Here is a 72,089-nt window from a genome sequence, read left to right on the forward strand (position 1 = left end):
TATTAAGAGAAAATGACTCTTAGATTAGAACACAGCAAAATATAAATTTACTCTATTTAAAAAAGGCATCTAAAGTGAAGAATTCCAACAACTTGAAAAAAAAAATGGAGATGCTTTAAATAAATCTAATGAAAAAAATAATAAAAAAATGTTGAATTAGGGGCACCTGGGTGGCTCAGTGGGTTAAAGCCTCTGCCTTCGGCTCAGGTCATGATCCTGGGGTCCTGGAATCGAGCCCCACATCGGGATCTCTGCTCAGCGGGGAGCCTGCTTCCTCCTCTCTCTCTGCCTGCCTCTCTGCCTACTTGTGATCTCTGTCTGTCAAATAAATAAATAAAATCTTAAAAAAAAAAGTCGAATTAAAAAAAACGCATTGCTATTCTGCCAACAAAGTAAAAAATATGCCTTAAAGGTAAGCCAGAGTGAAAGGGAAAAAATGAATCCAAAGAGGCAAGAGAACCCTGATGTAAGCACCTACCCTGATCAGAGTCTGCTGATCCCTGATGGACTTGAGATTCATTTCACTGAAAGCTGCATGGGGCTTAGGAGAAAGGAGACAAGGCCTGGAGGCTCCCCAAAGTGCAGAGGTTGAGATGTACCCATAAGTCAGAATGTCTTACACCTGCAGTGAAAAGTGAAGAACAATAGCAACAATAAAACAAAATAAAAAAAAAAAATCAAGAAACAAAAATAACAAAAAACAAACCCAGAGGAGGAGCATATTAAGGAAGCTTGTCTGCTACAAACTAGATGCTGGGTAAGGGGAGAAAGATTCACTTCCTGTGATGTTCCCCCAAATCTCAAGTCAATTATTTTAAACTGGTCACTAGTCAGAAGAGATAAATCACCTGGATGAATTAAAATCATATCCTCAGGGTGCCTGGGTGGCTCAGTGGGTTAAGACCTCTGCCTTTGGCTCAGGTCATGATCCTAGGATCCTGGGATCAAGCCCTACGTCGGGCTCTCTCCTCAGCAGGGAGGCTGCTTCCTCCTCTCTCTCTGCCTGCCTCTCTGCCTACTTGTGATCTTTGTCTGTCAAATAAATAAATAGAATCTTAAAAAAAAAATCATATCCTCTTTGGTAGAATGCATTTTCCATCCAGACTTGAAATGATTATTATATATAATGTTCCACTGTACATAAAAACATTTAAAAATCACAAAATGTGAGGATAAAAAGTACCATGAGCATCAGCAGAAAAAACAAATGGCCAGCAAAATCGTACTTGCACGTATTTTAAATGTTAGAATTATCTGATACAGACTGAGTGTACCTAGCCTTCCTTCATGTTTAATTCGCCCCACTGCTAAATAGATAAAAAGCCACTAAATTTAAAAAATTTTTTGCTTAATTTTAACCAGAAAAATCATGCATATTACCTGACCCCAAGAAAACAAAAATTAGATAGAAAAATATATCAATTTTTTCCCACAAAATAAGTTTATATAACAATAACTTGTAACAATATATATATATTTGTACATAAGCTGCAATGTAATAAAGCCTTATTGTAAACTATTCTTCCTTCTGCACCATTTCCTTAACCCATTTTTCAATCTTCTGGGCGACATAGTTAATTAACACTCAAAGTCAAAGTGCAGAATAACATGTTTAGTTTAACGATCCTATGACTTACAAGGCCTTACAGGACCTGGCTCCTTCTGGTTCCTTTAAGCTCTTCTTCCTTCCTATTCTTTCCTTGGTGTCTGAACTCTGGCCCACTGGCTTCTGTTCAGATCTTCACACTCCACGGACTCTGCTGTGGCTTGGAATTGCCAGATCGTTGGCTCCTCCCACCTGGAATGTGCCCTGTGCTTCTCTTTACCTGTCTGGCTCCTTCCCAGGATTCTAACCTCACATGAAGTCTAAGCGACACAGAGACGCTTCCCTCAGTTTTGTGGGAGTTAGTCTCTCTTCTCCTGCACCACCATCCTCTGGCCAGACCCAGTGATCTCTGCACAGACAGGTGCGAGAGCAAAAGGTAGAGAATACTCAGTGGGATGATTCAGGAGGGCTGCTCGAATTGGGACCTCAAAGCTGATGGAGGTTATTCCCTTAGGGAAAGAACAAGGACGATACCAACTGGGTCAATGTTTTGGAGAGCCCTCATAGCAACAGCAACCTGCAGACCGCCTGGGCTGGTGAGTATTACCTGCAGCTCTAGTAAGAGACGGTTTAGATGTGCCTATTCCCTCGAGCCCTGAGGTAGATCACTTTGTTGCACTGCAGTCCAAGGATTCCCAGGAATTCGGTGGATGGCCCTTGTGCCACCTACTCCTACCCGAGGCAGGGGACCTTAAATGGGGCCAAGTGGACTCAGACTATATATAGATCACTCTGAGTCCCTTATACACCTGCCCATCAGTGGGAGTCCACCTCCAGGATCTCAGTGGTAATTTTGTTATTCGTGCTTGCTGATGGGTGAGAGGCCTGTCCCTCGCACCAAAAGTTGATATTTTAAAAGATTTTCTGTGCCTACGGGGCCTCATCCAACATCTGGCTCAAGTCTGGCAACCTGGCATCGGTGAAGGTCATTCTATCTGCTGTGTAGAAAATACATGGGAGGTGCATATGATGTCCAAGCACTGAGGTGGTCCATGTGGTGCAGAACTTGAACACTCCACGTAACTGGTGTACAGATACAGGTAACAAGTCCTGCTGGATACAGGTTCTATATACATTTTGTGGGATCCATTCTATTACGTTTACTGATTGCATGGTTAAGATTTAGGAAATTTCTATAAGGTTTTTCTTTTGGTTGTCTAACCAAAGTGTCCTGAAGTAGTGTCCTATGTAACAAATGATTTCTCAAGAGTCACCAAAGGGGTTGGGAGAGAAACCAGGATTTGGGTTAGTTATTTTGTCCATCAAGTAGCCATTTCTCAGCCCCAGAAATCCAAAGGGTAAGGTGATGTCCCATCTCTACCGAGGGCTTAGCTCTCCCGTTAATACAATTTTGATTCCAAGATTCCTTCTCCGTGTAACTGAAGGAAATGGGAGTTGAGTGAGCATGTGATAAGGTCAGTGGTTAAATGGGTTAGATCCATTCTCTGCTCCTCTTGTTTTGACAGGCATATAAGTCCCACTCCATTCTTCCTTATGTGAAAAGCCCAGGTGAGCCCAGGAGGGTGCCTGGTCTTGGACTGCATTCATTTCAGAATGCCCCTTGGCCTAGCCCAGCCTAACTCAGCTTTCTCTCAGGCTCCAGATTCCTGACAGAGGGATTTTATGTGCCCTTCAGGTGATCATAAAGAGGAAATTTCTCTCAAGTTGTAGCAAACAGCCTTTCTGGAGAAGAGCATGCATTACCCAGTCCCCACCTCCACCAGTACCCTACACACCGTGGCATTTTCTTACATCTGTGAATAAACCCGAGAGATCCTAAGTAAAACCAATCCCTGGAATCACTTGTCTTTCCACCGTCCCCAATGAATTAATCTCAGAATTCCATCTTGAAACAAACAAGTTAAAAATCTTTTAGCATTATGCTGAGTGAAGTATTTCACATCACTATTCTGGTTTTAGTATTAAAAACTAAATTCAAAGGTAACAGTAAATTCATAATGTTCCAAAAATTTACCTTTGATTAAATGCATTATTAGTAACTATACTATGTAACACTCATTTATTTCCAAGGAGCTGGATGTTAGAACACAGCTAAACTCAACCCTGGTCACTGAAGAAAAATCATCTTATTTCTCTTTGTGTTTACAAGATCTTATTAACCATCTTCAAAGTTCTCCAAGCACATTGGCTTCAGAAAAACAGAAAAAAAAAAAAAATCTTGGCTAGTGGATATCCAAGATTTATCTTCACAGAAAAAATTAATTTGGCTTTAATATATTTAAGGATAGGACCTCCTCAGAATGAAAAACCTCCCTTTTCTTCCTTTAGGAAATTAATGGCTGCAAAGAAAAGTTTCAATGAGAGAATATAAACTCACATAAACCACTGCAGTTCAATTTCTTATTCTGATGCCTTACTCCTGAAGGAGACAGAAATATGAGAAACAGCACATGTCATTCCTGAGCAAAAAGAGGAGTGAGGAGCCATAACTATAACAACCCTTAACTAATTAATCAATTGGCAATGGTAACTGAATCCACAGATCATTTCAAATTCTCATTTTGAAAAAGTTCTCCTTTTTAGAGATTAAAGAGTAAACGGATACGAATTTCAAATACTTTCCTTTTGCCAGTGAGCAGACTCAGTAGAGAAGAAACAAAGACGAAATGCTCAGTAATTGATGGACTGGAGAGTCGGGTTTACAATCACCCAGGGTTGACTGGCTTTGTTACTACGAAGCATTCACCAGGGTTTGTTGGAAAGGAGACTAAACAGCCATACTACCGAGAAAGAAAAGAATAAAGAAGGTATGTAGGGAAAGCTTGAGTGAAATTTTTGGGTCCTCCCCAAATCTTCCTTCACTGAAGAAATGTGCTGGAAGTGTGACCAGGAAATAACCGTTAGACCCTGGGCTCCCCACTGAGGGGCCACTGGTCTTTGCTTCCAGGCGTTCAGGGCGCTGTGGGGAAGCCATTCACTTCCTGTGGGGAAAGGGGAAGTGTGTGGTGCCCAGTGGAGAGCTCTTCAGTTTAGACTTTGAGCTTTGAGAAGTTCTCTGTATAGCAAGAAGTGGAGGCTTGGGGCGCCTGGGTGGCTCAGTGGGTTAAGCCTCTGCCTTCGGCTCCGGTCATGGTCCCAGGGTACTGGGATCGAGCCCCGCATCGGGCTCTCTGCTCAGCGGGGAGCCTGCTTCCTCCTCTCTCTCTGCCTGCCTTTCCGCCTACTTGGCATCTCTGTCAATTGAGTAAATAAAATCTTAAAAAAAAAAAAAAAAAAAAAAGAAGTGGAGGCTTGAGTTCATCTTTGGGGAGGGCCTTTTCTTTGTTCTGTGAAAAGCTACTCTAATGGGCCTTTGAGTGGTAAGAACTGAAGCAAGTCTTCACCTAACGCAGTGTGTTGGGGGAAAACTGACATCACAGTTAATCTGAAAGCAGATATTCTAGAATTAGACTGAGTAGCAAGTGAGCTGGTGTGTTAACAGTTGTGTAGAGTTGAGTCACGTTGTAATTTGGCATTAAAGTAAGGGTACCTGCCTAAATGAAGTAGCTCAGAGTTGTCCTAGATTCCAAATGAGCATTTATTTAAAATCAAAGTACATTACAGTGGTTTAAAATTTTTTTTAAAATTTAAAATAGGATTAAGAATCAGAAATCAAGATAATGGGGCTCCTAAAGGCCAATGGAATGAATCATTATAATTTTTTTCTCTTGATTCCATTTCATCTATATAAGCAGAAATTTCTCCACAAAAATTTTGTGAAATATTGAATGACTCAGGGCTCATGACTCCTTTTAGAGTTTTTACCCCTTCAAAAAATAAAGCATTTTTAGGATCTTAGAAGGTACTTAAATACTTGTTGATTGGGGTGAGATTTTATTTGCTAGAAAAGAGTTTAGTTCATTTAAAAAGTCCTTGAGAAATGAATGCACCATTCAACGCACACACTCTGATTTGACAGAGAGGCACTAGCTCCAGGATTCCAAGCTTCCATTCTTTAAGTCAGTGGAAGAAAGGAAATTCAGGCTCTTCAGCTTAGCTTCTGCAGCAGCAATAAACTCCGTGGAGGCTTTCTGCAGCGGAGGCCGGGGTGGGCCCATTGGAATCCCAGAGACCAGAGTCATGATGGCTTTGGTCTGTGACACCCCAAAACCTAGAAAGAAAAAATAAATAAGGAAAAGTGACTGGGACCATCCACTTTGCCATAAACATCCTAAAACAGAGATCACAGTCTAGTGACTTCTACAATAGGATTAGGTGGAAGTAAAAGAGGGGAACATTTCTTATCACTACGGCAGACTGAGCAAAGGAAATCCCTCTTCCTGCCTTGAACATATAGAAAAGCTGGCAAATTGTTAACAACTTGACAAACTGTAAAACAAAACAAAGGAAGACTCAAAGTCAGCCTCAAAAGGAAGAAGGAGGAACCAAAGGTATCAGCAAGAAAGAGGTCAGTGTGGTGAGTTACCGAAGCCAGGCGGTCCATGAAGATGATCTGATTCAGGGATATACGGCTGTGGATCAGATGACACAGGACTTCATTGCTAAGACAGAACTGAGTTCAAGCACATCTAAGAAGTCCCTGAGAAATGCACTCCTTAAGACGTTGCTGTTTCAGAGCTCATGTTATAAAGCTGGGGCAGGAATCCAACATGAAGCCTCAGGTCTGTGCAGAACAGGGGTCTGAAATTAAATGCCCTGGGTAAAACTGGGAGTCAGCCTTCTATGAAAGGCAGTGGAAGAAAACCTGGCCTGCTGGCCTGGGGATAGAGAGGCACGGAATCTTGACTTCTTCCAGGCTGTGGATGGAAAAAGATCATATGAAAGAAATCCCAAGCCTGTGCCATCGATGAATGCTGGATCCGTATTTGCATTAGGCACTCGGTGTAAAAACTGTACTAAGAAATTAACCTACAAACTGGTTAGAACTGGTGAAACTATAGTGTCCAACAGAGGCAAATGTAAAAATGTAAAAATAGGACAACTCTGAGCCTCAAATTGTTAGGACACTTTATAACCTAGAGCACAATGGATTCTCTGGAAAACAACAGTCTCTGAAGACAAAATCAAAGTTAAAAATTACAAAACACATGAGAAAAAGAAGCTGCACAAGAGCTTGCAAATGCACAACTGACAAATCCCACATCCTGGGAACAGATGATGCACAATTCTGAAAGAGACCTCACAGAGATAAAAGGAGGAACAGAAGCCATAGGCTATGAGAAGGTCATATAAATAAAGAACAGGAAAATCTTGGGGTGCCTGGGTGGCTCAGTGGGTTGAGCCTCTGCCTTCGGCTCAGGTCAGGATCGCAGGGTCCTGGGATCAAGCCCCGCATGGGGCTCTCTGCTCAGCAGGGAGCCTGCTTCCCCTTTCTCTCTGCCTGCCTCTCTGCCTACTTGTGATCTTTCTCTTCCTGTCAAATAAATAAATAAAATCTGAAAACAAAAACAAAAACAGGAAAAAAAAAAAAGAAATGCTAGAAATGAAGAAAATATATATTCAGTGAAATGAAATAGTAGAAACAGAGCTAAAGATGCTAGGGATGTTGAAGGTAGATCTACCGAAACGATACAGCAGAAAGAGAAAGGTATTTGTTTTAACTGGCTATACTTTTAGATCCCACATATGAGAAGTAACTTTGTTTTGCTAAGCTAACTAATAGTAACAATTGAGCATCTGGAAGGAAAATACTGGTTTGACCAAAGATATACAGTGTATTTTGATGAATGCAAAATGGCCCTTCCAGGCCTATTATAAATGGCAGAACAGGGAGCTACCCTCATAATAAGACTACAAGTTTATTAAGATAACTCTCTCCTTGCCTAAACTGTGAAAGCTCCAACCTGCCAAAGAAGTCTGAAATGATTTCTTTAAAGATACATTCTTTTAAATCATAAAACTTATCTTCAAGAGTCCACTTTAGCTAGCTAGCTAGCTAGCTTTCTATCTATCCGGGGAGGGGGACAGAGAGAGAGGGAGAGAGAGAGAGAGAGAATCTTAAGCAGACTCCAGGCCCAGCTCGGAGCCCAACACAAGGCTCAGTCTCATGGCACTGAAATCATGACCTAAGCTGAAGTTGAGTTGGGCACTTAACCAACAAAGCCATCTAGGTGCCCCAAGTCCACGTCTTTAAAATGCAAATATTCTGCCTAAAGAGTAAATTTTTTCAGCTAATATTTTAGAGCTGTATTTGGCAAAAATGTTGCAGTCTCACTGCTGGCATACAGAATGATCTTATATAGACACAGGTACACTTTTGGTTCCAGTTTTAATAGTTCAATATTTATTGGGACGCCTGAGTGCCTCAGCTGGTTGAGCCGCTGCCTTCAGCTCAGGTCAGGATCCCAGGGTCTTGGGATCGAGTCCCACATGGGGCTCCTTGATCGGCAGGGAGCCTGCTTCTCTCTCCACCTCTGCCTGCTTGTGCGTGCGCTCTCTCTCTTTTTCTAACAAATAAATAAATAAAATCTTTAAAAAAAAATAGTTCAATATTTATTTAAATGCACCTTAGGAACATACATAACTATCACACCAAACCCACAATTTTGTGAAAAGTACTACTTGGGACAAGGGAATAATAGTAGGTAATTAATGATATTTGTGGCACATAATAATGACAGAAATCATGAACGTGAAAAGCAGATGGGAAACACTGTCTTTGAAGGATTAAGAGAGTGAGCAGAGAGCCCTTCAAGAATGTGGGCCATACCACATAAGAGGGGCCTGGGGCTCGGGCGGAGTTGCCAGGATTAGGCACAAAGGCTCTGAAAGGGAGGTGGGTGGTCTGCCAAGAATAAACTTAAAACTTTTCCTGGACTTGACCCAGGTTCTCAGGAAGGACCAATCTCCTCAGAAGTGGAATGAATGGTGGCATTTGTCATGTGTGATGGGATAATATTTAGGAGACTCTGAAAAGGCTTCTCTATGCAAATTCAATGTATTTCCCTCAAATTTTACTTTGTCATATTACCCAAACCTCCATCCATTTGAGCTTACAAATGTTAATAAACTCTTTTTACATTGCAAATACTCTTGGGAGAGCTGTCAGTCACTCACAATTTAGTAAGATCTATATTCAGACTGCCTTCCTCCAAGCACTCAGGCTGAAATCAGCCAAGATGTGGTAGAATTTCAATGAGCAGAGGCACGAACAGGGAGCGAGTGCTGAGAAGAATCAAAAGATGGTGTGCAGAGTGGGGAGGCAAGCAAAGCGCTAAGATGGAGGAATGAGGTTTGTAGAAGGGTGCCAACCAGATTTATTTCATGACTTTATAGGTTGGCCCTGAGCTAGTATTGGAAATAAAATTCTGCTTGCAACAGCACATTGAAAAGTGCTCTTGTTGAACCCTCACAGAAAGTGATGGTCTTCCATTTCCCTAAAAGTCACAGCAGATAAAGTAGAAAACTTACCAAGTTTGAACACAAAGTTGATAAATCTCTGAATACAAAACTGGAAAGGAAAAAAAAAACTACAGTCAGTATCACTAAGCTATGATAACAATGTAGAAATTTTGGAGGTCAAAGGACAGAAACCCCAAAAGAAAAAGCCCACCACCTTAGTTTTCCGAAGGCCTGTCGGAGTGGAGAAAAACCCCCAAGTGAGGATGGTTGAGATCCATCCAGGATAAGGTAGGCTCTTTTCATACACGTAAGCTTTATAAAAAGGGGGCCATGCAGAGAAGTGCCAAAGACAGAATTGCACAACAGAGTTAAGATGGGGGTGGGCAGCCTTCATCATCCAGCTGACCCTTATCCATCTAAACTTACCAGCTACTGTGCTTGTTTTCAAACTGGGATATGCTAATTTCTAAGGTACTCTCTAAGATATCTAGGAGCACTTAGGAAGGCTAAGATTTATGGGAATAAATAATTTCTGGATCTTTAACTTCTAGAAGTGCTATTTTTCTTAAACTAAATGAGACTAAGAATTTGCATGGAGGTGCAGACTGTTAGATTTCCTTTTCGTGAGTTCTCCTCTTCCCACTTTTGAAAAAAATAAAGATGTATTTCCTATATCATTGCCTTGGCACTGCCTATATCACCTGGGACACCTCTGGGAACCGAATAAAGGAGCAAATCAAAATATTGGTATTGGCATTGACAAAGTGACAAAGAGATTCCTCTAGTTAACAGGTATCATGTCCTCTAAAAAATTATAGGGCTTTCAACTTTTTGCTTTCAACACTGCTTTCAATGTTGCTACTCAGGCTGTCAGCTGAAAATCACTAAAGCATTCTATGGTTTTTAACACAACTAAAAAACTGTTCAAAGAATTGAGTGACATTGCTATAAAAGAATTTCTTCTATTCTTACTACTAATTTATATGAACAGGGTTTCATAACATTTATTTCTCTAAAACCAAAAAACATAAATAGTATTGATGCTGAAATGCAACTCGCCCTAGCATTAAGTAATATTCATCCATGAATGTGTAAGCTAATTCAAAAAAACAGGCTCTCATCCATTTCATTAAGAGATGCATTTTTGATTAACATTTTATGTTGTTTTAACCAATTATATACAGTCTAGTAACAAAAATTCAGTACAGAATGAAATTTTAACGCCCAGTGCCTTAAAAATATATATGTATATGTTCTTTTTTACACAAACTGTAGTATATTACATTCACAACTCTATACTCCGCTGCTTTTGTACACTCAATATATCATGAAATCTTTCCAGATTTGTACATAGAAAATGATCTCATCCTTTTAAGGGCTGCATATAATTCCATTGCATCACTCAAACATAATGTTTTTAACCATTTCCTTATGGCTGGGTATCTGGGTTGTTGCTGTCTTTTGCACTTATAAACAACACAGTACGAAGCATCTCTGTACACGTGTCATTTCACTTATGTAAATACAACAGGTGGCATTCAGGTCCATGAGAATGAATAAATTCTGCCCTGACTTGTTGGTCTGCTTCTTCACTTGACTGCAAGTTCCTTTACAGCAGAAACCAGCCTGACCGAAGTCATGCACTTGGCTCAGCCCTTGGCATTTGAATAACGGAGTCGATGAGACCCACGCACACTAGCCTTCTGTAAGAAAAGCCAAAGAATGGGGTAAGCTACATTCCTTACCAGTACCCTTTTGAGTGGGAAGACTTATTTGAGTGGGACTAATGGGGGGGAAAGAGATGGAAGCTGGACCAGTCAAAAAAAGAGAAGCTGGTAAATGGAAGGGCTCCTCTCACAACCGTTTCACTGTCGATTCTGTCTTCTGGTTTCCCTCTCATACAACTTAGAACAGGCTGGAATTTTCAGAAATAATTTTCACTGGGAATCTACACCATCAGGGCTGAGCACTATTCCAATCCTGCTCATGCCTTTCGTTCTCACTTATCTTTTTGGGATATTCCACTCGGTTATTTTTACCATCTTAAAAATCCCTGTGCCTCTTGACCTCTCATAAGTCCTTCTCTTGTTGTTCCTATGTTCCTATGCTGTTTCTTTCCACCTCATTCCACTGACCTCAAGCACACATACTACCCAGCTCAGAGACTGGTTCTTCCTTTCGTGAAGCTCTTCATTCTCCGGACAGCGGCCTGCCCTCACTGTAACGTTAGCGGCAGCCACCATTTCTCCCCACCTCGGGTCTTCCCTGTAACACATCAGCTCCTGCTGCTTTTCTCTTACTCTTTCGAAGCCAGTGTCTCCTTTTAGATCGCCCACTTGGCTCTTGTTTCTGCTTGGTAGATGCTTCCAGTTCTCAACGCGTGGCAGGTGAAGATGACTGACCTGCTCTGACTTTGGATTGAGTCTCCCCGTTCTGGGTTACCAGCGTCACGGCTTCTTCATATACTCTGGAGACTTGGGTGTGAAGTCCTCAAGGGGATGGCACGTGGTCATTTCCCCAGAACTCTATCGCTATTATTTTATAGTCACAAAAATACTTTGAACATAAAGTAAAAGTAAGATCATTTCTAGGAGGAACACAGAGAAAGAGCATTCCTGTATGGGTCCTGTCCTGATTGGACATGTAGGGAACACAGACAATCGGGATAGGTTTGGCTTTAAACAGGAACAGGTAAGAAGCAGAAGGAAAGTAAAGAAAGAGGCAGTGAGGCAATTTTAACAAGGGCAGGTGTGCTAGGAGTGCTGATGAGAGAGAATCAGAACTATCCAGCGGGAAAGAAAAGTTAACCTGATGGTTCAGGGCTGAAGAGAAGTCCTTTCGTTCGAAAGCCTCCAACATCTGGTTTGTCTTTTTCCCCAGGTAGTTATAGGTACTGGAAAGAAAACAGTTCACACTGCAGGATCAGTAACTCAGCGGAGACATCTAAATCTTCAAGTCCCTTTGATGCCTAAAAGGGAAAAATACACCAGGCCTTCCAGAAGTCTATTTTTTGGCCCTGATCTATTAGAGATCAGGTCTCTTCACTTCTGAGTCATCTAGCAACAGTAAGCTGTGCGAAGAGGAGGCACAGAATACCAAAGAGGATAAAGAAAAAGAAGAAAAGTGGGAAAAGGATAAAGTTAGAAAAAAGGGAAAAAAGCTAGAGATGGAGGTCTATTTGGTAGGGAGTGACTGAAGCCAACACCTGCCCCAGGTCACATGCACAGGCACAAAGCTAGATTCGAACTATGGGTAAAATGTAGTATCTGAGAGGAGGCCTAAAAGCCTGATGCTGAGGAACTGGGTGAATGGGGCAAATCCCAGCAGATTATCTGAGTTCTCTGCCAATTTATATATTACCTATAATATATACGCTTATATAATTTATATATTACCTAGAAACTACTTTCTAATAATATTATTAAAGATGATAATAAAATGAGAGATCATTTATTGTCTATTGTGTTCCAGGTGCCTGACATAAATCATGTCTAATTCTCTCAAAACCCTGGCTTCTGGGCGCCTGGGTAGCTCAGTGGGTTAAGGCCTCTACCTTCGGCTCAGGTCATGATCCCAGAGTCCTGGGATCAAGCCCCGCATCGGGCTCTCTGCTCGGCGGGGAGCCTGCTTCTCCATCTCTCTCTGTCTGCCTCTCTGCCTACTTGTGATCTCTGTCTGTCAAATAAATAAATAAAATCTTTAAACAACAACAACAACCACCACCACCACCCTGGCTTCTGTTTGGTTGTTAAGAAACTATGACTTATAGAAGGCTACACAATTGTGGCAGAGGCTTTCGTCACTTCATGCTGCCATCTGCTACTAGTCAGCAAAAATGCAAGTGAGAATAAGTTATTTGATCTGATAAAATGTGGACTTAAAAAAATAATATCCAACTCTACCAGTAAAGACAAATACCTTAGACTAATGACTGACTTATTTGAGAAATCAGTAGGGTAGAAGTTTACAGAAATTCTTAACAAGGATGTTTCCCTAGTTTCTAAAACTTCTCATATAAGTCAGTCTTAGAAAAATATATTTATCTTGATATATCAAAAATAGAATGCTGTTGGTATTTCATATATGGAGACCCTGGAGTAAACAGCAAGGGATTCCAAGAACATGAAGTTCACATTATCTCCTGGCAATAAAATAAGGAAAAATAAAATATAATAGCTGAGGTAAGTCACTTATAGATGTGAAACACTCCGAAGTCACAATATATCTGAGGAGTTTCAGAATCCTAAAATTCAAATCCCAGGGGTCGTAGGCTTATTTAGTCAGAGAGGAATATAACTATAATTAAGAAGAAATAAAGTCTAACAAAACGTACTTTGCTTACAGATTATGTTGACAGAATTAAAATGCCTAGTATGGAGGCCAAAAAACAAAAGTCAAAAAATGTAAGAATTTCTGGGGGAAAAAAAAGTAAGAATTTCATGATCAGCAGATCCAGGCATTCAGGTTCCCCCCTGCAGTGACAATGGATGTCGCAGGCCATCCTGGCTTGGTGAATAACTTACCTAACTTTCTTATTCTTCATCAAAGCCATGCTCAACAGGACATGGTCTCAATATTATTTTGCTTCTCCTACTCTTTTCCCATAGGGAGGAAATGCACTTTCAGTTGACATGAATATTTCACTCGATCCCTTGCAGGCACGTTTCTAATGAACTAGGTAAACACGTGCAGTGGACATGCTAATCGAATTGCCTGCCTCTGCTGAGAAGGCATCAGGCCACATGATTCCACTTTTCTGGCTGCAGCTGATTGGACTTGGGCAAGCCAAACAGGCAGTGCTATCTAGTGATACCCTGAGATGAGATTCATGACCGGGCAGCCGTGATTGTCCATGTGCATGCTGAAGTGTAGAGAGCGCACCCGGAGAGCAAAAGAGGGAAAGAGAGAGGTGTGCAGAGAGACGCAGGGGTGAGAGTCTCCAGAGGAGCACAGGTGGAGAACCATCTGTCCTGGCTGTTGAGAGCTTTGCGGTCCTAGGTTCTCATCTTCGCTGAGGCCTGGCTGCATTTCCTCCTCTTGAGTTTTACCCAGTTTCCCAGTAGTTAGCCACTTTCAATGGGTTTCTGTTATTAGTAACTAAGTAATTTCTGGCAAATTCTGTGCACACTCTTAGCTCAAGTTCCTCACCTTTAATTGCAACAGACGCTTCTAATAACAGTGACTGAGTTGCTAATAAACTGCTAAGCTCTACTTAATTCCTTTTTACTGAAAGACTGGGGGAAAGAAAGGCAGCTTTTATTAGAAAAGGTGTCCATGCAAGAAGTATAACCACATAGGCAGCAAATGCCTCCCTGGGGGCGCTTTACAGTTACAAATGCTGGCAGAAATGAGTCAGGCTCACCTGCCCACTGCTCCACTTGCTCCCATCACCAGGGCACTCAACAGTTGCTACGAAAAAACAGAGGAGTCACTTGAATGAAAAAGAGTGAGAGAAAAAATCCTGCAACCTGAACAGCTTACAAACTGTTCCGGAGGGTCACTTCCCTGCTGGGACAGGCCAGTGGGTAACTTACCTCATCTACCCCAAAAAGGAGAGCAAACTGTCGCTGGCGATTCTGATCAACACACTGCCCGAAGTCTAAGAGATCGGTGTCACTGAACTTCAGCCCTTGGAAGGTGGGGATCTTCTCCTGAATCCCGTCCAGCAATTCCTCAGCACGAACTGCTCAAAACAGAAAATGCCTCACGAAACTGCACACGTCCAGAAAATGTCAAGTCCCATCACACAGAGCCCCTCACATCTGTGCTGAGTGCCAGAGGCTGTTCTCAGCTGGATGTCACTTGCTCCCACTTAGTAGTTCCTATGACTTGTTAAATTTCAGCCCCCAGGCTTCCATTCCTTGAAGACAACAGATGAATGTTTTCAAATCACAATATCTATCTTTTTTCTTTTAAGGAAGTAGAAAGGAATGGTATCCAAAAAATAATCTCCTAAGAAATTTCATCTAATTGTAACAATCCCCTTTCTGGAGAAGCACAATAGCAATAAAAGAAAAATCAAAAGAAGGGGTGCCTGGGTGGCTCAGTCAGTTAAGTGGCTGCCTTTGGCTCAGGTCATGATCCCATGGTCCTGGGATTGAGTCCCACATCAGGTTTGGGCCGCATGCTCAGCGGGGAGCCTGCTTCTCCCTCTGCCTGCCACTGTGTAAAAACTTTCATTATAAGATAGTGTCAATGATCGATAAGAGTGAATTATTTTTGATAAGACTGACTTATTTTGGAGCCAATTCGAACTATCTGGTCAACAGTTTTATGCTTTTGTGACCCGGGGTGGAGTGCAATGGAGTGGGAGTTTCTTACTGAAACAGGGTAAGATGTGAAAGATGGAGGGAAGGAAACACTGGGAGAAGTATTACTTACTCTTTACCCCTGTCAAGGCTGGGATGTGATAGTAATAAAATGGCAATGCTGGGGCAGCAGCGGCCACCTCCTTTAGGAAATTAATCAAGACATCTGAAAGAATAGCAGGAAAAGCCACCGTGTAAACAAGTATAAAACACTAACTTTCCCTGGTAAAAAATTAACCATCTATTGGAATGCAACCATCCCTCTCAGAAGCTGAAAATTTTCGATCACTCTCACCATCCCTGAGGTTGGTACCGCAATGTCTTTGCAAATCACGTCATTCAAAGGTTTATTTTCCTTTCCATAGAAAGGCCAAAATAAGATGATCACTTTCCTGCCATACTAAAATACTATTAAAAAACTGGTATAAACCTTCCCATATATTAAGAGAAGCTCATGAAATAATACTCTTATCAAAGCCAGAAGCCCATCAGTAGGACTCTTGTGTTCTTATCCCAACAAGGGCTAAATGTGGTCAGTGAACAAGGAATTTGTATTAGGATCAGAATCATCAAGTTGTAACTGAGAAAATTCTACAACAAAAATATAAACATTGGCTCAAAGAGGGAAGTTATAAGAATAGTGGCACATGTCACAATAATTCAACCAGAGGTTGGCACTTTTCCAGTTTTGGGAGAAATCCAAATACAGCAGAAGAGAATTCATTCTAGTTTACTCAGGATTTGCAATTTCCTACATCATCCTCCGTGAGTTTTCACTGCGACATTGCTAAGGAGGATAAATAAAATCCAGCAGACCTGCTTACACTAGGGAGCGGGAGAGAGAATCTTATGTACTTCATCTGAATACTGTGATGATGTACTCTGTCCATGATAAATATTTGAGAAAATTATTATGTATAACTCATTATCTTTCCTTTTTCTTTTTGGGAAATATATTGACATAAAATTTTTATAACCATGTGAAAAAAAGTTCTAAAATATGTTCATTCTGAATTCTCAAAATGGCAGTATCTAAATTACTTATCCTATATTAAGTTATTTTCTCTCTACCAATACTAGATGAATTTCACAATTACTTTGACCCAATTACATTTAGCTATGAATTTATTTAATCATGCATGCAATCATGGATTGTCTGTCTTTAATCCTTTCAAAATTTGTACTTCTTTGTTTGCTAATCAGAAGGATTAAAAAGACTCAGTACACTTGGAAGCCACAAATAATTGCTGTAGAGAAAGCAGAGAAGGAGAAAGCAATTAACTTGGTATTTTGGAAGACAATGGATCTTTCTCTGAAATCTCCCTCAAATTCATTACTCACCCAACCTTGACTAGAACATGTAGTCTCAAGATGCCCATCACTTATATTCCTCTTTTTTTGAGAAAAATGACCCCATGCTTTGCCATGTGGCTCTGACACTACACAACTGACTGGACTAGGAGTGGATGCCTAACTCTTAACACAGGCACCTGGAGGTTGACCTGGGGCTTGATGGATGACCCAATCAGATTACTTGGTAAAAGAGCTGAAGCCCCTCTTAAAGGTGTCTTTTCTTTTATGGATCCAGGGAGACCAAATATTCTGGACAGTTGCTGCACCACCACAACTTCACGCCGTCAGTCCACACAACTTTACTTTCAGGAGTTCAGTATGACCATTTTGAATGAAGGCAAAAAGAAGTGGACCATGTGAGGCACCATGTGTTTAGACTACCTACTTACCTTTGTTCCATGGCTTGAGAAAGAAAGGTGCAATGACAGCGATGCCATCGGCTCCTATTTCTGCTGCATGTCGGGCCTTTAAAAGAAGAAAGAAGACCTTTATGGGTCTGGTCACAATTTTGATGTCTGTGGGTTGAGGGGTGGTTTCCCCACATCAACAGGAAATTCTCCAATACCAGCTGCATGTCCTGCAAGCTTACTCAACTCTGATACTACCTACCTGAAGACAGAATCAGACTGCACAGGTTAAGGGCTCAGTCTTACAAGCTACCCTGCTTCCCTGAACTTTAGATGTTAATCACAACTCCAGGTCATCACCTGTGCTTCCGACCAACTGGCTACAGACTTGGGAGATTCTAACGATCCCCTCCTTGGGCTCACAGAACTCAGAGGAACATTTTACTTATTAGACCAGCAGTTTATTATAGGAGGATATAACTCAGGAGCAGCCAGGTAGAAGAAATGCACAAGACAGGGTATGGAGAGAGGGTCTGTAGTTTGAATGTCTTGTCCAAGTGTGGGTGTGCCACTCTCCCCAAATTTCCACATGTTCACCAATTTGGAAGCTCTCTGAAACCTGCCCTTTTGGGTTTTAATGGCGACCTCACTGCATAGGCATGGTTGATTTCATCACTGGCCACTGGTAACGGATTCAACCTCCAGTCCCTCCTTTCTCCCCAGAGGTGGAGGTCGGGTAGGACTGAAAGTTCCAACCCTCTGATCACATGGTTGGTCTCCTGGCAACCAGCCCCCATCTTTAGTTGCTTTCTAAAAACCGCCTCATTCATACAATAAGGGACACTTTTATTGTTCTCATCAGAGAAAACTGCAAGAGTGTTAGGAACTCTGTGCCAGAAACTGGACAAAGACCATATATATATATATATATATATATATTATCTATCTATATATATATTTATTATAAATCACAATATCACAACTATCTTGGAATAAGTGACCTACTACATTTGCCTATATCTTACATACTGAGAGTAGCAACAAACCTCAAATTTGCCAACTGATGCATCACTAGAGAGAAGAAAATAAGCCAAATTTAACAATGAATGTCATTACCAGGAAAAATCCCAAATTGCAAAGTAGAGAACCTGGGTGGAGGTGACCCGTGCATTTAATCTTATACTTCTTCAGACTTTGTCAGCACAAAAAAAAACTTGCTAGCAGAGACATGAGTGGCTCATTGTGATAATTATAACTATTATTAGAGAAACTTGCAAGTGTAATTTCTCTTCTAGTGTTCAGTCCATTGGATGATGCTGTCTTTCCTGCCCAATGATATAACAGTTATATTTTAAAGTTTATTCTAAATTTATTTAAAATTTTTTATTTATGGATTGGAAATGCAGTTGAAAAAGTTTAAGAAGAAAAAGATTATGCACATAAAGGAAGATACAGTGTACCACTATTTTAGGGTTTTCTTAAATTCCTCCGGAAAAAAAGGACCATTTCCTTCTGCTGGGCCCTTAAAACATTCTTAACTATTTTGAGACTTAAAATCTACTACATTGCAAGACAGTGTGAACAGTGACAACTCTCAAATAGAATGAGTTCCCACAGGCGGGTGTGAGATCTTACTCACTCTCATGTATAGTTAGTTAATTATGGTGATAAGCACATAGCAGGGACTTGCTGAGTCCTTCAGAACATGTCCCCCTACCTAAAAGGGAAAAATGTTTTTCTCTAAGACTTTAATAATATCTATTTCTAATAGATGTGATTAGCTTCCTGCAAAAGTAGGAGAGCCAAAGAGAAGACTGGGATACACTCCAAAGACCAATCACGACACTGGGTATAATTTCATTAACACCAGTTGGATGTTATATATTTGAATCATTTGTTTAGCACTCTGTTAAGGACAAGACTAGAAGGATAACCTTAGCTGAAAATAAGGAAAAAGGAAACAGCTAAGAGACAGTTAATGGCGGTGCCCATTCAAAGAACATCCAATGGAGTTATGGCTAAGCAGATACCAAATTACAGTCTCATTGGCAAGATTAGGGGATTATCCCTATAGCAGGGGGATTACCTTTATACTAAGCTTATCTCAGCTCTATTCTAGTGCTCAGACTGATGGATGACAATCTTTCATGTCATGACAAAATGTTAAAATTTATATCACACATAGGGAAAAAAAAAAGCAATTAAAAAGAGATGAAAACAAATTTCCTACATCACACTACCTTAATTGAAAGGCCTATTGTAAGAACAAATCATGCATCAGAAGGATAAATCAAGTCTCCAAGTTTTGATTCTAGTCTTATTAAGCAACAACCTAGCAATATGCCTTCCCTTGTGGCTTGCCTGACAATAGTGAATTACGATTTTGCAAATATATATTATACATCCCATTTCTAAATTCAGTAATAAGAAAAACAAAGAGAACCCATCAGGAGGATGCTGGGGCTAGATCAAGTCATTGTAATCTTTGGAATCAGAATACATAAATTCTGAAAGCATGGTGAATTGAGTAGTGGTCCAGGTACTGGACCATCTGGTAAATACCTCAACACTTTCAAGCTTTCTTTTTTCACCCAATTCATGAAGTCCTCAAAACCACCAGGTCATGTACTTTTTTGCCAGAAAGTATAATTCCTTCCATTCCTTCCCTGTGCACCACCTGATCTGCTAATCTCTAAACCTGGAGCAATCCAGCTGTTTGTATTCTGGAACCTATGTTCTGGTTGGAGACTGTACCTAGAAAGAAATTTTCATGACTTAGTGATAAGACAAGTTTATGACTTATGATTTCAGTTGGTCTTTAGCACCATGGGCAATCTTTTTAAAAAATTTAACTAATTAGGGGTGCCTGGCTGGGTTAGTTGGTAGAGCAAGGGACTCCTGAAGTCAGGGTCAGGAGTTCAAGCCCCATGTTGGGCATAGAGCCTACTACAAAAAAAAAAATTTTTGTTTAATTGCGACAAAACCACTAAAATTTACCACCTTAATCATTTTTAAGTGTTCAGTAGTTTTAAGTATAATCACATTGTTATAAAACAGATCTCTAGAACTTTTCATCTTGCAAATCTGAAACTCTAGACCCACTAAATAATTCTTTCTCTCTTCCTCTAGCTGCTGGTAACCACCATTCTACTTTCTGTTTTTATGAATTTGACTATTTTAGATACATCATTTCAGAGGAATCATATAGTATTTGTCTTTTAGTGACGGACTTATTTTATTTAAACATAATGTCCTCAAAGAGGTTCACCTATATTATGGCATGTGACAAGATGCATTCCCTTCCTTTTTATGGTTGAATAATATTCTATTGGATTGTTAAAAAGAAAACCACAGGACCCAAATGGAGTCACTTACGTTAAGGCCCCATGTCAGCAAACCAAGATTTAACACCTAACCTGACTGTAGTTTCAATCCTCCCAGGAATGTGATCATTAATTTTTTTTTTTTTAAGATTTTATTTATTTATTTATTTGACAGAGAGCGGGAGAGAGATCACAAGTAGGCAGAGAGGCAGGCAGAGGGAGGAAGGGAAGCAGGTTCCCCAGCGAGCAGAGAGTCCGATGCAGGGCTCGATCCCAGGACCCGAGATCATGACCTGAGCTGAAGGCAGAGGCTTTAACCCACTGAGCCACCCAGGTGCCTCGGAATGTGATCTTTAAACTGTCAACACAGAATTTCCTGGTCAGCCCTAGGAAATCCACCGTCAGACCCCTACCTTTCCCCTTTGGAGGGTGACCTTGCTTAAAACAATGTGTTCTTTGCTAATAATTTCCTTTTTCTTGCTCCCTCTGTCTTTAAAAACCTTTCCTTTCCCGGGGCGCCTGGGTGGCTCAGTGGGTTAAAGCCGCTGCCTTCGGCTCAGGTCGTGATCCCGGCGTCCTGGGATCGAGCCCCGCATCGGGCTCTCTGCTCAGCGGGGAGCCTGCTTCCTCCCTTCTCTCTCTGCCTGCCTCTCTGTCTGCTTGTGATCTGTCTGTCAAATAAATAAATAAAATCTTTAAAAAAAAAACAAAAACCCTTTCCTTTTCCACAGCTCAACAGAACTCTTTTCTATTTGCTAGACTGGATGCTGCTGGATTCATTCAATAAAGCCACTTTGATCTTCCAAATTACTCAGTTGTATTTTTGTCCTTAATAGTAGGTATATACCACATCCTGTTTATCTATTCATCCATTGACGGGTATTTTGGTTGCTCCCGCATCTTTCTACTGTAAATAATGCTGATAAGAGCATGGGTGGGGACAATGTTCCTGTGTTTCAGTTTTCCCTCCCATACCCGCAGGCAGCAATTCTCAATTTTTACCGCTCTTCACATCTGAACCCCATCTTCCCTTATGCCCAGCAGATGGCTTTGCCCTTTGCTTCCTAGAGACACTGAGGTTGGCTCAAGTTCCTCTCCTTATTTGCAAAGTGCGCTACATCTATACCCACCCCTACTTGGCTCAGAGGAAGAGATGTCTCTGTCTCCTACTCCAAACTCTGCTATGGGAATTAGCCACTCAGGCTACCCTCATTATGGCTGTGTCTGCTTCTGGATCGTGAGCTCTGACACCGCACATCTCATATTCCCCAATAACAGCATCCAATATATAGCAAAAATGGTATTGAGTTTAACTTCAGCAAAAAAAGGAGCCCCTTCCCTTATTCACAATCTAAAAGGACCCAAAACAAATAAACAAATAAACAAAATACTAGCAATTGACTTATAAAGACAGAGAACAAACTGGTAGTTGCCAGCGGGGAAATGGGCAAGATAAGTGAAGGGGATTAAGAGGTACAAACTTTTAGTTATAAAATAAACAAGTCACAGACATGAAAAGTATAGCACCTGGAACGTAGTCAATAATATTGTAATAATGTTGTCTGGTGACAGATGGCAACTACACTTACCCTGGTGAGCACTGAGTAATGCACAGAATTACTGATTCACTATGTCGCACACCTGAAATTAATATCATATTGTATATGTCAACCGTACTCCAATAATAAAAGGAAAAGGAGGCCCCTGGAGTGGTCTCTCCCAGATGGACTTACATACATACCAGTTCTTGTGACTCTTTCAAGCTCAAGGCTCCTACATGAATTACCACCTGATCCAACCTGTAAAAGAGGAAACACTGTTGCATCACTTGGAAGTTTACAGGAGCGCAGAAGGGCTGAACTACCCCGGTGTGTGCTGGTTTTGGCAGTTAGCTAATGACCCTCTAATCTCAACCTCAAAACTATTAAGTTCTAGAGTGGTCTATTTAAAATTAGTCTAAGGAGGGATTTAAAAAAATGTCCAGGGAGTAAAATTTCGACACCAAGAGTCAGTTAATCAGTATGTGTATGTGTGTTTTGACAAAGCACTGTTTCAGGTGGTGTGTTGCTGGTGATCTGTGCATGGAGACTGGGGTAACATGGAGGTATTTCTGGTTGGGGATGAAAATAAAGAAGTTCTTCAAAGAGTACAGCCAGGAACAAGCCATATGAGAAATGATTTCACTGTAAAAAGCTTTTTCCTATCTTGTAAGTCCTCAGAATTTGGCCTCTTATGAAAAGTTTCCTCTGAGACCCCACTATTTATCTTTGGGGGTGCTCCATGTGACCCCACGGGCGGAGGCCAACGTGAGCCTGGTGTTCTTAGAGGAGGATTAATAGAACTCAGTTGTGAGTCCAGTCACCCCAGCGACTCTTCTGAGGGACCCTGAATAATGCACATGCCATCTTCAAGGGATGGAGACACGGCGTTCTTGTTTAGGCCTGATCACTGAGTCCCCAGTGACTCCTGACTTGTCGTGTCTCAGGCAAAATGGGGCCCCACTAAGGAAGTATTGTGATCAGGGTTGCATTTTAATTTTTTTAATTTTTAAAAAAGATTTTATTTATTTATTTATTTCTCAGAGAGGAAGAGAGAGAGAGAGAGAGAGAGCACACAAACAGGCAGAGGTGGAGAGAGAAGCAGGCTCCCCACTGAGCAAGGAGCCCGATGTGGAACTCAATCCCAGGACCCTAGGATCATGACCTGAGCCGAAGGCAGCAGCTCCCCACTGAGCCACCCAGGTGTCCCCAGGGTTGCATTTTTAAAGATTTTATTTATTTATTTGAGAGAGAGAGAACAGGGGAGGAGCAGAGGGAGAGGGAGAAGCAGACTCCCCACTGAGCAGGGAGCCGGAGATGGGGCTTGATCCCATGACCCTGGGATCATAACCTCAGCTGAAGGCAGATGGCTAACTGACTGAGCCACCTAGGTGCCCCAGGGTTGCATTATTTAAAGGTTAAGACCTCTGAAAAGGAGAAAGGAAGGCTGACTCATAGGCTCTTACTCTTATCAGCCGCTTTTCTGTGCGGCCTCCTTAAACCTTTCACACCCCTTCTCCTGGCTTAGGTTACAAGAAGCCATCCACTCCTTCTCCCTTCCACCCTGATGCTAGGTGCTGCTAGAGAAAACCATCCTCTGGCTTTCATCCCAACTTGTTCTTTCCCAATTCGGGAGAACGAGGCTCCAAAAACCCTTCTGGTCATCATGACTTACTTCCCTTCCAATTCCGTGCAGTGGCTACTTCAAAACTGGACTATTCTTAAGCTAATTTCAACCCAATTCCTTGTTCCTGGCAGATGTGCTCACTTTCAACACGTGAGAAATATACAGAGGCCTCATACACAGACTGCCCCACTTTTCCTCTTCTGCATCTCCACGCTTGGCCACAGCCTGGCCCATGCTTTCCTCCCAGCTTCTGGGCTGTCCTCTAAAGTTACACTATCTACTTATGGTTTTGTTTCAACCCCCCACCCCCAGACCTTTCCATCAAAGGTATCAGCTGTCTACGCATTCTTATGCTCTTTGCCTGTAACTGTCTTTTCAGCAGAGAAACACACTCAAGACTTCCCCAGTTGAAAGCAAACTACCGTTCTTTCCATCTTGCTTCCTCTTCCCCCATCGACCACTCCATCTCTCCTTCCCTTTACCAGAAAATGTTCTGAGAATGAGCTGTGCTCGTCGCCCCCACACCCGCACATCTGCGGCGAACCACCCATCCACAGTTCACTGCGGGCTGCTCCTGTTTCGCCAGCCCGGCTGGCTCTGCTCTCTCTGAGGTCATCGGTCACAGTCACTTCAAGTTCACCGAGCAGTCTTCTCAGCCCTCCATCTACTGACTTTCATAACATCTAAAATTTATTACAAAGGTGATGATGAAACAGCATCTACTGCAAGTAATTATAATGAATTCCTGTATAGGATTTGTGACTACGTGCCAGGCACTGCTCGAACCCTCACCAACATCTTATAATATACATACTTTTACTCCCATTACAGGTGAAGCACAGGGCAGTTAAGTGACTTGTCTGAGTTCAGAAGTCTAGTAAGAGCCAGAGCCAGGACCCAAACAGCCAGTCTGGCTGTGTAGTCCCATGCTACATTGACACGCTCCGAAACATTCTTCCCTAAGTGGCAGGATTCACCCCCAACCTCCCTCCTGCCCTTCTGAGGGCTTTCTGTCTTTGCCCCCTTCTCTATCTCCCTATTTCTGGTGCTTTTCTTTTTCTTTTTTTTTTTTTTTAAAGATTTTATTTATTTCTTTGACAGACAGAGATCACAAGTAGGCAGAGAGGCAGGCAGAGAGAGAGGAGGAAGCAGGCTCCCTGCTGAGCAGAGAGCCCGATGTGGGGCTCGATCCCAGGACCTTGGGATCATGACCTGAGCTGAAGGCAGAGGCTTTAACCCACTGAGCCACCCAGGCCCCCTCTGGTGCTTTTCTTAATGTTGATCCTTAACCTTCCCTGTTTCTCTGTCCATGGTCTTTAATCTTTTGGGGCCCACGGTCTGACTGGAAATGAGCTAAAAGCTGATGGATCGGCAGAAACTTCTTCCATGGCCGTGCACGCAGCCTTGGCATACCGTTTCAGGGTGCTCAAGGTGCTCTGAAGCCATTTAGGGGTCCTCAAGGGTCATGGGCTTCACACTGACAACCTCTGCTCCAGGCTCACTTGGGACTTACCTCCAATCTTTGTCTCCATCTAAGGCAACGTCAATCATTGCCTTCTCTGATCCCTGTTTATGCTATTTATCAGAAGAACCAGTGTTAAATTTCACGATCTGACTTCTCCATTGGATGGCAAGCAAGCTGAAGTCAGAGACCGTTTCATCTCCCCCGTATGGGCACAGAGCATAGTAACACACAGCAGAACAGACAACAGATAAAGCTTGGTTAATTGAGTGTGCTTATTGAACTGATCCTGCCCTACTTTGTCTACCATGGCATGAACTGAGTCCCTAAGACTACAAAAGGAAGCACCGTGGAGCACAGAGCACACAGACGTAGGGAAGCAAGAGCTGATACAAGCATCAGGAACCCATCCTGAGAGGGGAAAGGGTAGGAGTTGTTCAGAAGAGCCAGGGGATGGCAGAGTCTGTCACCAGCCCCTTCCCCTCTTATCCCCTCAGCCCAAGGACAAGTAACCTAAGAGGACCAGCTTTTAGGTAGATAAGGGGCAGCTTCCAGCTTCCAGATGGACCCCCTGGGAGCCGGGTGGGCCTCACAGTCTGGCTGCCCTTCCACCCAGAAAGGAGGGGCGCTCCTCTGCCTCAGCTCCTTGCCACAGCGCCAGGATCCCCATGCTTCAAGCCTGACCTCTGGCCAGAAGGTGGGAGGCTGTGTCATCGGGAAAGAGCCATCTCTAGGCAGCTCTGTGGAAGAGCGCCCTTATCCTGCTGATGCCACTCACTTGTTCCGCCCTTGGGTCACCCATTCCTCTGCGACCTGGCGACGCTCCGAGACGCTCAGGGACAGGCCTTCTCCCGTCGTGCCGTTCACTGTTCCAAACAGAGAGTCAGTTAGTGGGGCCAACCCATTCCTTTTGCTCCTCCAACACGAACACAGGAAGTGCAGGGTCAGAACTCCTTGCTTAAGGGGAAGGGACATGGGGACAGATCAGAGGGTGGAATCTGGAGGGGAAATGCCACGTTTCCATTTTTATCTAGGATTCTCTTCTTTCCATCTTCACCTTGTTCCAAGCAGTGGGAGGGTTGATTATGACTTGTAATGACAAATCTGTCCTTGCTATCAGGGATGGGAGTGAGTATTTGAACACAGACTGAGATAACTCTCCTCATTTTAGGCAAATATCCAATCACACCACCCAATTCTATTATCTGGGCTTGAACGGCAGGAAAATCACCACCACCCAATACTGGGCTGTCAAAGGGGTCATGAGGACAGTGGTGCGTACTACAGATCTACAAAGACCTCAGTCTATGGATTAGCATGACAGTAACCCTCTAGGACAATTTTTTCATGGTAATTCATAAGAAAACACCAAGGGTATTTTAATATTTCTTATTTAAGCACTCTTATAATAGCCACTCATTCTCATAACAGCCCGGCAAAGTGCAAGTGATTCTTCTCATTTATAGATGCAAAGATGAGATTCTGCATCACAAAATATATTTGAATCCAAAGGTGTGTTTCCAAAACTTTCCCTTCTAATATGATAATCTCTTAATGGATCACAGGAAGTATGCAAATGGCACTAGGATACATTACTGGGGCCTAATGGATTTGGATCTCCAAATACTGAGCACTCCACTGGGGTGGAGAAGGCGGGGTGAGAGTAGGAAAGAGTGTTTTTATCACTCCTTTGGGGTCTTAAGACACTTCCAGTGTGCTGTACTAGTAAGGATGTTCCTACTTCTTCCCTATACCCAGGGGAGATCTGTGGCCCTTTGAAGGGTAAGAATCAGTCTTTGCTGGCCATGGCTTGGAGCTGTAGGGGGACACCAAGTGGTTGTGTATTCAGGTTCTGGTTTTGATGTGTGCCCTGACCTCCTTTTCACAGAGGGTTTTTGTTTGTTTGTTTGTTTTTTGTTTTTTTAAGATTTTATTTATTTATTTGACAGAGAGAAATCACAAGTAGGCAGAGAGGCAGGCAAAGAGAGAGGGAGAAGCAGGCTGCTGGCTGAACAGAGAGCCTGATGCGGGGCTCGATCCCAGGACCCTGAGACCATGACCCGAGCCGAAGGCAGAGGCTTAACCCACTGAGCCACCCAGGCGCCCCTTCAGAGGTTTTAACCTGGCTCGATTATGATCTTGTGCTTCCAGTACTTGAGGGACCCCTGCTGGCAGAGGAGCAGCTTGGAAAAAAGCTGTGGTGTCCAGTCTAAGGGCCAAGAACCTAAAATACCAGGCAAGGGGCAACTCAGTCACAGGTAAGTATAGTTCTCAGGCCTCGGGTGTGCAAGGCCTGATTTGAATCCACCGGCTATGCAGTAAATAAGTGTAAGTGCTGGACCTGTGAGTCTTTCGCATGCTGCCTTTAGAGTCTTTCCACAGTTACCACATGAAAGGTCTGGGTGAAGACACTAAAAAGCCCATTCTTAAGAGAGAGAAGCCTGGATTTTGCTGTTACTCTACCATTTTTGGCTAAGTGCCTTTAGGCACCTTAAATACATCTAAATACATCTGAGCCATAGATTTTCTTCTTCAAGGTGGGATTAAAAATAATACCTCATCTGTTTTGAAGGTATACCACCGAACTAGGTAATCTCTTGAGGTGCTTTCCAGGTCTAAAACTGATGAGTCTCTAGATTCACAAATTTTACTTAGCGTAGCCAGGCTCAGTCATAACCTATGACACAAGACACTGTGATCTCCTAACTAGTAACCAGGTGAGAGCTGCTTTCTAAGAACCGGGATAGAGACGTCTAGAGAAATGTCTGAAGGTGACTCACCAAAAATACTCTTCACTCCCTGTTCTTCCACAAGATAATCCACATACTGACTGATGACTGAAAAGTTGATTTCTCTACAGGACACAGGAAAAAAATGGGGAAAAAAAGCATATTTAGACTTTAGATTATTATTCGACCAATCCTCAAATCTATAAACTGCTCTCTTTTGTTAATAGTTATTAAAAGTCCACCCAGCCATATTACACTAAATGAAATAAGTCAGTCAGAGAAAGACAAATACCATATGATTTCACTCGTATGCAGAATTTAAGAAACAAAACAGATAAACATAGGGGAAGGGAAGGAAAAATAAGACAAAAACAGAGAGGGAGGCAAACCATAGGGAACAAACTGAGGGTTGCTAGAGGGAAGGGGGTGGGAGGATGGGGTAACCAGGTGATGGGCATTAAGGAGGGCACTTGATGTAAAGAGCGCTGAGTGTCGTATGCGACTGACGAATCTTTCAACTCTACCCCTAAAAGTAATAATACACTATATATTAACTAAATTGAATTTAAAAAAAAAAGTCCACTTAGCCAATTTATAAAATTCTTAACTTGCTCTAAACAATGCCTGGATTTTTCCTTGTTTTTTTTGAGCCTGGTGATTTCTCTACTTATCCATATATGCCTCACTGACATGAGCAACACACCATTATTTTATCACAAAGGCTTTACCCCAAGTATATTTAAACTTTCCCACAAGTAACATTTAAAAATTAATTATTTGATAATCTTTTGCCCTTTTGGGGAAGAAGGATGATTGGGGCCATGGTTAAATGAGAATTTAATATTTTCCACTTGGTGAAAAGCAATCATTTTTTAAGCTTACAAGATAGGAAGTCTGGTCTTAATAATTTAAGAATTTTTGCACTTAATGTTTGTGAAAGCAAATGAAAGCTTCAGTTGTATTTGCCAGTTTTAATCAAAGAGGATTCACACTGGAGAGGAACTTTGCTCTCACGGCCTCTCAAAGCACAGTTTGTGGAAGAGCAGCATAGGGATCTGGGGTGTCTGCAAGAAGGTCAGAGTCCCAGGCCCCACACAGTCCCACCCAGTCAAAACCTGCATTGTAACAAGATCCCCCTGTGATCTGCATGTACTCAGCAGTCTGAAGGGCAAAGACCTTGTAAGGATCTGACGCTTAAGGCAATAAGGGTTCTTTTCCTTAAAATCATATTGATTTTTAAAATCTAGAAATTGGGGCGCCTGGGTGGCTCAGTGGGTTAAAGCCTCTGCCTTCGGCTCAGGTCAGGATCCCAGGGTCTTGGGATCGAGCCCCACATCAGGCTCTCTGCTCAACAGGGAGCTTGCTTCCATCTCTCTCTCTCTGCCTGCCTCTTTGCCTACTTGTGATCTGTCTGTCAAATAAATAAATAAAATCTTTTTAAAAAAGAAAATAAAATCTAGAAATTGATACACACACATTATATAAAGTGACCTGTTCTTAACCAAAATGCAGGTGAGGACGACAGGGTGGAGAGTGAAAATCCAAAGGAAAACTGTGGCTATGGCTCTAACGGGTATCACATGTCACCAAAGCCATGGTTATATCGCCAAGGACAAAAAGTACTAGTTGGCTCCATTTACATTTTTGTCAATGGGGCCAGAGAGTCCTTGTTTAATTTCAAACTTATTAACATCCTTTTACTTTCTGTGTTCTTTAACAAACCAAAACAAAACAAAAAATTGGATGCATACAGAAAACAAAGACATCAAAAGGTATTTGTCAAAGGTAACAGGAACACAAGGAATGAAAGCAAAAAATGCATAGGTGATCACTGTCCACAACATGCCAAAGACATCTGATACAGCCACTTGGGAGGAGTGCACCTGGGGGAGTTGTAAGGCCCCCAAGGGGAGCACACTCCCTCCATAATGGCTCGTGGTACTGTAACATTGCCCTCCCTGCCCCACTTGCTCAAATGCCAAATCCTGGCCTCTCAGTCTCGCTGAGCAGAGAGACTCCCTGAATGCACAATAGGAATAAACTTAGGTTGTTCTCACTTAAAGGGAGGAAAGGCAAGTTATCTGCCTAGACAATCTATGTCAACACCTTCATTTAGGTTAGCTTGACCTGCTCAACTTGAAATGTCCACGCCTCAGACATTCCTGACCATTTGGAACCTGCTCCTGGCTGCTTCCCTCAGCCCTTTACCGCTTGGCATAAGCTCTGAGATGCAGGAACAATCAGCAGCAGCTTTATTTGCAGGCTATAAACCCCAATTTTGTCTTGCGATGTCCCCCTACCAAAGCAAGCAACCAGGAAACAGCTCCTAATCACACTTGCGAATCACAGACTGGAAACAGGAAATACACCGAGTGGCCACAGCTTATGCTGGAATCAGAGATTCCAATGCAATGGCTGCCAAGCACTTTCACTTAAGTCTTGGTACCTCTGCATCCCATCCCAGCCCCGTACTCAAGATCGCCTGGAGTCGGCCTGGCTTTTTCACCAAGGAGGAGCCTGGAGAGCTCTGAATGGTCAAGGGCTGGAAGGTACTGTACTCTGATGTGTGTTCTTTTGGTTTAATCTAATGCTTCATCATTTGGAAAGGGAAGCTAGAGAGCTTGTTTCTATTTTCAGAAATACTGAAGGAGAGAAACTGTTTCTGTTGGGGTATGTATGTGTGTATCTCCAGTATGGACTCCAAGCTCAGTAGGGGCCCACACCACCAAGTCGGCCTCTAGCGGCCAGTCTACTACACGTGCTCAGCATTCTACGTGGCTCCAATGAAACACCCAGTCATTATTGCTGTTACTGCTTCTCATGATGGAACCCGGCAACACCTCACATATACCTCAGACCCTCATCAAAGTTCACATCTCTACTACCACGAGGATCATTTTGTAAATTGTTTATGCCCACCCTCCAGGCTAGAGCAAGGACTTCCTGAAGGCAGGCACGGGGCCTTTTACACCTGACTATCCCTTGTCTGCACCTGCATAGTGCAGAAGCACAAGGAGGATGAAACACCCATGATCTCTGCCTTCAAAGCAGCTGATCCCCACACCTGCAGGATACACGTAAACTTCATTATTAACTGAGGAAAGGAGATGGCATAGTGTACAAATAACTAGAATATTAAGGAATGTATGTTGGGGGCTATGACTAAGTTAGAAAGTGTACACGATTCAGAAGAGTCAGAAGAGGGACTAATCATTCCAATTAGGGAGGCTAGGAGAGGAGATTTCGAGGAGGAGGTGGGTCTGGAATAAACAGGACCAAATCCTGCGCTCTTCCTTTCCTCTGACGTTCTTGAGTTGCTGTCTGTCTGTCCCTGTCCTGGCGCCCCTCTCTTTCCATGGAGTTGGCTGAACCTTTAGGCAGATCTAGGCCCGCATATGAAATCCAGCGTTCCTTCTCCTTCCTCAGTGAACTCCACACTTCTCTCTGTGGCTTCAGTGAAGTGACTTCCATTTACACTCACCCCCTACTCCTTTAGGCTTTGCTGGATGACAGCTACGATTTCCCTCAGGTTAGGGGTGCTAACGGGTGATACATTATCTATCCCTTTAAGAAAGCAGTTTGTTGCTCCTTACAAAATGTCCCTAGCCTACAGGAGTGACACTAACGGTAGAATTTCTGGGCAGTGGCAGAGTCATCCCAAAATGTCCTTGGACAGGGTCTTTTGGAACTACCAAGTCCTCTTAGAGAAAAAGGTTGAAAAGAGATGGCTCCTAAATGTGTTTTGACTTTCACAATGTTATTAAACATTTGTTTCTGGTAAAAAAAAAAAAAAAAATTACTGAAAAGCCAGATCTGACAAGACCAGGCCTATATTTCTGTATAGCACCGAATGGTGGGGAGGAGCCGTGGTGGTCCCCTTTGGAGGCACAGAAGCCCCCAGACCACCTCAGGGATTTCAGGTCTCTGCCTGACGAGAGAGGCAAGTTTGCAGTCCTTGGCACTGTTGCTCAGTGGCTACAGTCACAAGTGAACCCAGGGAAATCACCCAGAGCTGTTATCCTAGCTGTCACAAAGGTACCCCAACAGCAGGCCAAGGTAGGAGCAGGATAATTCTCTCTGGGGACTTTGTTCCCTTCCCTGTTTTCCCACTGTAATCTGTCTCTCTGTGGTGTGTGGGCAGCCACTGTATCAGCTATCTGGAAGTCACTAGAGATAATGGGACCCGTAAGACTGGATTATTCTCCTCCCCACTGGATGGCGGTCTGGGAATCATTGCTCATGGAAGTGAGAGGTGGCACAAGCCAGTTCTCTTCCAAAGGCCGGACTGGCTTTCCATGGCCTGTCTCTTCCTTTGTGAGCCCCAAGAACACATCTAAATATTAGCCTCTTCAGGGCTGAAGGACTCTGAACCAAATACCATGCTTGCTAAAGTCACTCCCCTACTTAATTCCAATTTAGTATCTTAATTTCAATTACCATGGATTCAGATTCTTTGCTTTAGGTCCATGATTCTCCCTTAATTTTTCATGCTATAGAAGCTATGTCATTTATTTCTGAGAAGTACACACAATAAAAAGGGACAGGAAAAACCCACTCATTATCTCCTTGGAGATGATCCCTCTTATTAGTTTGATATTTTCTATTCACAAACACACAATGCAGGATTTTCTTAAATGAATATGGCCATATTGTACATAGTATTGTAATTATTTTTTCACTTAGCATGCCAAATTGAGTATTCTCCCACATCTTCAAACATCCTGTTCCTATACTGGCTACATAGCATTTCAATGTATGAATGAAAAGAATTTAGCTAATCCTCTACCTTTGGACATTCAGTTTACTTCCAAACCATGTAAGAGGAGAGAATGTTTATCCAATTATTTTTGCAACAAATTGAGGCCCTGAGTGGATACAGTCTGAAACAGCATGTAGGCTGTATCTCTTCTCTTAGGACAGAAGAGTAACAGAATTTTTCTGAAGTGGCTTTTCAGAGAAAAATCTCGACTGCTGTTCATTTCCTCTTCTAGTGTATGACACAAAGTGAAAGACTTCCACTTTATTTGAGAATACAGAATCACCAGGGAGGTCTTATAATTGGGACACATGTCAGAAAATTTGATGTTCCTTTTTTTCTTTTTGCCTTTTATATATAACTCTCACCATTCAAAATCAGATGGAAGTTATTTGTGCTTTTGGCCAAATAACTACTTGGCTACTTTAAAACTCCTTTGGCAGAGAAGTATTCAGGGACCGTAACTTCCCTGGCTTGCCAGAAAACATTCTGTTCTGGGAATCTGGGTCATACAGTCTCCTAACACAGTTCAAAAGACAATACACAACTCCGACTCTGGCGGTCCAGGCCCCTTCTGACTGGGGTAACCAGCTTGTTTTTACTACAGTGTGTTGTGAGGATTTCCATGGTGAAGCCCAAGGCATCTGAGGAAGAAAACAACATTTTTTTTTTTTTTTGACATTTTGGCCAATCTGAAATGGACTTTCTTTTCTTCTTTTTAAAAAGATTTTATTTGTCAGAAAAAGAGAGAGAGTCAAAGAGACAGAGCCCAAGCAAGGGGCTCAATCCAGGACCCCGGGATCATGACCGAGTTGAAGGCAGACGCTTAACTGACTGAGCCACCCAGGTGCCCATGAAATGGACTTTCTGTTTTAATGATTATACTTGGCCAAGGGAAGAAGTTACTTCTTGAAACAACTAAGGAAAGCAAGTGTCTTCTACTCTAGTGCAGAAAGATAAGAGTTGAGATGGGTAGAGAAAGATGTTTCTCTCTGGCTCCATGGCTGGGCGCACTGTGTGAATGTTTAGGGTCTTGGTCTCATCAACTGTGGAAACAGAGGTGGCAGTTCTCTTTCAGAGTTGTTACAAAGATTGAACTGGAATATGTACGTTAAAATGCCAGCACGACTGACACGTAGTGTTTAGCCAATCAGTGTTAGCTTCTTTTCCTCACGAAATAACAAAATTTAGCATTCACTGTGCTAGATACTGAAGATGCAAGGATAAATAAGAAACCGGCTCAGTCCTTGTGTATTGCCTGATGCTCCGTAAATATCTGTGAAATAAGGTTAAGCAGCTCAAAGCCTACTGGGAGAGACAGGAAGGTAACAAGCAGTTATTATAGTAATTTTCTTCCTTTTTTTTAATTTTTAAAGATTTTTTTAATTTATTTGACAGAGAGAGAGATTACAAGTAGGCAGAGAGACAGGCAGAGAAAGAGGGGGAAGCAGGCTCCCCGCCGAGCAGAGAGCCTGATGTGGGGCTCAATCCCAGGACCCTGAGATCATGACCTGAGCCGAAGGCAGAGGTTTAACCCACTGAGCCACCCAGACGCCCCTATAGTAATTCTCCTTAAATAATTCTGATGTAATGTGAAAAGGTGTGCACAGGCTGTTGTGGGAGCACAGGGGGAAGGACTCTGAAATTCTTTATAGGAAATGGGGAAGCAGCAGCAGAGGATGGTTTTGATGGATGAGCAGAAGTGTTCATGTGGAGTCGAGAGAGGAGAGCAGAGTGGTAGAAAAAGGCAGAGGAAACTGGATGTGTAAAGGCATGGAGGGAAGAAAGAACATGACATGCTTGGGGGCAAAAGAAATGTCGCAGGAGAGGTAATCCAGATAGTCTGGGCTTTAACTTCAGATCATTTCATCTCAGACTTTAATGTGCTAAAGAATCATCCAGGGACAGGTAAAATGCAGGTTCTGATTTAGTGGTATGTAGGAGGACGTGAGATTCTGCCTTTCTAGCAGGTTCCTATGTGATACAGAGCAAACAGTCCAAGGACCAGGTGACAGAGTAGTAAGGCTTCAACACAAGGGGATCAGCAGAGTCTTAAAGAGGGAAGTGACACAATTAGATTTATTTATGAGGACGCTCACTGGGCTGCAGTGTGCAGGTTGGACTGGGGCCAAAGACCCTTTGTATATTCTTCCTGGGGATCACTACAACATCCCTCAGGACGTAACAGCAGAGGGCTGTGCTCCTTGAATTCAAATGGGACCTGGAGATGATACGGCTGAACCCTTTCCAGAATATGAAAAAGAACATTTAGCAGGTGACAAGACCTCCCCAGGGTCAGAGAGCTAATTGGTGGTAAAGCTAGGGGTCAAGAACCCAGATACTCTAACTAAAATCCATTTAACCATGTTCTTCCTGCCAACTTCCCCACTTCAGAACACTAACCCAATTCAGAATTGCATCTGGGTATTTCTTAGAATTATAAAGAAAAAGGGACGCAGGGGGAATAGTTCTTGTTCAGCCATTCTCAATCATGGAGACTATGGCTTACTTTATGAACCAGGTTAGGAAAACTCCCATGACTGGCAGGTCACTAGGCAGAATTTCCAGTTATTCAATTCCATGTGACCCTTCTTTCTGTCTCCTGGAGACATGTCATAAGTTCACACTTCCCGGGGTGCCTGGGTGGCTCAGTGGGTTAAAGCCTCTGCCTTCGGCTCAGGTCATGATCTCAGGGTCCTGGGATCAAGCCCCGCATCGGGCTGTCTGCTCAGTGGGGAGCCTGCTTCCCTCTCTTTCTCCCTGCCTCTCTGCCTACTTGTGATCTCTGTCTGTCAAATAAATAAATAAATAAATAAATCCTTAAAAAAAAAAAGTTCACACTCCCCTGTGGGCAAGTAGGCAAATGCCCATCTGTTCTCAGATCTTGCTGTTCTCAGATCCAATCTTGCTTTGTACCCACAGTGATGTCTGGATGGGGCAGGTGGTGGGAGAAAGGGGAGCTAATATAGCTTACATGCCTACTATGTGCTCTGTACTGACACACACTGCAATTTAATTTAATTCTTAATGCCCTTGCAAAAAAAAAAGCATTCTTATTTTGACACATCATCAGGAAAGTAAAGGTCCTAGAAAATCCTAGAAGGGAAAAGACTTGATGAAAAAAAGAAGAAACAGAGAAATGGAGGAAGAAGGGCCAAAGGTATTGCAGACTGGAGAAGGATCCAGAAAACAGAGTCATTTATCTCCACACATGGGGCCTGATGTTTCCAGAAACAGCAGAATAGGGAGGAAGAACACACCAAAACTCTCAGTGAGTCCTAAATGAACAATTGAGCCTGTTGGAGGAGTCTCTTCTAGGCTGAGGGCTCTGATTAAAAAGGTTAAAGCAGCATCAACCAGATGTAGTTGTAGTCAGCCTGCAAACAGGATGCTTCTCAGTAACAGGAAGTGAATCCAGCCTGCTCATGCAATCACATGATGGATCTGTTTTATCGGCAGTAAGCGGCTAAAACATCGACAAAGAGCTGACTTCGGTCTTCCCCTGGACTTATGGAAATGGAGAAGCAACAGGAAAAACATTGCTATGAATCACTGAGTAATCTAAACGCCATCTCAGCAAGAATTTGATGCAGAGCTAGATGGGATTTTTCATGAAGCTTAGGAACTGGAGGTCTTGAACTCCAGTGATCTAAGGGTAAACTGTGATACGGCCAACTTTGCATGAGAATACTATGTCGTAAGAAATGTCACTTATCGGAGTGCCTGGGTGGCTCAGATGGTTACATGTCTGCCTTCCGCTCAGGTCATGATCTCTAGGTCCTGGGATCGAGCCCCATGTCCAGCTCCCAGCTCAGTGGGGGGCCTGTTTCTGCCTCTCCCCCCCCCCCCCGCCCCGTGCTCTCTCTGCCTCTCTCTCTCTCTCAAATAAATAAATAAAATCTTAAAAAAAAAAAAGAAATTTCACTTATTTTTAAAGGGGTAGGGTTAAGGTTTATAAATTCAGCAACAGAAGACCAAAAAAATAAAAGCCTTTCTTAAAGATCTCTTAAATGCCGCAGCTTCCTTTCATCCCCGTCTGGTTCATATAAACATACTGACCTAGGTGCCTCCTGACCCTGTGCTGAGCACCATTATATGGATCGTCTCACTTTAACACCCAGAACTCTAACACGCAGGTTAATTATTGTATTTTATAGAGAAAGAAAGGAGAAGCTTAAAGAAACCAGAATTGTGCTTTGGCAGATTGACCCCTCTAAAGGGTCAAAAGCATTTAGATCCAGGTGCATAAATCCCCTTTTCGTCCACGGCAATGTCCAGAGAGCGGTTCTACACCTGTGGCAGGTGACTGTTAGCAGACAGCAGGAGCAAAGCGCCTGCCGTAACATTCCCCCAGGAGTGAAGGCGCTCGTCTGGGGAATGAGTTCTCAGCAATCATCTGTTGTTACCTCCCACTCCCACAGGTCCCCAGTGTTTAACCCATGTTGAAATGAGACTGTAACATACTTTACGGGGTCCACCTTGCAGCTAACTTCCCCTCTTTCCTCAGCGGAGGACATTTTCTTCACATCTATGAATAGACTGAGATAGAATCATGCAGCTCTCTAGGGACAGGATCTATCTAGAGGGGCTAGGCCAGGGCTTGGGAGCAAATCCTGCTAAAATGAGATTCTCCTCATGCAATTCCATTAGCCTCATTTGGGAAAGCCAGGCCTCTGATGAAATCCAAGGAGATTTTATATCGTGGCACTATAGATACTGGGAGAAAGGCAAGATGCCGTATCTTACATTTCTTCTGCACTTTGTGATACAGAGACTCTTCTCTGACTTGGGATCAGAGACAGTACAGGTGGCGGGGGGAGATGACTGACAGAAGCGGCCATTGGCAAGAGTACTGCACAGGTGCAGAATCTAAGTGACTGCCATTATAGAGAACTTCTGTCCCTTTTGATGGAGAACAGATTCCCCTTGGGTCCCAAATGATAGTTACCCATGCTCAGTCATTGGCGTGATGGTTGCAGCAACGAGACCTTGAAGCTTCTTCTTTGGAGAGGCCATTGAGCTGCTGAAAAAAGTCTGCAAAACATACAGTGTAATTCTTCTCCTTCTTCAAGGAATGTCCATTAATGATAAAACTCCCAGGCAAAGTCCATTCCCAGTTTAGAACTGTGAAAAATGCTTACAAGTACACAAACACACAGAGCAATCGAAAAGAATGTAACATGTAAAGCTTAATTCTGCAGAGGAAACTGTTTTTCAGACAGGAGAAGGGGGGGGGAGACAAGAAGGGAGCAGTATCTGGGAAAGCACGAAGAGAAAGGCTTCCCACATTATCTATACAGCTAATTCAGGCAGTCTGAAACCTCAAAGAACAGGGGTAAACAACAGCTAACCCAAGAAAGAACATGAATATAACTCAGGGAAGTCAAGTATATAAAAAATTACTATTACTTAAATTGTAATTTGGTCAGGACAAAAGAGACATCCCTTTCCTTTTCCATATCTTCATTCTTTTAAGCAACAATCTCACCTAAAACCAACACTTAGGAGTTTTAAGGCTTCAGTGCGACTATCTTCAGATTTTACCCAACTATCCTTTCATATTCTAATTCCGACCAGTTTTGCCCTTTTTTCCTACGTCTAGTAAACCATGTAAACTCTATCATAATTGTCTATTCACCTCTTCCCGACTAGATCAAGCTCCCAAGGACAGGGAATGCATTTCACTTGCCTTTGCTTTTCCTGCACTGAGTTACCTGCTGGACACCTTGTGTTCAATTAAAAAATGATGAACATGTGGGTAACTTAGTGATGTTTTCAGACTGTAGCTGGGTGATGACTTCCATAGACAGGGAGATCACTGCTCAGAGACTCAAGATGACCCCACTCACTTGGGGGCAAAATGATCCCTCACTATCTGACAGAGGGTACACCTATTATGCCAGTGGAAAAGTCTAGAAGTTGTGGAAAACAGGCAATGAGAGGCAACAGAGTATCCTAGTTAATAGCCTGGATTCCGCAGGCCGAATTCTGGTTCAGCTCTCAGCTTTGCCACTTACTAATCACAGAAGTCTTACTATATTTTGAGCTGTAAGACATAAAAATTCAAAGCCACGAATGTAAAGTCTAACAACTGCAGAAGAAAATAAAAGTATAATCAGAGTGTATCTGGTGACAACCGGACAAAAGATGGCTGGCTTAGAGCCCGCTTAGAGCAAGCACCAGTGATGTTTATGGGTAACAGAGAATAAGGGGTATGTTACAGTCCTGAGGTCACTGGCATATTTAAAAACCCAATGCTCGCTACACTTAAATTTTACCCATGTAATGTAATAATTACGAACGATCTCATTTTGTTTGCTCTTTATAACTGTTCATTTCGACCCCCTAAATGGGAGTATAAACTTACAGAGTACATATAACTGTATCTTCTACTTTTTCTGTATCTCCTAAGAGTTCTGGCTCTGGTAAGCCCTTGAAGCCAGAAACAGGACAAAACAAGGACAAAGACATGGAAGGGGACAATATGGCAGAATTCACTGCTTTTGTAGAAAGCCAATGTGATACTTTCCCTTACAAACAGGTATGTGTCCCTAGCAAAACTTGCTCCTGAAATTAAGCCCAAATCCTTCAAGTAGTTTTGTTCTGCACTGAAGGGCAATAAAGGGGAATATAAAAAAACCTGATATACAGGATTCTAGGATTTCTCTGACTTTTCCTAGTTTGAAGATGAGACTAACATCCTGTAGGAGGTTTTGAGAGATAAATGAGGTCCTTTGGGAAAGCACAAGGCCATGACACAGGCCCTGTGTATCCCAGAGGAAGGTCTGTGCATTAACTGAAACGGACGCGATGCCTGCTGCCTATCTTTACCAGGCACTCCTGCAAGCGTCTGAACTCAGGACACCTGCCAACTTGTCCCCCAAGATTTCTTCCTTTGTTCCTTATAGCGGAGGGGTTGGAGCACTAGCTCTGGATTCAGACATCCTGGCTCCAGCACTTACCAGCGGGGCGACCCTGGAACTGTTACTCACCTTCTCTGAGAGGCAGTTTTCACCCCTGTAAATAATAGTAGTCATATTTCAGAGGTTGTTGAGAGTAAAATGAATGAATTTTCATGGAATGATTAACAAGAGTGCCAGACACACCATAAGTACAACTATGAAGTCTTCTCAGATGGCTATAGGACATTAGCAAGTATTACTGTTTTTACCAGCACCCTCTTTCCTGTCATCTCAGCTTTGCTGGTATTGCTTCTCTGACTCTCACTACTCTGGTCCATTCTGGGACTAAGTCGTTTCAATGCTCTTAGCTTCCTTCCCTGCAATCCTCCCCCTCACCCCCCTCCCTCCCCCCCTCAGAACTAACCCTTTGTTACCTCTTATCTAGACCGAAGGGCACAACCTCAGGTCCAAGGGGCCCAAAGGGGCTCAAGAAGGTGCAAATGATAAGACTCTCACAAGCTAGGTTCAACACTAAAATCTCCTAATTCAAACCCTACCAGGCTGTTCCCATTAGACTTCTGTATTCTGAGCTTTTAGCCATATTTATTTCATACTTAAGACAACCACGCTGATATTCTAGGACTGTCAAGAAGCTTGGATGGTTAGTTTTACACATGCTTTTGATTGAAAGAAATAAAACTAAGTGCATGTAGATGCAATTTGGTTAAAAATTTTCAAAAACATAGAGCCTGTAGGGGGTGTGGGGTCAGAGTTGGGAATTGCACTAATCCCCGCTCTCCTCCTCCAATCCACGTAGGCTGCCTGGTCAATCTGGTGGCACAGACATTTCTGGTCCTGTCTTTGCCTTGCTCAGAAAATGCCACTAATGCCTCCCTGGCTTCTGTAGGAGAAATACCAAACTCCCTGGTGTATGTTTGTGCACGGATCTCTTCATGCCTGAAGTGCACTAGCTCAACTGATCCCTGTTGCTCGTTTCCATGTCTGGCCTGCTTTCTCCCTCCTGAGGCTCTCCCATCTGGAATGACATTATCTCCCACTTCAGCCAACTTTTAAAACTCACTGAAAAGCTGGAGGACATCCCCTGACTCCCCAAGAGGAAGATAATTTCTTTCTCCTCAAAATTCCCTCAAACACTTGTTTTTCCTTCAAAATTTTATCAGTTATTAGGATAGTTTCTGGCTCTCTTCTACGGCGAAAGCCACCAGGGGGCAGGAACGGCTTAAAAAAAACAACAACAAAAACCTATCTTTCTGCAGAGAGCAATACACTAAGTGAGCAAAATTTGCTGACTTTGTGAACACTGAAACTCCAGGAAGAGATGGGGCAAAAGGATCACGACACTAACAGATAATGGTTTTTCATAAAATTGAATTTTTAAATAAACTTGGTAATATCCAGCTTTGGTATTCTCTATAGCTTGTATCACAAGCAAATGGTCAGAATGTTCTCCAGCCTAAGGCTTAGCGTGAACATTGAATGTTAACACTGAAACGCTGGGGAGGGGTCATTACTCTTGAAACCCTGCACCAAGACAACACTTAGTACAAAGAATTCAAGTTGCCTAAGTCAATTCTCTTAAAAGGACAAAGTTTAAAACAACAACAACAACAACAACAACAACAAAAACAACCTCTGGAGAAGAAGGATGCAGCTCTGGGTATGGTGAATGAAATACGTAGAAAAGAAAGAGAAAATGGAGAAAGTAAAGAAAGAGAAAAATAAAATGCAGAAATATAACCAAGTTCCCATAAATAAAAATGACTGGATCAAAGGCCCTCGCTAAAGTCCGTTTCGCTCCACCTCAGGTCACTTTGAGGCGAGGAGCCTTAGGGAAAGCTACGCGGTCCTGAAAGCATCCAGGGGAGTGGTCCCTCCGCCCGCGGCGGTGCGGACGCTCGCTCCAGGCGGAAGGGTGTCGCGTTCACACTTCCTCTAGACCCGCGTTCCCAGCTCTTCTGCCCTCCCCTCTCCTCCCGGCCGTCCCCATCCCCCTCCCAGCCCCGAGTCCCGTCCCCGCGTCCCTCTGCCCCCACCCCCCGGGGGGCTGGTGGTCTCCCTCCGTCCCAACACCCCGCGCGGGCCGCGCTCACCGCATGCGCCCGGGTCCGCCTCGCCCGCCGTGGCAGCCGCCGCCGCTCCGCGCCCCCGCCGCGGCCTTTGTCGCCTCGGCGGCCGCACCACGTGCCCCCACGCCCGGGACCCGGGGACCGCGGGGCCGGCCTCTGTACCCGCGGCGCGCGAGGAGGCGCGCCCCCGCAGTCGCGCGCTCCGCGCCCCCGAGACGCTGCGCACGCGTGCAGACCCCCCGCCCCGCCCCGTCGGCGTTACCTGGTGGGTGTGGGTGAGGCGGCGAGGGGATGGTCGGCTCCTGAGCTGGCACCTGGGGACCCGTGGCTCGTGCTGCCGCGCGCCTGGATTCCGCGGGGGCAAGTCTCTTCCTCTTCTGCTCAGCCGGTCCTTCCGCTTGCCGACGCCTCCTGGGCTCTCTTTCGCCCGAACTACTGACCAGGGCCTGCGGCAACAGGTATTCTCGTTGTGGGCTTTGAAATTCCTGCCGTTTGAACTCTGCCTGCCCGTCGGGGATTTTGTGCTGTTCTGGCTGGTGCTGCTGCCCCAACCCCACCTGCTGTCATCTTCAAAGGAGATAACGGATAGTAAAAGCGGATTAGTTACTAAAGTGGCATATTTCCTTTATATTCTGGAGAACAGTTGAGTTTTGAAAGGGAGAAATAATTTTAAACAAAATATCTCTACTTGCAGGGATATCGAGAGTTCATTTTCTAATACGTACCGTGCTAATAAATCACACAGCAATAAAGGAGTCCTCAGCTCCCTCTTGCAAAAGTGAATTAACCTCAATTTTCCATAAAAGGCAGTGGCCGAAGGTTATTTCATTTAGAGAAAATAAATTTCCCAAAGGGCTTTCTAGTTTGCACCATGCTTTTAAATCCATTCTAGAGGTTCTTTCATTGCACACGACTCTAGAAATTAATTCATTAATCAATTCATAGAACAATCCTTTGTGGTGGGTACTGTTTTTTAAGTTCATATTTTACAGTTGAGAAAATCATCATCCCATTCAGAGACGTAAAGAGTTTAAGTGATTTGCCAAAGGCCATCGGCCCATGAGTAGTTGAGAGGCGATTTGAATTCAAGTAGTCTGGAGGGTGATACTTTTAATCAGTACTCTTTGTTATCCTGCAAAAAAGGAAAGGGAAAATCCTAGATTTGTCTGGTCATGTTGACAAGCGTATTATATCCTAATGGGACAATGTTAGTAATTTTTTTTTCCCGGAGTCACACTTTAATGTATGCAAAATTAAATATTTCAGTACCAAAAATGTATAGTACATTAGGTTTAATATTGTCAACCAATAAACTAATATGCTAAATGAATAAATTACTGTTTAAATAAATATGGTAGTACAAAGCAATGCCTTCTAGTAATGTGTTAGGGTTTGCTAAGAAACACGTGCTAAAATGGGATTTGATGTGTAGGAAATATATTGGGGGAGGGACCCAGAGAAGGCAAGGAGAGCCTTGATTAAAATCACTGTTTAAATAAATATGGCAGGGGCGCCTGGGTGGCTCAGTGGGTTAAAGCCTCTGCCTTCGGCTCAGGTCATGATCCCAGGGTCCTGGGATCGAGACTCAGCCCCACATCAGGCTGCCCTCAGCAGGGAGCCTGCTTCCCCCTCTCTCTCTGCCTGCCTCTCTGCCTACTTGTGATCCCTGTCTGTCAAATAAATAAATAAAATCTTTAAAAATAAACAAACAAATAAATAAATAAATATGGCAGTACAAAGCAATGCCTTCTAGTAATGTGTTAGGGTTTACTAAGAAACACATGCTAAAATGGGATTTGATGTGCAGGAAATATATTGGGGGAGGGACCCAGAGAAGGCAGGGAGAGCCTTGATTATCATTCAGGGCTGACATCTGTGGAAGAAGCTGTGGAAAGAAGAAGGTGGGGAAGGACGAGTCCCACTGGAATGAGGGAGGGAGCACATAATAGCCTCCACTCTGTGCCCTTAAGAAACTCACAGTTTCGGGGCGCCTGGGTGACTCAGCGGGTTAGGCCTCTGCCTTCAGCTCAGGTCATGGATCCCAGGGTCCTGGGATCGAGTCCTGCATTGGGCTCTCTGCTCAGCGGGGAGCCTGCTTCCTCCTCTCTCTCTGCCTGCCTCTCTGCTTACTCGTGATCTCTGTCTCTCAAATAAATAAATAAATTCTTAAAAAAAAAAAGAAAAGAAAAAAGAAACTCAGTTTCTCAAGTGAATTGTGGGGAAGACATTTATCTTTAAAAATATGTATGCCTGTGCAAAGATACAAAACACTGAAGGAGGGGAAGACCTTAATCTGGGCAGAGAGTTGAGGATATGAGTATGTATATATGTGTGTGTATGATGAAGCAGGACAGTGTTTCTGAAAAGTCTTCCAGGAGAGACCTGAGCTGTCTTAGAAAAGGAATAGGTCTTTGGAGAAGGAAGAGGCAGCAAACAGCTCACTACTGGCTGGGAGTCCTCTAACACTTACCTGATAAGTGGCATGAACTCTGTCACCTTTCTTCTGTTGTTATACAGTATTATTATTATTTTTAAAGATTTTGTTTATTTATTTGACAGATTACAAGTAGGCAGAGAGGCAGGCAGAGAGAGATGGGGAAGCAGGCTCCCTTCTGAGCAGAGAGCTGGATGCAGGGCTCTATCCCAGGACCCTGAGATCATGACCCTAGCCTAAGGCAGAGGCTTAACCCAGTGAGCCACCCAGGCACCCCATTATACAGTATTATTTAATCATCATTACATTTCATGCTTTTATTTCTTGTCCCCCAACTCCACTGTGAGATGCTCAAGGCAGGTACTGTGTCCTATTTCTTTGTTTTTTTCCCCACAGTGCAAAGTGCAGTGCTTGTCCACCTGCAGGCCAGAGGGAGGGATTTGGAGACATTTACTCCCTTCAACTCTCCTTTGTTTAAACAAAAATATATTGGGGTTTCACATCGTATTGTATTCAGCATAATTCAAGTTTGAAACTCAGTGACGTGGGGGAAAGAGCTTGGCTGGGGGGTGGATACAGTGCACTCTAATTGATCAGACTGGCCACATGTTCCATCCTTGGAGAGGACACAGGAGCCCTATCACAGCCTCCTGAACTGATGTGGGGAAAGGGTGGTTTCCCAGAAGGGTTCCCCTCACCATCTGTAATGATACTGAAAGGCTCTAGTACCAATTCCGGTGTGTGTGGGGTGTTCCCCACACTAAGAAGGAAAAGTTCTCTGACACCAGCTGGGCGTCCTACAATTTAACTCAATTCTGATTACTATCTACTCAGATAGCATCGGATTCCACAGATTAAGGGTTTAGTCCTACAAGTCTGCCTTCCCCACTCCATCCCCCCTTCAGATGCCACATCAGACCCAGGCTCTTACCTATGCTTCTGACCCACTGGCTATAAACCAGACCCCTTCTTTGATTAATCTCACAGAACTCAAGGAAACATTTTACTTACAGATCACTGGCTTTTGTAAAAGGATATAACTTGGGAATAGCCAGGTGAAAGAGATGCCTAGGGCAAGGGATGGGGAAAGGGCTCATAGTTTCCATGTTTTCTCTGAGTAGGAGGGCACCACTCTCCTAAAATCTCCATGTTCATCAACTGGAAACCCTCCGAAAGCCCTCCTTTTTGGATTTTTATGGAGGCTTCATCACATAGGCATGATTGATTATATCACTGGCCATTGGTGATTAATTCAACTTTGGAGAGGGTTGAGTGGAACTGAGAGTTTCAACCTTCTAATCACGTGGTGGTTCTCCTGGCTACCAGCCCCCACCCTAAGGCGCTCTCCCAAAGTCATCTTATTAACATAACAAAAGACTTTAATTGCCGTCATCTCTTAGAAAATGCCGAGAGTTTTAGGAGCTCTGTGCCGGAAATGAAAGACCAAATATACATTTTTTATTATAAATCAGGATATCACAGTTGTCCTTACCAGAAGAGAGGAAATGGATTATAGACAGCCAGAATACTGCTACATAAGGGAACTTTCATGAAGGAAGGAGAATGTAATTTGGATCTTGGAAATGTTGCTATCCATTGTGGGCTGGAAAGGGTTCTGTCCATAGGTGAGCTAGAAGAGTCCTTTGCATTTCCTGTAAAGACATAACCAAGTCCCAGGTATGAGAATTGCTCCTGGAAATTCTGGTTGTGTGTGCGTGTTGGTGTGGTTGATGGAAAAGCCAAAGTTTATTTTCTGCATCAAAGTCCAGAGATCTTCAGAGCAGGGAACAGGCCATGACTAGAAGTGGGACAGATTGCTGGTCCCCAGGACAAAGACCCTTTCAGAGTTTTATTTCTGAGGCTGAATGCCAATTAGTAGAGGGACATCTCTTAAGGGGAGAAAAGTCCTATGCCGAAACTGGGCTTCAGAGAACCCTTTGGGGTCACAGGAAAAGATAGTTCTGAAAACAGTCATGCTCAGCTGTCTCCTGGCCCCACTCTTTGGCGAACACAAACGGCATTCCAGCACAAAGGAAAAAATGGACAGAACAGGCAATTCCACATTTGGGATTCTTAACCTGGGATCTGTGACTCCAGATTTTTATTTTTATTTTTTATAGCAATAATCTTAATCTTTTAATAATACTAATTTTTATTGAGATACTATTCAATATTGTACAATTCACCTATTTTTAGCATATTTCAATATTCTCTACTGTAATGTCACAGAATTGCTCAACCATTGCTGTAATCAATTTTAGAGCAATTTCATGATCCCCCCCCAACAATCCGTACAGTTAATAGTCGATCCTCGTTCCCTTCCTCCTTCTGGCCCCTGGCTCTAAGCAACCATTAATCTTTCTGTTTTTATAGATTTACCTGTTCTGGACATTTCATATACATGGATCATGCATTGTGTAGTCTTTTGTGTCTGGCTTCAAGTTTTCAAGGTTCATCCATATTGCAGAGGAATCAGTACTTCTTCCCCTTTTATAGCCAAATAGTATTCCATTGTATGGGTATGATGAAGTTCTAGAACCTAGGTGAGGTTCGGTGGGCTGAGGTCCGGAGCCGATGACCAAGAAAGAATTCTTGAGACATCTTTGGTGCAAAATGGTGGTTTATTAAAGCACGGGGACAGGACCCGTGGGCAGGAAGAGCTGCTGCCCCCGGGTTGTGAGGGATGGCAGGTTATGTACCCTGCGGTTGGGGGAAGGTGAGGGAAACGTAGGTTTGATCGGAGTTTTCATATGTTAAAGGACCCTCCAAGGTGCAGGGATACCGGAGGCTTGATCAATGTTGTCTTTTGGCAAGCCATTAACATCAAGATAGTTGGGAGATTCCTGGTGGGATGTCACAATCCTGCTATCAAGCGTCTTTGTTAGTGAGATTTAGGTATAGAAGAAACTTAACTTCACTTACATTTCCTTCTACCCCAGCCTCCTTCAGTTTTGTTTATGGAGGGGAGGGTGACATTAAGGCTTGAGGAACTGAGTTATTTGCCTCTGGAAATTGTGCTATTGATAATGTAACTTCTTTGTTCGTAGATCTCTAGGACATTTGTAAACCAAGGGAGACTCCTGTCTTGCGGGATTGTGATCTCAGCAAGTTAACTATTTGTTTCTCGTTTTGGCAGTCAGGGGTACCTGAGGAATGTCACATACATCACCGAGGGGAGCGGATGGAGAGGGGGTGCAAGGTGCCAGCTTTTGCTTTGTCCTCAGCCAGCCTCCTGCTCCCTCATCAGGTATACCACATTTTATTCATCGGTTGATGGACATTTGAGTTCTTTCTGTTTTATGACTATTATGGTAATGCTACTATTGTGATGATGGATTTTAGACCTCCTGGAATATTGTGGTATCTTTTCTCCAGTGGGGTTAGTTTATAGCATTTTGGCCTCTGTTTAGTTTTTCCAAAGCCCCAAGTCCTTATGAAGATCAGGGTTCTTACCTGTGCCCAGGCTGCTCTTCTTCAGGCTGATTGCTACTCAATCTTCGGATCTTGGCTCAAATGTAACCTTCCTGAGAAGTTAACTGGTGCAGGTCCTCCTCACAGCACCCAGTGCTTTCCCTTGCTATCACAATTCATTAATGTGTTCAGTGCTCTCCATTAGTTGTTTAAGTTTCATGAGGACAGTGATCTGTTCTCTTCCTTGGGACACACAGAGTGCCTGCTACATGGTGGGCACTCTGTGAGTCATTGAAGTAGTACCCCGTGCGGAATGAATCTTGATAAGTGAGAGCAGTATCCTAGCTCTGTTGCCTGAACATGGACTTTTGAATTGATGGGAGGAGGGTACCTCCTTGTTGATGGGTGTTGAGTGGTGTTGGTACAAGAATCAGGACCCCTGTGGCTAAGAGGGATGGTGTCAACACAGAGAATGAGAACTAGGGAGCATCAGGGACACAGGAGCCAGATGAAGAGGACTGTAATCCTCTCTGAGAGCAAGAAGGATCGCTGACATGGATTAAATCTAGGGGACGTTGCCTTGTTACTGATGTTGAGACCCTCTTTCTGAATTTTATATGGACTGACATGCCAATGGGTTACCCACATTGATTTATCGTCCCCTAATAATTGGAAAACCCTTTGAAAATTTGGGCCTAGTTTGATGACTGGCAAGGAGGAATTATAAGGGTACCATAGTTTGAAAACAGAAAAGGAAGGGCGCCTGGGTGGCTCAGTGGGTTAAGCCTCTGCCTTCGGTCAGGGTCCTGGGATTGAGTCCCGCATCAGGCTCTCTGCTCCGCGGAGAGTCTGCTTCCCCCCTCTCTCTCTACCTGCCTCTGCCTACTTGTGATCTCTGTCAAATAAATAAATAAAATCTTTGGAAAAGAAAAACAGAAAAGGAAGTTAATAATATTAATTTTGCTTGGCGGGGCTTCTTTGAGAATATTAAAATAATTACAGAGGCAAAACTTCCTTTTGAAGAATGTTCAGCCTGTATTAGGTATTGCCTAGAGGCATGTTAGGCTGTTGGCAGTCACACAAGTGAGTCTGTTCTACTTGCAACAGCACTCTGTAAGTTTCCGCAGGGATCTCAGAGAGAAATAAACATGTCTTCCAAAACATGAGCTTCCAAAGTTCAGGAGCTGCTCATGTTATGAATTAGGTGAAAACTCACCACTAGGTGACAGTCTGTCAGCAGAAATTGCTTTCTCATTTAATGACTTTTTCCCAACTGGAAGTTTCTGGGAATATCCGTAAAAATAAAAATATTAGGTAATCTTTTTCTGACCCCATTTCCCTATCCTCCTTTTCCCAAAAACCTATGGAGCTGACATCTTTTAAACATCCTTCCGTAATCTCTGCCTCAGCATTAAAATAATGAAAAAATGGTGTATGGAAAATCACACAGAAATCAGACATAGAAAATTCAGTCCCCCATAAACCAGTTCTTTGGGTTTTGAAGATAAATACGGCAATGAAAAGAGTACACTCAGTGGTCTCGGCTTTTTGATAAGTAGAGGATGCTTAAATCTGGTTCCAGTTTAGTTTATAAGTATTTTCTCCCTCATGAGTATAACTCTGCTTCCTTTCAGCATTCGAAGTGAAGATGGAGCTCTTAGGGGAAATACAGTTTAGCTCATTTATGAAGAACTTTCATTTGACGCCCTTTTTGAAGACTGAAGCCTCCTGGAGCACGTTCAGTGAGGTGAGCGCAACTTGCAATTTCCTTTGCTTCCGCCCCAGGCTGCTTCAGTTCTCGGGAACAGCTGAGCTCAAGCACTAACAGTCTGGGCTCAGGGAAGTTTGGGCCCCTCCTGCCAGCTGGTAGCAGGGGGCGGGAGCTCACATGGCTTCTGCAGGGGCTTGGGGGAAAGGTTGTTGGTCCTGCCCCTCCACATTCCCTCTGCGGAGGAGCCATCGGGGCGCTGCTGTCTTGGACTGGCAGACGCCGCTTCCCAAGATATTTCTTCTGTCCCCACCGACCGGGGTCTTCTGGGCCTCCCTGAAAGTTCCCATTCGTTATTCTAAAGTTTGTTGTTCTGTGCTCTGTTTCTCAGGTTAGGTATCTTAGTTACAGCTAAATTCTGTCAACTCCAAAAGAAATGCCTACAATCTATATTTGACCATACATTTAAAGGTGAGCCAACTAGGTTAAAAAAAAAAAAAGGAAGATAGAAAAGCAAAGTACAGAACAGTATTTATTCAATTCTTCCATTTGTATTAAAGGGGAAAAAAAAAAGGTGTATGTCGACGCGTACCTGTATCTGTAGGTCTGTTATCTGGAAGGGTAACAGTGATACTCAAATGTTTAACTACGGGGTCAGTGCTGGGAAAAGGGGTGGCTGCTGGCTTTAGATCTGGAAGCATGCTGCAGATTCTCAGGTATCAAGCTTTAACTCTTTAATGGCTGATTGAAATTCTTGGAGTGGGGGAACGCTCAAGGGGCTTCCAGCAGCGGCTGTTTGCCCATCTAGAGAATCTTTAAGCAGTTAACAAAGTGCACTTATGCTAGTGGATGACGGCAGCTCTCAGCCTGTTCTCCTGGGAGTGGTGGGGGGGATCAAGGGTGGGAGCGACTTCTATCTCCTCGTGCCCTTTAGTACGGTTTGGAATGTTTGGTTGTTGTTGGCGTTGTTTGAATTCTATTCAATCATGGACTCAGAGATCGAATTTAATTTTGTTTGGCTCAGGGGATAAGTCTTATTTTTAGAATGTGGATCTGGACATTTCTGTCTAGTCATCCGACTCCAGTCTGCCTACAGACTCAGGGCTGCTCTCTTTAATGCCATCTTGCAGGAAGCTCCCTGACCCAGAGCTTTGCCTACACCCCTCTGCTCCCCTGGCAGACCCCCTTACACCAGCACTCAGTCCCCACCGTGCCCTCAGTTTTGCTGTCTGAATCTCGTTTTGTTACTTACCCTGCACCTCTGTCTCTCTACCTTACCAGACCTCAGTTCCGTTACTAACTAGCACAGACATTGCTCTGCTTATTCTCGAGACCAGAAAGTAAGTGCTTTTTTTGTGTCCACACAATTCTTGGGTCTGGAGAACCCATACTTCCCTACATTTGATCTGAGTATCAGCCCGAGTGGTAATGGTTATTGTAACCGTGGTAATAACTCACATTGCATTGGTTTGTGCCTCCACCTGCCCTGTGCAGATCCACCCCTGCCTCCAAGTCTTCCCCAGGGGTTTGTCTGGGAGGCAGGGCGGTACTTGCCCTGGGCCCCCTTCCATCCTTTCCTGTTCTGCTTTTGAGCTCCTTGCTGGTGTCCTCTGCTGTGAAGCCACTGGGGGGCAGTGTCTGGTCTCAGCCACAGCCACAGCCACAGCCACAGCCACTCTTCAGCCAAGGTTGCTCTCTCCTGGTGCCTTAAGGTGTGGAGAGGAGCCCTTTCTCTTCTGGCTTGCCACATTCTGGCACCCCAAAGCAGCATGCTGGGTGTTCAGTGTCTCACTGAGCCCCCTCCCTCTTCATCTGGAGGATCTGCCTCCACAGGGCTCAGGTATGAGTCAGTGGAGCCAAGGCAGGGAACCAAAGACAGAGAGACAAGGCATTTTTTCCTTTCCAACCCAAAGCTACCCTTCCTGTCCTCCTTTTTTCCACCCAAGGCTGCCACAAAACTGTGTTTAAGCAGTGGCTTCCTTGAGTCTAATCAACTCCTAGCCAGGTCAACTCTTCCCTGAGATTTATCAAACAAAGTTGACCCCTTGGGGTGGGAACGGCTGGGCTCAGGCTGGCAGCCTGGTCACACGTGTTCTAGTCACACTTACCTCACTGTGTAGTAATTACCCGTTGGCATGTCTGCTTCCCCGTTTGACTGCTGGCTCCTCCAGTATGAGCTCCTGACTGTGTGGGATTCATCTGTATGGCCAGCACCCAGTTCCTGCCTGTCATGTGGCAGACCTTGATCAATATTTTTTGAAGAATAATCAAACACAGTCATTTTGCAAAGATATGCAAAGGAAAACCTCTTCTCTTTACCAGAGGGACAACCCCACAACACACACAGGGGAGGGGAGCTATTCTTAAAAGGGACATCCCCTACCCTACAAAATAGCCCTTCAAGGCTCTCTGGGCTCCTTGGGTCCTCAGGGGAGGGCGGCACTTCTGGGAGAGGCTTGCGTAGGTCTTGTTTGGAGAGAATAACATGTTGAACAACTGCTTGACTGGTTACATCGTATTGTGCACCTGCCAATTGAAAAAACAAGGACAAAAACACAAGAGGGTACAGTATGGCAAAACATATTGATCGAAAAGGGAAAAGGCAGATGACATACAGGGACAGAACATTTTATTTGTATCATCCCAAATTCAGAGAAACATGGTTAACTCAGGGCTCCAGTCACCTGAATGTTCACAGCAGAGGTAAAAGTGACAGACTGAGGCATGAATCTGCTAATGCTGGATATTGGGTGTTTCCTCTCTTATTATTTACTAGAAGCAAGTCTGATGTCATGTGAAAGACTACTAAGTGTAAATGACCCTTTGACACAAGAAAAATAAAGAAATTGTGTAACTACCTGACTTTAGTCTCTGAGAAGCAAACCCACGAATCATAGCCGAAGCAGACACTCTTCAACTAGCGTGTGAGACTAACAGAGGTACTAATTACGTTTATTGTAATAATAATGATATTTAACACCTACCTCAAGGTGTGGCATTTGCAGAAATTAGAAAAAATAAGAATATTCCAACAGGCTTATGGATACTCGGTGGAAGTATCCCAAATAATCAGTCATTGGAGTTACTTCAGAGATGAGGAACAAGGGTTTAATTGTAGGGAGAGGGATTAAACAATGTGTGGAAGGTCACACAGGTGGTAAGAAGTCTTTCGTTCTAAAGCATGACCTCTTTTTCTGCGCAACAGCACCTCCCTCATTGGAGAATGTGACAGTGTAAAATCTTCAGATGAAAAACACGTGATTCTCATATGATTTGAGAAATGGTATTGTCTGGTCACATGGTTTGGTTTTCCCTGTTCTATGTACGTAGAAAACCTTGGAAACTAAATGACTGGCTAGGTGACAGAGCCGGTGGTACTGAAGGGGAGCACAGGGAATGACCAGAGCATGGGGCCTCCTGCCCCTCAGCGCCTTCCTTCTCGTGAGTTCTCTGTAGCTCCGCCTACTTAGAGCCCACCACAAAGTCAATCTACCCCTCTCCCAGCCCATCCACCCACCAGAGAAGCACGCGGCATTTGTCGAAAGCCCACTTTGTTGTTCCTAGGGCAGTGTTTGGAATGCTAGAGCAGCACCAGACAGGGCCCCTTGCCACCCTGGTGCTTGTAATCTAGGCGGAGAGACAAGGCAAAAATACGTGACACAATTACAGAATCTGACAGAATGTAATAAAGTGCTAAATTGTGTGGTACAGACAATTAGGGAACAAGACAGTATATAATAAAGTGCTAATTGTGTGGTACAGACAATAAGTATAATAGGAGTTCAGTGAAGGGATGGCTGCGTGTGGGCTGTAGTCTTCAGGGAAGGCTTCTCATCATGTCAGGGCTGCCGTGTTTATCTGGTGCATGATGGGAAGCTGAATATGAAATAGAGGATGGATGAACAGCAGAATAACTGTGCTGTACTGTGGTATCTCTTCTCAGTCTGGATGAGGGCAGAAAGGGAGAGAATCCTTTGAGAGGTGGCATTCACCATTTAAAACAAAAATGAAATAGAGAAATACCTTATTTTTTCTATTAATTGTGTCACAGAAAATTTCCACAGAAACTTAAAATCGTATTTTAAATTGAATGATGTTCTACATTGGACAAGGAGAGTTCTGTGTTTACAGAAATCATATTGTAAATCCTTTTCCTTCATGAAGAGTACTTCTGCCTGATAGATAATCGCTCACTAGTTTATGCGAGACTCCTTAAAGGAGGTAGATAGATACTCTGGTAGACTAGTGGCGGACTGATAAACCTTTCGAAGGTAACTCGGCAGTGGGTACCTCAGACCTTGAAGATGTGCCCATTCTTCAGTTGACCAGTGTTACTTTGGGAATTTACCTTGACGAAGTAATCATGGCTGACTGCAGTAACTCCTCTACAAGGATGGTTATCATAGAGTTGAGAGAAACTGGGGAGAATCTAAAAGCCCCCCCGAAAAGAGGACTAACGACATAAATGAACATATTTGTAAAAATGGAATGTGTAGTCACTACAGTGTTACCATGCAAAACCATTGAATGTGGTAGGAAATGTTCACAATATATAGATAAGTGAAAAAAGAAAATTCCACAACTCCTAGAGTATGATTCCATTTTGGTGAAACATATGTTTTATGCAGAGAAACATATCTCAGTGGTGAAGATACATGTTACTTCCTCTTCTTTATGCTTTTGTGAAATTTCCAAACGTTTTCCAAGCTACATGGTTTACTCTGAAATAAAACATGTATTAAAGTCCCGTGGTTCTCTGATTTGTTTTGGAGGTTTGGAGGGTCGTAATTTGGATTGTCATCAACCAGTGAGTTTCCTTACGGTGGGGTAGACCTGTCCTGGGAGGGTCCCTGCAGACCTAGGAGGTAGAGGCAGAGGTAGAGATGGAGGTGGAGATAGGTTAGGGCCGCAGATTCCCACGCAGCAAAGAATTTCTGGGCCAAGAGACAAGCCTCAGAAGCATTATTCCATTTTTCTACAAATAAGAAATAATTCCTTGTATACCTTATTTGCATGAACTCACATCAAACTAGGAGATAATGAGAGGTATGTGTACTCTTTAAGGCTTATACAACATGAATTTTTATCAGCAGAGCCTGTCAGGGGACGGAAAGCTCAGGGCATGGATCAGAATACTAAAAAAAAAAAAAAAAGTTGAGATGTGCCAAAGCAGAGTTTCAAAAATTGTGGTGTTCTAAAAATGCGTATCTTGAGCAAATCAGTACCTTTAACCCAGAGAATACAAAAACAGGAAGTTAAATTTCATTTGAGAATATGTTAAAAGCCCAGATTTGACTACTTGGGTCCGGGCTAAATTAGGCCCTGCCTGGAAACCATGTGGGGGATGTGGAGTTGTTGAAAAACATCGGAAAATATCTGGGAAGGATTTTGGAATTTTTGGTCCAGGGGATTTTCCGTGTCTAAAGTGAAGACAAAATCTTCTCTTTCTATTCTGAGAACTTTATTTAGAACTGTGTTGAAAGGGACCTTTCTCTGAAAGATTTCAGTACAAAAGCACTGTATTTTCTCATCTGATGACTTGGTGTCTTCCATTTTCTAGATTTTGACTAATTTAAGGTCTTAAAATATCCATGTTTCAACCCCTTTTAGTTAATAATTTTCTATTTTTACCTTCCCATCTAGCTTTTCATCTTGTAGTTGGCCCAGTGAAAATAAAGTGCAGTCAAGTCAGAATTTCACCGCCTTTCCTATGCCCCCCAAATAGAAGGGAAATCCTTGGATACTCACGTTCTTGGGAAGCCAAACCTTAGGTAAAACTGGGACATGTTTGCTTCTCTTGGAGAATCCATGCTGTAGGAAAATTTCCTTTTGCCAAAATGGGCTGTATCCCCAGAGCTCAAGTTCCTGCACATTGCCTTGTCTTTCAGTTAATTTGGATGAATTAACCCCTCCATGCTCCAGGCTTTCCATTGGATGGCCTAGTACAGTGCTCTTCTGAAATATTTGTGACAACTAGCAGCCCGAGGTGACACAGACAAGACTTCCCTCCCTCTACTGCCGCATAGAAAGCCTAGATAAAATGTGGCAGAAATGTCAAATATTTATGTACAACCAGTCTTGAAAAAAGTAAGGGAAATAGCAGGAAAAAGGAACTCAGAGCCAGTGTGATAACTGTAGCTACAAGTAAGTCCTAGAATCTGTAGGCTTAGATACTGAGGCCATGTAGGGACAGGATATGTGGCCCCAAGAGTTGTCAGATTTAGCCTTTAAAAGTACAGGATGCAGGGATGCCTGGATGGCTCAGTTCGTTAAGCGGCAGACTCTTGACTTTGACTCAGGTCATGATCTCAGGGTTTCGAGATCAAGCCCTGCTTGCTGGAGATTCTCTCTGTCCCCATCCCACCTCCATATGCACTCTCTCTCTAAAAAAATTAAAAAATAGGGGCGCCTGGGTGGCTCAGTGGGTTGAGCCTCTGCCTTCGGCCCAGGTCATGATCTCGGGGTCCTGGGATCGAGCCCCACGTTGGGATCTCTGCTCAGTGGGGAGCCTGCTTCCCCATCTCTCTCTGCCTAATTGTGATCTCTCTGTCAAATAAATAAATAAAATCTTAAAAAAAAATAAAATTAAAAAATTAAAAAATAAATAAAAGTACAGATAATCAATGAACACTTTTAAAAAAATATGTAAGTATGTTCCAAAAGTTGAATGGGACATACGTGTACTAAAAAAATGTTTATCTGACATTCATATGTAACCAGGTGTTCCGAATTTTATCTGACAACTCCCTGGCAGAGTTCTCTCCATAAACCTGGAGGCCTGGGGTGGGGGTGGGGGTGTGCCTCATCCATGAAGGGATTGGGTAACTACCTGACTATAAATACCTTCTGGAAACATTAAAAGCTGTTGTAGGGAAGCAGAAAGGAAGCTTTCATTGATCTGGGGCGGTTGGTGGGAAAATGAAGTGTCTCCCAGGCCTTACCATGAGTTAATGTGGGATTCAAATTTATCTAAGCTATGGGATATAGAAATCTCAGCCTGAGAAATTACCATAAAAAACTGGTCTAGGACTTTTGAAACCTTAGAATTTCACCAGAGACAAACTGCTGTGTTTGGGGTATTTCTACCCTTACTGCACAGGTATTCATTGGGATGACTAGTCCTGCTGAAATGAAGTGCTAATAAAAAATTACAAACCAAGTGAAGAAATGAATCACCCTGATGGGGAACCTGGAGATAAACAGGAAAGTTCATTACCCCAAAACTGAGCTAACCTAAAACATCTGAAAGAGGTTATGATATAGGTGTCTTTTGAATGTCAAAGACATGAAGGAATGGAATGAAAGAACAGTTTATTATGAAAAAAGAGCAGGTTTATTGGAAAAAGAACCAAATCGAAAGTATAGAAATTAGAAATGTATTTGCTGACATTAGAAATTCGAAGGGATCCGTTCAATGCCACATTAGACTTCTGAAGTGAACAAGTGAACTATAAAAAAGAACTAAGACATCATCTAGAATGCATCCTGTAGAAATAACGAGGGAGAAAGACAGGAACATGAATAAGAGAAATGGAGGTTAAAATGGGGTCACGTGTGCATGTGTGTGCATGTACACACACCCACATACATACACTTACACACACACTGAGGAACGCATAAGGAAAGGCGGAGTAGAGAGAACAGACGTACAATTGCTAGGATATAATAGAAATTGCTTTTAAAAAAAGACCCTAAAATATAGAGGCCTAAAGAAGATAGAGATTTATTTCCCATATAACAGTCTAGATGCTGGGGAGCAGCTCTGTTATTTTAATCTGTGGCTTCTATTTCAGGATCCCACATGGTTTTTTTTTTAATCTTTTTAAAAAAAATTTATTTATTTGTTAGAGAGAGCGAGCGAGCAAGCACAGGCAGACAGAGTGGTAGACAGCGGGAGAAGCAGGCTCCCCGCTGAGCAAGGAGCCCGATGTGGGACTCGATCCCAAGACGCTGGGATCATGACCCGAGCCAAAGGCAGCTGCCCAACCAACTGAGCCACCCAGGCGTCCCTCCCACATGGTTTCTTTAGCTCTGGTCCTTGGGTCTGCATCCTAAGCAGGGGTGGAGGCGGTGGGTTGGGGGGTATTGCAGGGAAGAGAAAAGAGTCATGTCTTGCCTGTGTCTTTTAAAAGGACTATCAAGAAGATGCACATAACACTTTTCCTAATACAGACCTATTAGGGAGGCAGGGAGAGGTTCTCTGTTCCCAGAAAAAAAAAAAAAAAAAGTGGTAGTTCTTCTCCCAAAGGAAATAGGAAAGAGTGGATATGAGAGGACAGCTGGCAGTCACCCTGCAGAGGTAAGGCAATGCTAGAAGTCATGAGGTGGAGTTTTCCAGAACTGATGAAAGATAAGGGTCCTAAGAATGAAAAGCATATCCCAAGCAAGATAACTAAGAACAAATCTCACCATGGACTGCTATTGCTGACTACTAAAGAAAAATAAATAGATTAACCACTAGAAAAAAAGAAAAAAAAATCACAAACGAAGGCCAAGTAGATTGATAGTAAACTTTTTATCAGCCTCAGCAGACACTAGAAAACAATGAAATAGTATGTTCAAAGTGTTAATGAAAAATAATGGTCAGCGTAGGAATCTGTATCCAACTGAACTGTCATTCAAGAATGAGGAAAAAATAAAGGCATTTTCTGATAAATAATTTATAAATAGAGTCTTGCTGAAAGAGCTACAAAAGAATATATTTTTGTAAGAAGGACGTTGACTACACAAGGAAAGTGTGGGATGCAAGAAGCAATTGGTGACCTCCTCCCTGTATAATATTCTTAAACTCAATGACGCTTAAAAACTCATCTCAAAATATAGAAAGCAAAAATACAGGAGGGTTATGAAGATGAGAGGAAAGCACATCAGGTCAGAAGATTGGGGTTGTGGCCTCTGCTATAACACTTTATTTTTCAGAACTTCAGGTAAGACTATATATTTCTATCATTTTAACCTCCAAAAAACCCCAGCAACAACTCAACTCTGATTCACTAGTTTTATGGTCTTGTGGTATAATCTTTCTGATTTAGAGGTGGGCTTTGGGATTTAAGTCTTTGCGATTTAGAGGTGGGATTGTCCTGGTTCAGATCCTTGCTCTCTCATTAACTAACTTTGTGACTGTGGGCAGTTTAACCTCCTGAAGCTCAGTTTCCATACCTGAGAAAGAGCAAAAATAATCGTATTAGAGTTCCTGTGTTAGAGTTCTCGAAGCAACAGAGGCTGACTCTTCCTGAATAAATGGAAAAGCATTTTATTTAAAAAGTATCAGGTGGATCCCAGCACTGTTGAGTACACTGGAAAACTGGGCTTGAGGCCAAGTCTTGGGGTACAAGACCCCAAACCAAGGCACGTATCTGATAGGAAACTCCTGCTGCTCCTACGTCAGAAAGATACTATCGCAATCCCTCTGGAACAGTCACCACAAAAAAACTGGACACCTCTGCCTCGCCCTCACCAGCGAAGACACAATGATGGAAGGTCCATGTGGAGCCTCTTCCCTTCCCTGAAGGGCAGGAACTAATCCGTGTGCCTGAATCCTAAAATTGTAGATTGCATTCTGACTTGTATGTTGCAGTGTTGATGACTCATGATTTGACTTTTTCCCCAGATGCAGGAAGGAGACTCAAAAAAGATAATACGCTGCCATGAATAGGATAGATGCCCATAACAGTAATAGTAATAGTAATAGTAATAATAATACCTGCTGTCCAGAATCAACTCTGTTCTGTTTGGGGAACCACCACTTTGAGAGTCTTGCTAGGTGGCGGATCTTAATCCTACAGCAGAAGCCAAAAGAAGACCAGATGCTGTTTCACTTGAAATCTTGACATGCTACTTAGTATGTGGACAGGAGACAAGCTCTTGTCCTGAGATGTCCAACAGTAAGAGTGACAGGAAGAAGCAGGGGCAGTTTGGTCATCATTCTAGTGGCGGTGGAGTTGATGGCTACGATGTTCTGCTTCCAATGTTCAGTAGCAATGATGACAATAGGGTGCTAAGTCCACAGCTCTTGTCACAGCTCTCCACCTCATGAGGAACATCTTTTTCCTTCTCTGAAAATGGGTGTGCCTTACTTTAGAGGGTGTGTGTAAACGTTAATCAGGATGTGCTCTGAAAAAGGCCTCTGAGAACCACCAAGCACTTAATCTGTGCTTCACCTATCACAACTGCCAGCCTTAAGAACATAGCATAATGTTTAAAGTTCCAGGAGAGAAGGAGCAATCCATTTAAACGTTAAGGTAATAGATAAAACATGTAGGAGGAAACAAAGACTGTTCATTCACTTAACCATTATTATCCATTGACCATTACAGGATTATAAATGCAACACTACATTCGCTTAGCTGGGACAAATGACAGATCACCTATTTTGACAAGTGGGTTATTCCATCATTATATTAGTGTGCAATCGAGATCTTTGAATTCCAGCTGTAATATGTCTTTTGAATATATTCATCTGTGGCTCCAGAGAAGGCTGATTCAAAATTCCCTGGCATATTATAGTTACTCTCAGTTTAAAAAAAAAACAAAACAAAACCCGACACCTCATTGTCCAAACCTTGTGTGATAGGAATGTACAATTTACCAAGGTTTTTCACCTTGTGTTTCTATCTGCATAGTGCTGTATCTCTGTAATGTTTCCTATCCAGTATTTATGTGTGTGGTGGCAGTCATCTTTTTGTGGCATTTGACGTGGAAAGTGATGGCTGGGGGACTCTTCAGGCCTTTTGGGCTCAGTGAGTGGTGTGCTGGCAAGCCAGCTTTTGGAGAGGAAAAAAACCCCTCTAATTTATAGCATTTGTCAGTTGCCAGGGTGAAATACTCCCACCGTCGCTAATTTCAAGCTACCAATGTGATGTCACAAAACATGGGGTTGGGAGGACTTGTGCAAAATCAGTTCTAGCTAGCTAGAGGCAGCCAGCTCCCAAACACGCCACTGTTTGCATTGTAAGTGTTTGCTCTTAAGGTAAGAAAACTCCATGTAGGCCATAAATCACACTGTTTAGTTTCATACATCTCAAAGCTATACTGGTCAAAACTCCCAAAAACCAAGAAAGCAAAACAGATTCCTAATAAAAAGTTTTATTCCAAGGAAGCCTTGAAATGTATTATCCTTCTAGACTTCTTTAAAACTTTGTAATTTAAATGAACGGGAGCCAGAGACCTCTCTTTCTACCCTAACGTGAAGATGCACAGGCCTCTGTTCAGGTGGGAGCCCCTTCTAGGAATCAGTATAGGAAGGAGCCTTTTCCAGCTGTATCGAATCGTGTCTTAAACGTTTTTATGGTGCCTTACAGTTTTCTTCATTTGATTCTCCATTTTGAAGAGGAGAAAGCTTCCCAGATGGAAGGATTAAGACTTGATTGTTTTGATTCCAAATCTGGTGCTTTCCCTGCCCTCCCCAGGCAGCCAGAACTTTCCTTGGTTCTTCTCTCTCAGTCCAGCTCAGACAGGATGTTTTTTTTCCTCTGCCGGGAAGCCACTTCTTTCACACATCCCTTTTTCCCACTTTCACAAGAGGAAGTTCCCTTGGCCTTCGACGGACTTGCTATTTTCAGCGTCTTCTTGGATCATATTCCTGCCAAAGTCTTTTCCCACTGGCCGATAGACTGTGACTAAGCACTCCTGCATCACCCCTCGGAACGGTGACCTGTCCCGTGTCCCAGCAGCACTGGAGGAATGCAGTGCTGGAAAGCAGCTGGGGGAAATGTTAAAGCTTATCTCGAGGGATGCCATGTGCTGGGCAAAGTCCTTCTGCTGACTCCGTGATCACATCAGTCCACTCTGTTAATGGTGCTAATGATGAATTTTTATGGTGCCAGCGATTAGTGTACAAACTCCTAGGCACCTCAGAACCTTACCTCATTTGGCTTTAGAGGTACACACAGCAACAGCGATCACTCAGCAGTTTCATGCAAGGACGGGAATACCCTGACTGCGTGAGAAACTCAAAAAGCTTCTGTAACATTTAGTTAATGCATTTTTATGTTAACCTTATATCTATCGTGCACCTGTGATGCTGTGACGTTCATGGCTCTGTTGGAAGGCCCAGAGACTCAAAGTAAAGTGTTGGTGGTTGCATTCCTCCTATCTCTGCATAGTGGCAAGGCAGGCACACGCACTGGTGGTTGTAATCGAATGTGATGTGCACTATAGTAGAGACTAGGGCAAGCATGCCGGAGAAAGTGTATAACTCTGCCCTCTGCCCAGGGGGAATCAACCTTCCCGAGGGTTTAAAGCTGGAGCTAGGACTTGAAGGATAAGAATGACACCAATTATGTAGTGCTGATTATGATCCATGAACTGTCCTGTTCTAAGCATTTTCCATATATTTACCTATTTAATTATCCAACAACCCTGTCAGGTTAGGTTCACTTATCATCCCCACAGGAACCTGACTCACAGAGAACTTAAATAACTTGCCCAAGGTCACCTCGCTGGGGAAACGTGGAGATGGGATTTGAAATGTGCTATTAACCTCTGTGCTATATTTCTGTGATTTGCTAGGGTTAGGGGCGTGGTTGGGATAGCTTGAGCTGGGGCGTGGAGGACTTTCCAGGCTGAGGAAACAGCACGAACAAAGGCCCGAAGACCTGAGAAAATAGGACATGTTTGTGATTCTTGCTTTGAATTTTGGTGGGAAGGCCACACAGAGCCATTCGACATACATGCGTCATTTTTCTTTCATTGCAGAAGCTTTCCTAGAGAATATTTGGAAAGGAATTTATCAACCCCATTTCCTAAAATATGAACATTTTAAAATGGCCACTGTCCCACTGTTCGCTCTGCTAAGTTGGGTAAGGGCTGTTTTAAATACATCCTTAGAAGGATACACATTACTTGATTTCCCATTATTCCTGAAATTGATTAATTCTAATGCTACTTGAGGCCAAAATTGCAAATGGATCCCCACAGAAGGCAGTTAGCATTTTCTGGAAGAAAATATATGACAAAGTATATTCTTGGTTGTGGCCAAAGTTCTTGCCAATGTCAGTGACTGATCACCGAGTGAGACAGTATACTCTGTCCAGTACCTTACCACATCCTTGGGACATGTGGTGTGTGCCCAGAGGTATGTCCTTTAGTAGCAAAAACAAAGTGTGGCCACATTTGGCCCAGAGCAGCACCTAAGTGGGGATCGCCTGGCCAAGTCCATATTTCTTCAGGAATTTTCTGCTCTCAATACCCTGAGATAAGTCATTCATTTATTCATTCAGTCAGCGTCTTTAAATGCCCACCACAATACAGGCTAATAATAACAATTACCGTTAATAGAGCTTACCACGTGATGGGCACTGTGCTGAGTACCTTAAAGTGATCCCATTTAATCTTCCCAATAACCCCATGGCGTAAGAATGGTAGGATCCCCAGAGGAGAAGATGGAAGGATTAAGAAACGTGCTCCATATGACATAGCTTATTGAGCTGGCAGATTGTCTTGTCCGGCACCTGCTGTGCTATGTCATCTCCTTATGTCCGAGGTTCTATAGCAGCCATGCTCAGGGATGCAGACAACAAACTCTAATCAAGTCAGAACGAGACAGGCATAGAACACTGGTTCTCAGTCTTTTGCCCATCAAAAGGGATGCCACCTGATATGCATGTAGGAGACACATTCTCGGGACAGTACCAGCCTTGTACATGATTCCACTCCTTTTCCCTTTTACCCCACCCTCCTGCCTCAGGAAAGCGTATTAGAATGCACATGAGTAAGAGTGACATTATTATAGTAATGACATTGAATCAGAACTAATTCATGAAGATGATAAATCCTTTGCATAGTTTCATACAGGAAGAGAGTGGATATAAATCTCAGGGCACAAATGAAAGTATCCAAGAAATATGACGTTTCCTTTGTTTCTGTAAATCAACTTAATTTTGGCTCTGGACACTCAGCCCCTTGGACTGACAGGAAATTTAGCCTCTGCCATTTTGAGCTAACCTATCTTATTTTCCATGAGCTCGTGTCAAGATTCTGGGGTCTTATGCAGGGCCAGCACTGTGTAGAACAATTATCACTACTGGTTCCATGGAGATGGCTGCCGCTTTGGGCCCCCAGGATCCCTTTGGCACTTGGAACGTGGAAACCCGTGAGGAATCTGGGAGCCCAGGGTGAATCCCAATCTCCCAGCTTCCCTAAGGTGGTAGAAGGCTTTTTCCTCTGAGATCCCTTTGACCTGTCTCTCTTCTCCCTAACGCAGGCCAGTCCTTTTTTTTCAGGGAATTCTGCCCTTCTTTTCCAATGAGATTCTGATTCTCCTCTATGGCTTTTGCTTTTTGGGAGGGGGGAAAAAGCAAGCCGGGAAGTGAAGTATCTTTTCTGTTTGTTCTTGCTGCTAACCTCCTGCGAGGTATGTAGGCTAGAATCTGCTTGAATTAGAAGTGAAAAATAGTAATACAAATAATTGGATCTGGTCATTAAAGTAGCATTTACCTGGCAGCAGATAGCCTTCATTTCTTTTTCTTTTCCTCCTATTTCCTTCTCTTTCTTCTTCTTTAAAAAATGCGAATAACTTTGTTTTCAATGATAAAAGATGCCATTGAGCAAATTAACACTAAACTACAGTGTGGTATATATTTCTTCAGACCTCTTTTTACTATACATATAACATTTAACAGTATTTAAGAGATATTTGAGTTCTTGCTCTGCCTTGGAAGCTTATATGAGGATGTTATGTTTTATTCGACGTGTCGGCCCACTGGGGAGTCTGTAGGGTAGTCACTGAACCTTTTCTACATGTATTAAAAATGGTACCAGCTATTCCGTGGAGGGTGGACAATACACTATTATAGGGGTCCAGATAAGAGATGACAGTGTCTAGGATTGGGTGGGAGTCATGGTGGTGGAGATGAGTGGGGATTCTGGATCTGGTTGGGAAGGTAAGTAGACAGGACCAGCTGGGGACTGGATATGGAGGTAAACGGCAGTGAAGAAGATGGTTAAGAAGATGATTTCTAGGTTTGGGTCTTGAGTAGCTGGGTGTGAGTTGCCATCTAAAGATAGGAAAGACTAGGGGGAGGGTAATGCCCTTCGTTTCTTAGAACTCTGCTAGAAGAACACTTGCTAACTCTCAGGACCTTCTAGAGTCTTGAACCATGAATTTTGGGTGTGAATCTTGACCAGGAGATGCACAGGATGATCCAATGAGCTGCAGGAAGAACATTTAAAATTGCTATTTAAACTTGTTTTCTCTTCTCATCCTCTTAAATGTCTATTTCCACAGATGCTTTTTTTGGTAAGATTTTTATTTATTTATTTATTTGACAGGCAGAGAGGCAGGCAGAGAGAGAGAGAGAGGGAAGCAGGCTCCCTGCCGAGCAGAAAGCCGGATGTGGGACTTGATCCCAGGACCCGGAGATCATGACCTGAGCTGAAGGCAGTGGCTTAACCCACGGAGCCACCCAGGCGCCCCCACGGATGCTTTATAATCTGCATATTAGTGCCATGTGTCTTATATATACACATTTGCATACCACTTAGAGATAAATAAGAATGACTAAATGAAAGAAAGAAGAAACCGTGAGTTGTAGCGGATAGCTGATTATTCACTGAAATCTGTCCTTCATTCCAGATCATACAGTTGCAGCGGGGAGTAGCTGTAGCTCTAGCTGCTGCTCAGCCAGAGACAACTTTCTCCTACCCCTCAGAAGTAGCTGTTACCAGTTCTTCCCAGTGGGAGGTGAGCAGAAGTGATATATGTCAGTTCTGGACCAAAGCTTTTGAGAAGCAGGCATGCCTCCTTTGTAATCTTAGCTCTTTGGCTGGCTTAGATGCAGAAAATGACCCAGGGCGGGGCCGGGGTGGGGATGGATGATGGAGGTGGGAGATGGAAGGAGCTTGCATCCTGAAACATTGCTGGGGGGGACCCACTCACTTACAAGAACATCCACCTCAGGCTATTACAGGCCCAAGAAATAAACTTTTGTGTATTTGAGCCATTAGACATGCCTCGGTCCCTATTATTTCTGCTTAGCATACGGGGAGCATGCGTAACTTTTTTTTTTTTTATTGAGGTGCACCTGTAAAATATTTGGAGCCACTGGTCTCAACACGTGGCCAAATACAAATGTCAGGGGGTCTTAGTAGCCTGTCAGATGCAGGGGACAACAATTTACCATTTCTGAGCCATCCCCCCACTTAATCAAAAGTCGTAATTATCATGGAGTGATGTTTAAATCAACTGAGTTCTAGTTTTGTAGAAAGTAAAATTTTTAGGAAGGCTCGAATTCAGATTGCCATTAATTATATAAAAAGGAACTAGCCTTATTGGTAATCCAAGGATCCTCTTAGAAAATGTGGAAAATGCTCAGTGAACATTATTGGAAGAAATCAGTGAAATTCAGCAAGATGGAACATTTGTTTGGCACAGATTTTCCTAACATTTGCAAATACTTTCATGTGCTCAGATTTTAGCTTAAATTGTCTTCTTTTAAGGTCTGTGGACTTTTAAGATCCAACTCTTTTCCAGTTACCTTTGTAAAGGGAATAACAGTTCTTCACATTCCCTCCTCCTTCCTCCCTGGGGTTTAGATGGTGAAACTCAGAAAGCCTTCCTCAGAGCATTTAGAGAAGGAAGAGAATGATGTATCAAGGCAATATTCCTGGAAGCTGAGATCAACAGACCATGATTAAAGTCAGCTTGCAGTTATATTGGCTGAGAATGTCACACCAGCTGCTTGCAAACCCCACAAGATGATGAATGTCTTGCTGCTATCCGTACTGCTCTCCAGAATTTATCAGCAAAAGAGAAAAATGGGGAAGGTTACAACTCCCAGAGATTCACAAATTCTTCTTGCAACAGTGAGCAGTGAAGGCTTGGCTGACAGTTATGAATGAATCACTGGCCATGTGTGTGGTGGCGGGAGGAGTGTCTGAACCTTGGCACTGTAATCAAGAGTAGAAGGCGCCACCTGGACAGCAAGGACAGGTGCAGTGGTAAGAGGGCTCTCGTGGCAGATCCATTGTCCTTCTAACCAGAGAATTTTAGGCAGTTGCTCTTGTGGGAGAACTCATTGTCAAGGTTAGGGAAATGAAATTGTATGGTCTCTTCTCACTGTGGAGGAATACATGGTTGTAGAGAATGGAGATCTTGCAGGGGTTCAGGGGCGAGGCACAGGAGTTCTGGTGCTGTAGAGCTGGAGGACGGGTACGTGGGAGGAAATCTAGGGGCTGCTGGCTAGGGTGGCAGGAGGATGGATCTGAATCCGTCATCTTGGGTCTTGATGCTTATTTCCTTCCTTTTTCCTCTCCTTCTTCCTCATAAGGGAGCTAAGAATAAAAATGCTGGAACCTGCTGTTTTATTTTCACTCAAGAGACTGATTAATGAGGGCTGCTGGGTTTAATCAATGGTTGTCTATTTCAGCTTAGAAAACACTATTTTGGGGAGTGGAAAAAATATTGGCAATCATTCACCTTGGGGAGAGCTGCATTATTTTGCAAGTGGTTGAAGGGATAGACTTTGGCATTCCAGAAGCCTGGGCTAGGATACTCGTGCCTCTGGCTGAGTCAGGATATTTAGTAGCTGCATGGCCTTGAGTGATGACTTCAACTGAGCCTCGGTCTCCTCACCCAGGAAATAGTGATAATAACATACTTGCCTCTTAAGTTTGCTGTGAAAATTGAGTAAGAGCCTTTTATGTCAGATAAATATTAACTCTCTCCATTATCTACCTATCTTTTCTCCTTTTATCTTTTCAGAGGTGAAATAGTGACTGTATTTGTTTATGGATACTTAGGTTTTGAGCCGCTGCTTCTGGTTAAATTTCCTGTGGAGAGTTTTCTACCCCTACTCATCGTTATTGAATCTGGAGAGTTAACATTACCTGTATTCATTTCTGTCTGAAGAAACGCCCCTTTTTTTTTTTTTTTTTTTTGCCTTAGGAAGTAAAACAATGAACTGATAATGAAGGGAAGTTTGCTTTAATTTCCTGAAAAAAAAGCAGTGGAATAATAATTGAAAATTTACTATTTTTTGAGCCTTGTTAGTGTTAGGAACCCTTACCTAGTTTGTGCGGAGATGCTGTCTCTATTTTAAGACCATGTAATCTAAGAGACAAAGAGTCTAGAGGCCCAAAGTCAGCGTTGGGTCCATGGACCAAGTGCATTAAATCCCAGCTACTGTATGTAACTGTATGAGCATTTCATTCAAGCCTGCTTCGCTGTAACCTCTTGTAGTCTGTCACATATCTGAGAGACAGGGAAACACCAGTCAGAGTTCAGTTCAGGAAGTAGAAACTACTCTAAGTATTTTAAACAGAAGTGGGATTAATATAGGAGACTCGGTGCTTCCAAAATTATTGGAAGAGGTAGAAGGAGTGTGTTCTAGGCTTAATCTCCAGAATGACCCCTAGGACATTACAGAACTGACCGACAAGAGAAATGAGGACCTCTGCTCCTGTTGGAAAGGGCAGCCAGAGGCCACAACCATTGACTTTCACAACATAACGACATGGACCTAGAGATCAGAAAGACAGCATTAAAAAGCAGCTACTGCTGCTGTTTTGGGGAATCACAGTGGAATGTGGAGTCTGGTGATCTCGGTGGCCCCTTAAGCATCTCTCAACATCCACAAAGGTGGGGACTGGGTGCTGACAACACTGAAATAAATCTCTGTCTGCAGAAAACAGAAAAAGGAGCAGGAAGATGGCTTACAACCCCCTAAGTAGAATCTGGAAAATGTATCTTTTTGCTTCTGGCCTGTCACATCAGAAAGCACTTGTAAATAAGTGAGAACAGATTTGGAACCACAATTAATCAAATCCTACAACTGCCCTACTTGAGTCCCGTCAAACTGTCCAGTTCAACAGTGTGTGCTCAGCAGAACCAAACCAGTTCACTGAGGAAGAGGAGATATTTAAACACAGTGAGCAACTGTGTTGAACACTCGACTCCAGGAGAGAACCTCAGATCTGGTACCTGAGTGGAGACATGGGCTCTCTGTTTCCTTGGTGTACCTCGCACGGTCAGACAACCTTGCTGTGCGCCGTCTGTATTCTCTGAATCAAAATGAGCAGTGATCGAAGAATCGTATCATTGACACATCTGCCCTTAGACCAGATCCTCTGTATTTACAAGATAAAATGGTAAACATGAAGAGCGTTCAAGGAGGACAATATTTTAAAACTGTTTATGAGTTCTTGCCTTCCTGGTTAAAATTTGAGGCCCCTCTTCCCCACCCTACACCCATAAACCATGACTTCGTTGTACTTCACCTAGAATTCAATGGGAACTCAATCAAATGGGAAGTCATGTGAAAGTATGTTGTAAACTGTAAAGTCCTACCTAATATCAGGTGTTATTAGCAGACATAGTGCCTTACATGGAATGGGTGCTTTTAACATTTTGCAAAATTTGTTTTATCATTGTCTCTCTCTCTCTCTCCATATATATAAAAACATAAAATTTCATAGGGATAAACTCAGTAAGAATGATTGTAAAGTCTTCTGTTCAAGTTGTGAAAATTCATTTGCAACACGTATAATGAGCATTGTGTTCTTAATGGTGTGTGAGAAGAATACAAAAAATTACCAGTTTCTCTGCTAGGTCTCATTTAATAAAAGACCATAAGAAATTACAGGTTTTTCATAGAAGAGAGTCCCAAGTAGGGAATTACCTAGAAATTATGCCAAGCATATGTTACATATAATAATATGTATATATAAGTTTTTCTGAACTATTTAACGAGTTTCAGAAATCATGCCCCTTTTTTACTAAATGCTTCAGTATATATTTTCTAAGAAGAATATTCACTTAGGATATTTAACAATGATGTACTATTATGTAATTATAGATCTTACATTTTGCTAATTGTTCCCATACTGGTTTTTTTTTTTAATAGCAATGTTTTGTTTTGTTTTGTTTCCCTGGTCCAGGATGCAATCCAGAATCATACATCTGGAATGGTTTTCTGGCCCTTCTTTGATTTTCATGACTGATAATTTTGAAGAATTTGGGCCACTTATTTTTTAGAATGTCCCTCAGATAGGGTTTGTCTGATGTTCCCTCATGATTAGAGTCAGATTGTACAGTTTTGGCAGGAATATTAAATAAGTGGTTAATGTTTCTTGAGCTAATTTGAAAACACAATCCAACATAGATTCACTAAGTGATAGTTTGAAGATCACTGGACAGGGAGTCAGCCCAATGTGGAAGCTAACTTCTGCCACTTAACCATAGGATAGTTAGTTATAATAGTAAAAATGATGATGGTGATGATAGAAATAATAATGACTTTATTTGGTAATATGTAAAGTGGTTTTATGTTCATCATCTCTTTTTATCCTTTATCTCGTAAGGTAAAAATGAGTCTTACTTTACGGATGAGGAAACAGGCTTGGGGAGATCAAGTTCCTTGCCCAAGGTCACAAAGTGGAGAGAGGCAGAACCAGGGGTCAAACCCAGGTCTTAAAACCAGACTTTGATGCTTGTGCTTCTAACCCCACATTCTGGACTGGACGTCACATTGCCTTGTTTGGAATTCATCTCTAAAAAAAGAGGAGTAAATAAAACAAAATGCATAAGATAACACTTCCCAGCCATCTTTATTTCATAGAACAATAAAAATAGTTTTAAAAATTAGGGAATATGCACAGGGCTTAGAATACTTTATGCTGCCAAGTAAGAATATTAAAATACAAAACCAATCTAATACCAGTACTATTTGATAAAAGGATATTTCAATTTAAAAAATATAAAAAGCTATAATTTCAGAATAAAAAACATTCTTCCAAATTGGATATATTAGTTTGTAGCATACTTAGTACCTTGTCTTATTTTTCCCAGTTCACTGGGGTCTTGTAAAAGCTCTGTGCAGAACAGCCCCCATTTGGGGCCTGGCATTTGGAGAGTACTGTATGATAGTGTCTTTTTCCTCTGCTGTCCAGTGGCTTTATTCTACCTGACAAAACTATATGGGCAGGGAAGGGAATAGTGCACAAGGAGATAGAACAAGGTTGGAGGAGAGTGGGGAGAATTACAATATTGAGGAGGGTGTATGTTATCAGCTCTTAGGATTTTTGGTTTGCCTTTGATCCTTCTTCTTACTCACTTACTACTTTTTGTCCTGTATTTACCACTATTGTCCTTTTTTTTTTTTTTTTTAAACCCCTTCCTAGTTTCTCTACTTTTGCCCCTCTGTTCCTAAGCCCTCACTTTTAAGGGGTATGGAAGAGTTGACAGGAAACTAAATACAACATCATCATTTGGGTATTGTAGGAATGGGATGCCACCTGTTTTGTACCCAAAGGGTTAAGATAGAAGGTTCCAGCAGAAAGGTTCTGTGAGTTAAGTTAGGTAACTATCCTGGCACAGAGTTTATTTATTTTACTTTTCATGTGCCTTTTACTAAAGCATTAAATAACCAGATCTTGAAATGGGTCTAATAACTCCTCTAATGTAAAAAATAGGGATGATTGTAAATAATGCTTTGCAACATTATATCAACTGTAATGTGACATTTAAATGGCCATGATATATAGAAATTTGTGAATTTCTATACAGTAATAACAAAGCTCCAGAAAGAGAAATTCAGAAAACAATTTCATTTACAATTATACCACAAATAATGAAATACCTAGGAATAAACTTATTCAAGGAGATGAAAGATCTGTGCTCTGAAAACTGTAAAACTTTGATGAAAGAAATTGAAGATGACACAAACAAATGGAAAGATGTACTATGATCATGGATTGGAAGAATTAATATTCTTAAAATTTTCATACCACCTAAAGCAATCTACGCCCAAAGCAAATCTACCAAAGCAACATATGACCCAAAGCAAGCCCTATCAAAATTTCAATAGAATTTTTCACAGGACTAGAACAAACAACACTAAAAGTTGTATGGAACCACAAAGATCCTGAATAGCCAAAGCATCTTGAAAAAGAATAAAACTGGAGGTATCACAATCCCAGATTTTGAGATATATTACAAAGCTATAATAATCAAAACAATGTGGGACTAACACAAAAATAGATACATAGATCCATAGAACAGAATAGGCAACCCAGTAATAAACTCACTCTTGCTCTGCAGCAGTTAATCTATGACAAAGCATTCAGCAATATACTTGGGGGGAAAAGACAGTCTCTTCAATAAATGGTGTTGGGAAAACAGGACCATTTTCTTATACCATACAAAAAAATAAACTTAATGGATGCCTGGGTGGCTCAGTGGGTTAAATCCTCTGCCTTTGGCTCAGATCATGATCCCCGGGTCCTGGGATCGAGCCCCGCATCGGGCTCCCTGCTTAGGAGGGAGCCCTGTCCTCCCCCACCCCCTGCCTGCCTCTCTGCCTACTTGTGATTTCTGTCTGTCAAATAGATAAATAAATACAATCTTAAAAAAAATAAACTTAAAATGGATTAAAGATAAAGTATTGGCACTCCATCAAAATAAAAAGCTTCTGCACAGCAAAGGAAGTATTAAAACTGAAAGATAACCTACTGAATGGGAGAAGATATTTGCAAATGACATACCTGATAAAGGATTAGTATCTAAAATATATAAAGAATTTATACAGTTCAATACCAAAAAACACAAAGGGTCCAATTAAAAAATTGGAAAAATGGGCAGAAGATGAACACACATTTCTTCGAAGAGGACTTCCAGATGGCCAACAGACACATGAAAGGATGCTCAGCGTCACTCATCATCAGGGAGATGCAAATCCAAACCATAATGAGATATCACCTCACACCTGTCAGAATGGCTAAAATGAAAAACACAAGAAACAACAAGTGTTAGGATATGGAGAAAAATTTTGTGCAATGCTGGTGGGAATGCAAACTGGTATAGCCACTGTGGAAGACAGTATGGAGTTTCCGCAGAAAATTAAAAATAGAACCACCATATGACTCAGTAATTCCACTACTGGGTATTTACCCCCCCCCCCCATAAAAAAGACTCCTCTGTTTATTGTAGCATCATTTGCAATAGCCAAGATGTGGAACAACCCAGTGTCCACTGATAGATGAATGGTTAAAGAAAATGTGGTGTGATATGTGTGTGTGTGTGTGTGTGTGTGTGTGTGTGTGTGTGTGTTATGGAATATGACTCAGCCATAAAGAAGAATGAAATCTTGGGGCACCTGGGTGGCTCAGTGGGTTAATCCCCTGCCTTTGGCTCAGGTCATGATCCTGGGGTCCTGAGATCGAGCCCCACATCGGGCTCTCTGCTCAGCGGGAGGCCTGCTT

The 72,089-nt window shown here is 42.8% G+C and overlaps 1 protein-coding gene across 3 annotated transcripts; it reads right to left on the bottom strand.

Moving 5' to 3' along the window:
• Positions 1-5,122: 5,122 nt before the first annotated feature.
• On the bottom strand, positions 5,123-41,759 carry NPL (N-acetylneuraminate pyruvate lyase). Of its 3 annotated transcripts, none has more exons than XM_080824661.1 (13): positions 41,603-41,759; positions 39,344-39,368; positions 37,300-37,385; positions 27,647-27,720; positions 25,645-25,732; positions 21,981-22,038; positions 16,959-17,034; positions 15,290-15,382; positions 14,443-14,591; positions 14,271-14,317; positions 11,717-11,801; positions 8,978-9,017; positions 5,123-5,717 (listed from the first exon to the last, which is right to left on the bottom strand). In XM_080824661.1, the coding sequence occupies exons 3-13, from the start codon at positions 37,365-37,367 to the stop codon at positions 5,533-5,535; spliced, it is 963 nt and encodes a 320-aa protein (XP_080680787.1). In that variant the 5' UTR covers positions 37,368-37,385; positions 39,344-39,368; positions 41,603-41,759; the 3' UTR covers positions 5,123-5,532. The 3 variants fall into 3 exon arrangements, with proteins under 3 accessions (XP_080680787.1, XP_080680786.1, XP_080680788.1); XM_080824660.1 differs by lacking the exon at positions 41,603-41,759 and adding an exon at positions 41,365-41,465; XM_080824662.1 differs by lacking the exons at positions 11,717-11,801; positions 41,603-41,759 and adding an exon at positions 41,365-41,463 and having other exon boundaries at positions 5,126-5,717.
• Between the last annotated feature and the right edge of the window lie 30,330 nt (positions 41,760-72,089).

This window comes from Martes martes, assembly GCF_963455335.1.
Source record: "Martes martes genome assembly, chromosome: 15".
In the NCBI taxonomy this organism is placed as follows: domain Eukaryota; kingdom Metazoa; phylum Chordata; class Mammalia; order Carnivora; family Mustelidae; genus Martes; species Martes martes.

Excerpts from the sequence above, each read along its gene's own strand:
- NPL (XM_080824660.1), bottom strand. Across the intron at positions 15,383-16,958 it reads TCTCAAGCCATGGAACAAAG|ATGTCTTGATTAATTTCCTA; the intron begins GTAAGTAGGTAG and ends CTATTCTTTCAG. Across the intron at positions 14,592-15,289 it reads AGCCTTGACAGGGGTAAAGA|TTCGTGCTGAGGAATTGCTG; the intron begins GTAAGTAATACT and ends TGTTTTGAGCAG.